This window comes from Saccostrea cucullata, unplaced genomic scaffold (assembly GCF_032062105.1).
Source record: "Saccostrea cucullata isolate Sc308-1 unplaced genomic scaffold, CSIRO_AGI_Scuc_v1 ctg235, whole genome shotgun sequence".
Taxonomy (NCBI): Eukaryota; Metazoa; Mollusca; class Bivalvia; order Ostreida; family Ostreidae; genus Saccostrea; species Saccostrea cuccullata.
In genome coordinates this window covers 479023-551111 of record NW_026933134.1, presented here as the reverse complement: position 1 = coordinate 551111, position 72089 = coordinate 479023, and the positions used below count along the sequence as shown (strand labels likewise).

At 33.1% G+C, this 72089-nt stretch overlaps 2 protein-coding genes across 3 annotated transcripts; one reads left to right on the top strand and one right to left on the bottom strand.

Moving 5' to 3' along the window:
• Positions 1 to 12427: 12427 nt before the first annotated feature.
• LOC134237372 (blastula protease 10-like) lies at positions 12428 to 42524 on the bottom strand. The gene is made up of 13 exons (XM_062719483.1): positions 42442 to 42524; positions 42205 to 42262; positions 20917 to 21025; positions 16880 to 16989; positions 16583 to 16700; positions 16385 to 16451; positions 15891 to 16094; positions 15596 to 15722; positions 14166 to 14336; positions 13799 to 13909; positions 13401 to 13526; positions 13257 to 13292; positions 12428 to 12521 (listed from the first exon to the last, which is right to left on the bottom strand). The coding sequence occupies exons 1-13, from the start codon at positions 42484 to 42486 to the stop codon at positions 12445 to 12447; spliced, it is 1359 nt and encodes a 452-aa protein (XP_062575467.1). The 5' UTR covers positions 42487 to 42524; the 3' UTR covers positions 12428 to 12444.
• A 21088-nt stretch (positions 42525 to 63612) lies between these two features.
• Positions 63613 to 69904, top strand: LOC134237361 (uncharacterized). Of its 2 annotated transcripts, none has more exons than XM_062719470.1 (2): positions 63613 to 63750; positions 66826 to 69904. In XM_062719470.1, exon 2 carries the CDS (start codon positions 66827 to 66829, stop codon positions 68843 to 68845), a length of 2019 nt encoding a protein of 672 aa, XP_062575454.1. In that variant the 5' UTR covers positions 63613 to 63750; position 66826; the 3' UTR covers positions 68846 to 69904. The 2 variants fall into 2 exon arrangements, with proteins under 2 accessions (XP_062575454.1, XP_062575455.1); XM_062719471.1 differs by lacking the exon at positions 63613 to 63750 and adding an exon at positions 64194 to 64294.
• The last annotated feature ends 2185 nt before the right edge of the window (positions 69905 to 72089 follow it).

Here is a 72089-nt window from a genome sequence, read left to right as displayed (position 1 = left end):
ACATTAAGAACCCCCCGCCAGGCCCCTGATGGTGAAGGGACAACAGAACACCACTGTGATGGAGGGAGAACGGGTGGTGTTCGAGTGTCTTTCCTTGAATGACCCACATGTATCCTATCAATGGATGAAATGGAATACTGGCGGCGGTGACGTAGGCGGATCCAGTAAATATGTAATTGAAACTAATCATACAAATGCATACATTTAACTTTTGTTGAATGCAAAGAAAGATAATTCACAATATGATTACCGAATATTTAACAAATGAATTACAGAGCAACACCAGTATTGAAAATTAATCTGGATGTCGTAGATCATTAAATTTCCGCAACACCTTATTTTCACCAGATAGTTATTGACTGATGATGAGATAGACAATTTTTTTTACGAATTAAATATGATAATTGCTGTATATTATCCTTAGGCATATTATTAAACTATTCTATGAGAGAACTAAATTTAATGCATTAACGGTTGCAAATGCCAAATTAAAAGATAATTATTCCCTAAATTACAACATTTTTTACATGACAGCTCATTCAAATATATACATTAATAATCACCCCATATTCTATCAACGTTTCATTGTGACTTTACCTTTTCTTTACTTTAATAAATTCCCCGAGCCTTTTTGCGAAAGCGGGGGCATTGAATCTCACTCGTACAAAAACCAAAAGCCTCATTCAAGATTTGAGATATGAAATGCAAAATTAAAATGCAAATATTTAGAATGGACCACTTACAGAAGTTCAATATCTAAATTAACCAACGGTCTTTGCAACAAAGTAAGATTGCTTAGCTTTGCTAAGATTTTAACTATTAAGAAATTAATGTATACATGTATATTAATGAGGGACATGTCATTTTATTGAAAAATCATGCAAGCAGGAATGTTGTATGTAACAAACACGAAATAAAAATATTTTTTTGGATTAATCGAGCAAAGTTTTTACGATTTTTTTCTATTGCGTGTGACAAAAACAATACCAGTAATTATGAATAAGGAATGTTTGCTATTTTATTGCGTCGATGAAGTAAAAAAAATAAATTAAATCAACAATCCTAATTAATAAAGGGCATTGTGTTTAGTAAGCCTGATCATTATTTAATAAGCAATAGAAAGAATTGCAATCTACACTGTTTTAATCAATTCAAGTTTCTTAACAATATAATAGATTGAAATATAAAAAAAACAACTTTATCTGTAATTATCCCAATGAAGTGAGTCAATCTTTTTTTTTAACCTTTTGATTACATCTTTCGTGTGACCCGTACTCAATCGTGTGCGTTTTTAATCGTGCGTTTGTAGAATCTGATTTCGTTTTGTAAGTTTTTATCGGAATTCATGGCACTTGTTTCTTTTGTAAAATAAGTATTTCCCTTGAATTCTGATAAATCTATCTTATTTATTATTAAAATCCAGCAGATAAAAAAAAAGCGCAATGTTAAAATTAAACTGGAAAAAATTTATTGTGTTTTCTTGATCGTTATAAAATTTAGTAAGTGTACAATATTAATTTTTCAAATAGTGCGTCTCAATATTGTGATAAACCGCTTAGATCTTATAACTTTCAAAAATCTGATTTTAACATTCTTTTTTCTTATTGTGGTCAAATAATCTTGAAATCAATTCATTGAAAATAAACATATATTTAGAAGTTTTTACAAAGAAATAAACATTTCTCAATGCTTACATAACTAGTTAGTCGACAATATACATGGACAGCCGTCATGATTTTCGGGAGTTTTGATTATCTGTGTTTATCTCTTGAGCCTATTTGTAATTAATTAATTTTAAATTTCTGCAAATAAAAAAGTTGAATATGTGATACTGTTTTAAATTCTACTGTATTTTGGATACCGTTAAGTCTGTTAAAATTTGTAATTTTTTTACTTGTCTGTTAAGTTTACTCAAGAACATATGACTTAATGATACATAATACTGCGGTTCATATTTTTAAATTGATATGTTCTTGGGTGAACCAAGACAAGTATAATTTCCTTTTACCATGCATAAGAAAAACATTGATAGTAACAAAAAATTGATTTTTGAATTGCATCTTAAATTACCTTAGAAATAATTATTTTAAATGTTTACTGTAAAATCACATGTATATGTTCATTGGGGTAAAATTTGCGAGTTACAGAAAAAATCATTTTCCGGTTTTTTTCATGGTTGGGAGTATATGATAGTAATTTTAATTTTCGTGAAATCTTAAATTCATTAAGGTATTTCGTTTTGAAAAATTGAAAACAACAAAAATGATTTTGTACTATTTAATGAGTCCACAGAATTGTTTTTTTTCCTTTAGAATATTCGTGTAAGATCGTGTAAATCGTGTAACGTGTAGAATCGTGAACGTGAAAGATCGTTCGTGTAACAGGTTTAATAGTGCGTTATCGTGCGGATGAAATCGTGTAACGTGATCGTTCGTGTAAGTTGTCAACAATAACGTTCCAGCTACTGTAGTACACTATATCGTTCTCTGGAAACCCACATAAACAACACAAAGTTTTGTACAACTGTAAATTCCATTTTGATGAAATACATTATATTTTTAGGTATTTGAGAGATATTTCATGACAGATTCTAAGAATTTGTCAAGAGATCTTATGTCACCACGCGCTTTTGGCTTATCAAATCTCTTTACCAAATGTTTCCCATAACACATAGGAGGCAACTCTTTCTGAATACAGGATGCACAATACAGATTGAAATACAGATTAAAATATTCAAGAGCATTTAATTTTTAAATTTCTAATAATGCCTGTACGAGCGTATGAGTATTTTCAAATCATATATAGGGAATTCCGAAATGGATATCCCTGAAAAATAGCGTGATTCACATTATGCTAAGTAAATTTCCCAGTAAAAAGGGAACATTTACCTGCAGAATAATATAGCTCTCAGTTTCTAAATTTACTATGATGGATTATTTCCAGACTAAACTGCTGAATAATGGGTCCTTATAAACAAAATTGTGTACATGTTTGTATACCCCCGTCAAGTATACCAAAAAAAATAATAATAAATTTTTACGTTTACGCTACAACCAACGTTTATGTGATTGTCTATTATACAGTTTCGGATTTAAGCATAAATACCGTATTATGTTCATGTTCTAAGTATGTTGAACGATATCCAAAAAGATATCTCTCTTTCTCTCTCTCTTTAATTTTATTTTTATAAACAGATGAAACAAGTAAAAAGAGGATTCATAGATTATTATAACAGTCATAATGTTAATTAATTCTAAATCAAAATCAATCGACATAAATATTATGAAAAAGATGTCAATTTTCCATGGAAAACTTAGCCATATTATTAAGAAGTCAAATGATAGTCGAGCACTCATTATTCTTCATAACGCTTGAAGTACGAAAGCAAATAAGAGTTTTTAGTGTATAATTACTTTATTTATAATGTCCTGTCAAAAAATGTAGAACGTAAACTTTGTATTTATAATTCTGTTTATATTGATTCTTATTGAACATAATAAAAAACATCTTGCCTATAATTGAATGAATTTTTTGTTGAAGTTTTAATGATTTGACAAAAAATTGAGAATATGCATCCAATATCAATATCCATTGTGTTTTGAATTTATATTAAAGCTTAATTTACAAGATCGTTTATTTTATGCGAAAACGTATAATCACTTTCTATTTATATAAATCATACAACAAAAAAGTATGTGTCAATAGTTTTGTCAACACAATTCTTTGAAAAAATTTTTTCAGGATGGCTGATTTACCTGACTAATCCCAAGTGAAAGTATATAAAAAATGATAATTTCATGATTGAATAGTTCGATTTGATCGATACAAAGACCTTGTCAACAAATACATTTCATCATTGAGATAAATGCTGACTGAATTTTTTCATACTAATAGTTAATTCATTATTTATACACTGAATTGACAACGGATTTTGCAGTTATTTCCCGATCCTGACAATGAGCACACTGCGGGTTTGACCGGTTGGCACGGGATGCTCACTTCTCCATGGCACCTGATCCCACCTCTAATGTTTTGGATGTCCGTGTTTACTCTGATCCTATTTTGTATTGTTTTATGGAGTTTTGATCTTGAATACTGTACGTTATCTCCATGTGGTTTTTTTTTTTATATATATTATATATTTAGACACTAGATCTCTTAAATTTTGTTTCACGATAAGGGTCATTCATTCGTAACATTCACGATAGCTCAGTCGGTAGAGCGCTCGCTCCATGATCGGGAGGTCGTGAGTTCGTATCTCGGCCGCGACTGACATAATTTGATGAAAATGGGTAGCAACTGTTCCTTTACCATACCTTTGAAGTGAAAGTTGCGGATGAGACCTTAGAAAACCGAGGCCCCGTGTCAGCGGCAGGCGCTGGCACGATAAAGATCCCTCACTGCTCAATGGCCCTAAGTGCCGAGTAAAGGTCAAAATTTGAAGCCCTTCACCGGCAGAAATCTCCAAACCGGAAGTGACGTCATCAAAACAAAAAAATATATACCTAGATTTTTTATGTTCTATTAGTCCTGAAAGTTTCATGAAAATCGATCAAGCCGTTTTTGAGAACTCGCGTGCACAAAATATGTAATAAAAAAATAATAAAAAGTGTGGAAAAGAAACCTAAGAATAACAGAAAGGTGTTCCGCTGAAGACGAAAGACCTTAACTAGAGCAAAGCTCGTTGCAAAGCAACGAGTAGGTCTTCCGTCCTGTTTGACCGGAAGTAACTTTCACTCTTTAAAAAAATAAATAAATACATCCAAAATGGTTTAAATCCTCCAAATCTATATTAATTAATGCAAAACTTAGCCATTTTTGCAACTTACGGTTTAACCGGAAGTGACGACGACGGACGGAAATTTGAATTTGGATTAAATACCTTAATATTTAGTATATTAAAATATATATAGATTGTGTAGACAAGATGCTATGGTCATTACGCACATGCATGATCTTTTTAATTCTATTTAGGTTAGTATGAACTTCTCAAATATACACCACATATGACTATAACATTTCAGATGAAGTTTGAAGAATTACCGTGGTTAAATACACATTACTTTGAGAAATCGGAGACACTTTTATAAGCAATAAATTAAATTATCAAAAACGTATCTGGAATTATGTAGCCCTGTCCCCCCCCCCTCCCCTTTTTATGGGGAGAGAGCTACAACTCCTTACAGGATCTCCACAATATGGTGCAAATGCTGGAGCAGAAAAACATCAGATTAAACAAAATTAAAGAGGGCTACATTATTGCAGGTTTCAAAAACACAACGCCTGATTTTCAGAATTTGAAGTTCGGACTATTGTAAAGATTTTTTTACTACATGTATATACTCTCTATGTAAAACTCGGGACGCCTACTGCCCCCCCCCCCTTCCACTCTATCCTTTGGAGTCATTATTTTAAAAAAGCGTAAATCTACCTGCATTGGAATCTCTAAAGACATGTATATCAACATCAGCTGAGCAAGAAAATGACTAATCGTGGCTTTGTTCCTCTTGAGAAGATTTTCCTCATATGCTGCCACCAAAGAACAAGGTTCACTTAAGGCTACTTTTGACCCTGTGAATTTATAGTTTTGTTGGACTAATATAAACTTTGAACAATAATTCCGATTCAATGATATAACGATTGAGAATCGGACGGAAGACCTCTCGTTGCTCGCAACGAGATCGTATCTAGTTAAGGTCTTCCGTCTTCAGCGGAAGACCTTCTTGTTATTCTAAGGTTTCTTTTCCACTATTTTTATTATTGTTTTTTTCTAACCGATTTTGTGCACGCGATTTCTCGGAAACGGCTCGATCGATTTTCATGAAACTTTCAGGACTGATGGAACATCAAACAAACCTGATATATAATTTTTTAAATTTATGACGTCACTTCCGGTTTTCAGATTTCCGCGATTTAGTGATTTTCAGAGGGTCACATTGTCCAGAATTTTCCTCAAAAGTGCTTTTAGATAGAAATGTAAGATTTTCAGCGATGATAGAGCAGCATGTGCTGATGTGACACACACCTTTCTTATTCTCCGGAAGTGCAGCACATCGGCGCTCGCTATGGCTCAAAAAAAGACCTATCGGGAATTTAGAAATTTTTCACACATTTTTGGCAATATCTTTTTACACGTTAATATTTTGTAAAGACATATAGAACAAAAGTTGTGAAGAATGTCACGATCATTGAAAAATATCAACGATAAGGGGCTGGCCCCTATATTAAAGGGCCAAGAGGGGCCGAAAGCTTTTCCTTTATATCTCAATAAGTATTGAGAATTCGTAATACGTCAAAGAAGCAAAGTTGTTCAAAATTTCAAGCTTAATCTACTTGTGTCGTCAAAATGTGTCCGGTTAAACCGGAAGTAGTCAGAAAATGCATATTTTGCCATTCTTGACATGTTTTTGGGTAACATATGTCACTGGAAGCATAGAACTTAATTATCCGTCCGTCGACGTCACTTCCGGTCAAACCAGAAGTAGCCAAAAATAGCTTATTTTGAAGGTTTTGATGCAAAATTCAAATTATAAAGTCACTGGAGACGACTTAGCTCATTGCTTTCTTTTGTTGACGTCACTTCCGGCACTTCTGGTCAAAACCGGACGGAAGACCTACTCGTTGCTTTGCAACGAGCTTTGCTCTAGTTATTATTATTTTTCTTACCGATTTTGTGCACGCGAGTTCTCTGAAATGGCTCCGTCGATTTTCACGAAACTTTCAGATCTGATAGATATTAATCTGAACCTTATTGGAAATTTTTTTATATGTACGACGTCACTTCCGGTCGTGAGATATGGACGATTTACTGATTCTCAGAGGGTCAGCTTGTCCTGGCAATCACTGAAAAACGAAAGAAGATATTGACTTGAGGTTTTCAGTGAAGGTAGAGGAAGGATTGCTAAATTGCTTTTTCGAGTCTATATGTTTCTAGCGCAAAAGGCGTTGAAGCTACCCCGAGCTCGAAAAATAGGCTCGGAAAATTTAATACGTTTTCTCTGATATCTTTATACATGTCAATAACTTGTTATACAATATATAATAAAAGTTGTGCCGAATTAAATTTTCTTTAATTTGATATGAAGAAAAGGGGTGTGACCCCTCAAATAAAGGGCAGAGAGGGGCCAAAAGACTTTCATCTATAACTATTTACATGTATCATTTTTTTGTTATAAATATCTGCAGCAAAAATGTTTATCATAAAAATCTGCATCAATGCATTGTAACATTTTGATAATATGTTACTTAATTAGGGGCCATTAGGGGACAAAATGCTCAATCTTGGAATTTTTATATCTCTAAAAGGGGAAATATCTTGATAAGCAGTATTGAATGAAAGATGCTCAGAATCGTCTTTTAAACATTATACAACCATTCTATATATGAAAAAAACGTCCCTTTTAGGATGTAAAGGACGTGTTTTCTATCCTATATAACTCAAAAACGAAAAGAAATATCTCTATAGTTGTTGAACAAAATTTCTTTGAAATGAGAAACCTTATCATTGGAGAGGAAGAAAGGGTCTGACCCCTCAAATAAGGGGCCCTTAGGGGCCAAAAGACTTTCATCCATAACTACATGTATTTAAAAATTTTATAGAACGTAAAAAAATTTAATCAAAGGAGAGAAGTCTTGATATCATTATGATCTAACGAATATCATAGTCAAAATCATATCTGATAAAAAAAATCGGACGGAAGACCTACTCGTTGCTCGCAACGAGATCTCATCTAGCTTTAATACTAATTTCATACTATCGGGATAGTCTAAAGGGATTTTCTAAAGTATTGGGGGTTTTAAAATATTCTTTGTAAATTTTGCCAAGTAGTTTTCAGTCATGATTATTTTTACTGACCTGTCAATTGAATTATTGTTAATTTCTCTAACTCTATAATACTCAGTTTTAAGTGTTTCACTTGTAAATGTTAGAGTAGAGTGCACATCTCTAAATCAGAATGGAACCTCAGATTATGTTCAAAATTCATTAAACATGAAAGAAATTTATACACATTTCATTTATCATTTTTTTTTTGCATTACATAGATTGAAATTAGGGTCATTGTTGACCAGCATGTTCAATGATGTGTAAAGCTGATATGTACATGTATACCCAAATAACATGCATTGATTTTCTGTCCAAAGGCGATTGATACCGCAGGTGTTGATGCCATTTTATAAACATTAATCGGCCAAGAAAACACAAGCAAAACAAAAAAGAAATAAATCACAATTCCCGGTATTTTCAACTATTTATTTTAAAAATAAATGTACTCTTTTATTAAATTGTTTATAAATGAAAATTACCGGTAATTCATTAATAACTTTCCCAATGATTATTCACATTGTTTATGTTACGGAAGAATGATAGTAATGATACAGTAGCATAATATTATTTCATGGTCATTAATAAATTATTAGGTTTTATTTGAGTTTTACATGGAATACTCTTTTTATGTAGAGTGATACTTGTAAAACGTGTAGCTTTTTCAATTGAAAAATCCATAATACCTAACTGTACATGTAATGATTATTTTTAAATTGTGCCAATGCAAATTTGAATGCATACATGTGAGTTTACATTAAATAATAAAAAAAGGCCAACATGTAAATATTTTTTTCTCATAAACCTGTAGATTATTTTCAGGGATAAAATTTTTCTCCTGACCTCCTTATTTAACAACTTTTTTACAGACTTATTCTAAACTACATTTGTGTAAATATACAGTCCCTGAAAATATTATTTAAGCATTGAATTCATATTTTTGGCTGTCTTCGGTCTTATAACACACGTGGTCGTGCCAACAAATTGAATACCGCGCGTTAGCGCGGTATGATAAATTTGTCGGCACGGCCACGTGTGTTATAGGACCGAAGACATCCAAAAATATGAATTCAATGCTTATATTTACATTCTCTAATTTTCCTTCTTCCTAATTGTTTATTTTGTTAATCTTGAATGTGAATTTAGCGCCCTTCAAAACTTCCGTGATTAATAGATGTAAGAGCCGTTTGTGACGTCAGATGACGTTAAGTGACGCTGTTAAGTTAAATTACGCAAACAAACATTGCGATGAAAAAAGTGACAAATTAATTCTGAACGCACATTACGTTAATTTCTACGTTAATTTTTCAGGGTTGTAGTTTTACATTTAATTGAAATAAAACATTTTACATTTTGGTGTTTCTAGAGTATTGAAAATGCATATACATGTAGTTCCTTCTGTGTATTCTAACGCGCGGTGACAAGGTTTCGCGTGTGTTATAGAAATTTGAACGTCGTGGATTTCTAATGGATTTGATAAGGAAAATTATACTGAATGTAAATATTTAACTATAATAATCTCTTCTTGTTAAAAGATTATAATAACTCCTTCCTTATCAAACACTTTTAAACTCAACTCTGCTGCAAGTAAACAAAAGAACAGGGAGCCTGCAAATTCACAATACACAAGGGAGAGGAGATATCATGTCACTCAGAACCCTTTTCACATATCAGTGAACAAAGCAGTCCCAGGGACAGCTAGGAGTGCTTTTTAGAGCAGTCCCAGAGCTGTCCCACAGTGGTCCCAAAGCAGTCCAGGGGACTGCTTTCTGGGACTGCTTGGGTGTCAGATTGGGTCAGGTCGGTACTGTATGACGTCACAATAGGGAGGCATAAATATTCATGTTTACGACAATTTTTGTGATCAAGCAGTCACGGAGAGAGGAGAGAGCTATATATATATATATATATATATATATATATATATATATATATATATATATATATATATATATATATATACTCTGGACCGTGGCTTGAGACGATGTAGAGAACTGATTGTATGTCAACCACGTCAATACACACGTATCATGGAGGGGGCATATTGTTTCAACCCTAGCTTTTACATAAAACTTGTTGTAGCTCACAGCTGGTAATCTGCAGTTCAGTATTTAAAAAAAAAATTGAAATCATTTTTTTTTCATGCAATTGTCATACATGTCAATTCATGACTGAATTAATTACCACTCAGAAGAGAAACACCGACATCTTACGAACGAACGTAACTCTCCCTAACTTTCCGTATCTCGATAGTTTTCTCGGGACCAGTGATTGTACCCGTATAAAGTTTAGAATCGGAAAAAAATAAGTATATGTGTAAAATAGAACGGATAGTGTTTTAACCACTTTGTATTTGAAAATTGATCATGTCAATTTTTTTGTGATCACTTACAATGTTTTAGAAAGGGAACAAATAGAAGAAAATACAGCATAATACTTTAGACGGATTAGGAAACACGTTTGTCATGCGTCAGTGATTAAACGTATACAAACTACTCGTAGTGTGGGCCTTGTTCATATGGGGTTACTTTTTACAGCTTGTAAAAAAATAAATCCGTGCAATCAAGTAAATAGGTTGTGCGCTGTATAAAGTGTCTTGCATTGAGAGAGAGAGAGAGAGAGGAGAGAGAGATTCTTTTAAAAATTTATTTAAATAGATAAGATGAGATAATTTTATTTTCCAATTAGGGCCCAGAAGGCATAAAGGTTTTTTTTTACACTGACAAGATAGAGAGTTCTGAAAGAAAGGTCCGGCAGTAAACATACAGGCCTGAAGCAAGCAATTTGAGTTGGGGAGGGGGGGGGCAACCAAAAGTATAGAGTCACTACCAAACAATTCCTTGGGAAGCCAAAATAAAATATTTTTTTTTTATTGAAGGGGCACAAGTATACAGTAGCTAAGTTTTCTATAATACCGGTATTACATTGTTTATTTATCGACTTCATTAGGGAGGGGGGAGGGGCTTATCCCCAACCCCTCAATCCCGTTCCTATAAACGACCGTGTGTACATGTATATCTGTTTATATGTGTGGATTATAAAACGGCTAAAAATATGCGTTTATGTAGGGTGGTGTATTTTTCTTAGTAAAGTTCTTTTCTTTGTCTTAAAGTTATGCTCCACTATCTCATTGTTTGTTAACCATGCATTATTCGTCAAAAAAGTAAAATCAGATGAATACACTCTATACTTTTGACCACACACAGAGTTATTTTGACCGAAGTTCCAATATACAAATAAAAACTATAACCGAAATTATAACTTGCTTCATTTGTAAGGAAAAATATATATTCACCATCCTGTTGTAAAACAAAAAAAAAGATTGATTCCAGAATACCGACAATAATATATTTGGACTTTTAAAAGTGTGAATAATATGAAAACGTAGTTGTCACTTAGTTGTCCTGGCATGCTTCAAAAGTATGTGCACACATATGCTTACTAAGTATCAGAAGTGCTTGTAGACCAAACAACTTCCCCACCCCACCCCTAATATACATACCGGGTCACAAAATATTCATATTTGTCTTCTTTCATAAATTAACCGTCTAGTACATATTTACAATGTATTTCATAGGAAAAATCCAAAAAGTACATAGAATTCACTTTTTAATTAAAAAAAAAAAATCATGCCCGAAGTATCTTAAATCACCTCTGACAGGTGATAACTGCAGGTATTAATTTTGTATGTTGTAAACTGTAAATGTTATAAATGAAAGAAAGCCAAAAAAAAAATATCTTTGGACCCGGATTTATACATGTATATATTCCAAGGGTTGGGGAAGGAGGCGGGGACATAGGTCCTATGATGGCATGTTAATATGGAATATCTTAAATTATGTCAAAAGCTCAATTCACTAAACTTCCATTTTGCGCCGACCCCCCCCCACCCCGAAAGTTGGAGATATTAATTTCGGTCTGCCCGTTCTTCTTAAAAGTCTGTCCGTCTGTTACACTTTTGTTTCGAGCAATATCTCGAGAAGCCTTTACAGTGAAATTAGAAAATAGCTTTGGGTCTGGGATGTTAAGGGGGGGGGGGGGGGTTCCAGTCCACTAGCACCCGTAAGAATTAAATGAAGATTTTTATAATGCATGTTTGTAAGAAGAAGCTTTATCAACCGACAAATTACGAACGGGCATCCCCCTGGATTTATGATATGGCTATAATATCTGTGTATTAAAGCCATATTAATTTTATTTTTCGCAGCATATAGTATTCTGAACAAGAATTTCTTTAAAGTTTTTGGGTTTTTGCAATTCAATTTTTGACCATAACTCCTTATTGTCCCGACCGCCATTCGCAAAGCCTCCCCTCTTCGACCCCTACTAGATCCACACATACTTTTATTTTTTATTTCATGCCACAGAATGCAGAATTACATTTTTTAAATTTTCCTTTCATTTCCCTTCTAGAACCTCTTTGCTCGTTTAAATGTCGTAGCGACTACGACAAGACGTGGATTTGAGGTATCTTGCGGGGATTTTTTCTATCGAAATCCCAATAAAATTGAAGAAATAAATAATCCAACCGTGAAAACAATAGACTTCAATGACTGATCCTCGTTTTTGGTTACTTTCGTTCGTAAGATGTCGGTGTTTCTCTATAAAGCGTTAGATTTCTTTTATAGAAGACTCCAACCGATGAAGGCGGGGAACATAATGAGCATGGTGGTGGATCCAACATTTGACGCTTTGCTCCCTTAAATTAAGAAAAATGATTAGCATATTATAAAATACAAACAACAATCACCGGATGTCACAAGTAAATTAAAATGTTAATGTAATATATATCGTAAAACCACTGATTTTAAGTGTCAATTAGTTTATATCTTAAAAATCTCTAATTAAAACCGTAATTCCAGAATTTACATGTAATTAAGAAAGATTACTAAATAATGTGCACTGGAGATATTTCACAAATCTTCTTCTTCTCTTCTTCTTGTTCTTTAATTTGCCTGGCTGAAAGTTGGGTATTATCGCACATCTTCTTCTCGTAAAACCATTTATACACAGATCAAGACGGTCATTACTTTTTACCGTGTGCTTTTTTAGTAATGATTAAAATAGAATAAACCAAGCTGTGATTACAGCATTGCTCTATTTTTTATAAATTTTATAAGATTTGAAAATTAATACAGTTTTATAAGATTTATGATTTACTCTATTAATAAATTATACATGATACGATTTTGTGGTATAATACAACTATCATGATACAAATCTTACCGTGTATACTGTTTTTGGAACTTGAGTCCAATCCTTTTGACATATTTTCAATACAGTATGGTGAGAATTAATTTTTAAATTCATAGTTCATGGGAAAGCCTCCTCTTTTATCATTCTCATAGAAGAAAATTCTTAAAATATATCATGTTGTACAAAATGTTAAAAAGGGGGCTTTTGAATTAGAAAACTCTAGTGAAGTATAACTTACTTAGAGGTGTTCCATCGGCACTGAGCAACTCTCCAGCTGCAAAAAAAAAAGAAGTTTTCCACAAAGCAGAATATATTTGTTATATTGTTAAAAGTTGATAAACTCGTGAAAATTGGAAATGTCCTTTCCCATTAGTTGACATACCTCTGCAGAAATTACAAGAGGCTGCACAATTTGACTCCATGTAACTCCTGACGAACTGCAGCTGGCAGAAGCCTCGATCTCTGAGCAGACCACACGACTGTCCAATGTCCTCGCAGCGCTTCTGTGCTGAAATATTTAATAAACATGGCGATCATCACAAGAAATTTCTTTTAAAAACGGAATCTTCTTTCTAAAATTAGATAAGCTAAATCCCATCAACTGCTTTAAATCAAAGAACTGCCACTACCAACAACTTTACGTCCTAGTTCTACTGATTTCACTGATTTTAGTTTTTATGTTCAATATTATTTTGCCTTAGCTTTTATCCCATTATCATCTCGATTACAATAGAATGTTTTTGTTTATTTTCCCGAGCCGTTTGTTCGACTGATACTCACCATTACATAAGTTGCACGCTGCTTTACAGTACATCTCCACGAACCGACTCCTATTACAATATCCCTGCTCGGCCCAATAGTCACAGAATCGGTTCATATCCTCACAGGCTCCTAAAGAAAGTTTTTACACCAAAGAGATCAGTAAAACAAAACCCAAACAAAGCAATAAAACAAAACACCAAACAAATCAACAAAACAAAACACCAACCAAATCTATTAGGAAGCCAAACAGCTTTTGGGGAGATAATGTCTTTCAATAGTACTAGTGTTAATTAAACTTTTATGGTAACCCAGTCTATGGGTCACATCAAAACTGCCAATTTCTCTGAAGCAACAAGAACAGATATAATCTGGGGGTGGTGGATACCTTCTGTGGGGGTGGTGGTTCTAATCGTGGAGGAGGAGACGGAGGTGGTGGTCACCAGGGTGGTGCCAGAACAGTTCTGGACCGGGTTGTTTGGGTTGTTGGTGGGACATTTACAGGAACAGTCCTTGCCGACGAAACCTTCTCCCGGACAACTCATTGCGGGACAGTTCTCTGAGGAGAGAAAATCAATTACATGTATATTTATGTAAAGGAGAAAGGCCTCAAACTGTCCATTCTGTGAGAGAAAGAACTAATCGAGGGTCGTAGGCCCGAGATTAGTTCTTTCTCTCACAGAATGGACAGTTTGAGGCCTTTCTCCTACTTAAAACATGATTCTCTTTGTTCTAAGAATTTAAAAAAAAATGTGAAAAAACAGGTAGCACACATACAATTAATTCAATGTTTACAGAATGGACAGTTATAGGTAAGCTTGGGGTGCACAACAATTTGTTGAATAGCCATTATGTATTCAGATTAAAGTAACAAAAGGTCTTTGTCTAAAGAATGGACAGTTACAGGTGGATTTTGGGGGATGGTAGTATTTATATAAGAATGCAACTCCTCAAAATCAGTTTATGTCTTGCGTTGTAAAGGCAAACATGTTTCCCTTTTATGGAGATCCGGAATACATGACAAAATTAAAATCGAATTGAAACTAAAATATTCACAAAACCAGTGATATTTTGACCTGGAAACAGAGAATAGGAAGCGTAAAAGAAAATATTATCTCCTTAAAACTTCGATGACAAATACAGATATTTCGAATTCCAACCGCGGAATTTTTTTTCAATTTTAAATCAGTTTTTGGGGAGATATAATAATTGCAGCAGTGTATTTGTGAAATGCAAATTGTGTTCCGAGTGTTGGATAGCCATGAACCAAACTTCGACTTGAAAAATGTATTTTAAATCAGATCTGGAAATGTTTTAATTTTAATTATTTTCTACGGAAATATTCACTGCGGCAGTATAGTTTTCATGGTGCAAACTGTTTTTGGCTGATGGATTTAATTCTAGCCTACTTCAAGCTTAAAATGGATTCTTCTCGAGGGAATGGTGCTTCTAAAATGTGAAATTGTGTCATTTAATTCAAGTTTTGTTAAAAATCAAACAGATCCGATGCAGACCCTGTGTTCCGGATTAACTTAAATCTCCAAGTTCATTTTGTTATATGCATGAACATTAAATCATGTTTAAATGTATTTGTTTTGTTTCCTTTTTGTGCACATGCCAAGGTTTACCTGTAACTCTCCATTCTGTTTGTTTTAACTTTCTATTCTTTTTGAAAAAACTGGATTGTTAGGGGAGTTAGCTCAACATTATGCTAGAGAATGGACAACACAAACAAAAGGTTTACGTCGCAATCATGTTTTAACAGGAATTAAAAGAGACAGTTTCAAGGGTGACCTTCTGGTTGATGTAGGGTCATACCGGCACAGTTATACATAATGTTGGCAAGCTTGATGTCGTTGAAGCTGAGTCCAGGTGCTCTACCAATAATATTTTGGAAACGGGAGTCTATTGTTTGCACTGTTATTTGACCGTTAGTTGAAAAATCCTGAAATTTGCAGAAACAAATTTTGATAAACATATTTTACTAATCTATTATTCAAATGAAAAAATGGAGCTTATTTCATTTTCGTAAAAGGGATCCTATACCGGTATTTGTATAGGGCAAATATTTTTAGCATCAGTAGAAGTATATAGTTTTTGCAAAAAAAATTACCCTGGCTCCGTAGTGCATCACGCTTCTGTAATCGTAAGGTACTTCGAAATTATTGACTCGGCTCATGGGAAGCCTATTAAAATTGAAGAGAACCGGCTTGGGTATACTTTCCGTGCGTATCCGGACAAACCCGTCCCTGTCCGGTCTGGATTGTTCGTGTTGGAATCCAACAGCGTGTCCCATTTCGTGGACTACAATTCTCCTCTGAAACATCGAGGTTATCAGTTTATTTATGTCTTAATCTTCGTTTCTGTGCTACTGCAGAAAACAAATAGTAGGTATGGAAAGATCATGAAGGTCTAGTTTAACACACTGCGAGCATTGCACTTTTTAGATCAAAATAAAATACTCTAGTAATGTTTACGGACAGTTAATCAGTTACTTTTTTTTATTGTTTGATAAAATAATGTACATTCTGTATTGCAGAAGTTGTGGTTTAAGAAAAAAATATTTGAAAGAAGAATATGTTTTTATGAAGTGTGAAATTGTCTTACTATACGACATCCCCTGGCCAAGCTGATCGGCTGAACATTCCCTATTGTCCCAACAAAAGATGAACACCTAAAACAAATCCAGACTTTTATCAATACTAATAATAATGTCAACATGTTTTCCCTAAAAAATATTATGTAATTTGTAAATAGTTAATTTTATGAGCTACATCAAAAAAAGAGATATACATGCACACTCACCCTTGTCCATTCTGGAACCTGACGGCGCGGGCTTCGCCTCTCCTTGGTTGGAACACGACACAAGTGTCTCGGTTCCAGTCGATGATAGCTAGGTTAATCTGATTCAGATCGGTCATAGCTGTAAGTAGAAGTCAATTGCAAAACTGCTTCAACGATCGTCATGTTGTATTTATTATATGATTCAAAAAAGAAGTTACAAATATTTTGTAACATAATTTTTAAAAATATGTTCAGTTAAGTATGAATCGTCGTGCAGTTCTATGTTAAATATTTTTTTATTATTCTAGTAAAACTCACTAAATGTGTTTGGTGCAATTACATAAGGAACTATTTTATTTGGCCATCTGCGTTGCTCGGACCGCATTGCTTTCCTCTTCTTTCTCCTACTCATTTTATTTTCTGCCATTCTACAAATTACAGTGGGTGGTGATATGTTAAGGCAGTACTTGGTGATATGTATGGCACGCCAAATTCACAAAAATGAGATAAACCTAGTTTCACATTTGATAAACTAGGTTTATCGACTGTAAACTATAGTTTACAAACCGTAAACTATAGTTAACGATTCGTTAAGTATAGTTAACGATTCGTTAAGTATAGTTTTCATCTGTAAAACTATATTTAACGGTTGTTAACTATAGTTTACGAATGATAATCTAAGTTTATCTGTCTGTAATAAGCGTTAACAATAGATTTTGTTGATAAACATAGATTCACGTTTGTAAACTATAGTAAAGAGTTGTTAATCATAGTTTCACAAATTGTGAAACTATATTTATCATCTCGTTAACTATAGTTAACGGTTTGTAAACTATACTTTACAAATCGTGAAACTGTATTTATCAGATATTCTATGTTTTGCAATCGCAAATGATTGTTTTCAGTGTTAAGGGGGATGTCCGGCCACCTTTAGTAGAGTGAGAACAAAATGTAAACATTTCTTCAAATAGCTAAAATACATTATATTTTGATCAAATTTTAAGTCTTTATGATAAAGATACAATAAATATGCATAACTGAATGCATGTTGTGCATATATAACCTATACTTTTGCAGAAAAATGCTTTTGATATGCTCCTTAGAACTGCGCAGCTACAGAATTCAGCAGAGTCTTAAAAAATCCAAAAAAATATGCAAACTGTGCATCAATGTTCTCTCTACAACCATTTGTTGAGAAAATGTCTAAATTTTGCACTTTTAAATGATAATTTCAAATTCAAAACAAGGTATCGTTGTCTTCAAAAAGAGTGTAAAGAACCATGATAGTAGTTCATGGATAGCAGCACGTGGTCTATTTTTAGCACAGAATTTTGTTTTCCAGACCTCTTCTTAATATGGAGGGGCATAACAATCTTTAAATGTGGAAGAGAATTACAGTTGCAAAATATTTGAAATAGTATGAACACTTTTAAAAGAGGAAATGTGTTATAGTATGGCTTGAAGTAATTTATCTAGTATTATTATCGAACAGTTGTTAAATAATGCACTTATTGATATCAAAGAAAAAAATCTTAAACTCTTTGATTCTAGGTAAGGAAAAATGAGCCATCAAAGTTAAGAATTAAGAGTTTGTAAGTTTGCCACAGATAACTTATAATATATATCAAAATTTTAATTATCACCAATGAAACACAAAGAAATTAAACACATAAAATTGATATGAATGACCTTGATTTAGTACCTACTAGTACAAGGGGTGATCAAAAAGTTCGCGAACTATCTTTATATCTACAAAACCACAATTCAGATTAGAAACAAATTTGGTGCACACAGCCAAACACAAGTTCTATAAAATAGCATATATGCTGAATAAAGTTTTGCTCATAATGACGTCATTATGCAGGTACTTGTGACGATAAATGGTTGCCTCAGTGGTACTCGTTTAACAAACGACTAAAATATTTATGGTATATCTTAAAAATGCCTTTGAAGTAGCATATAAGAATTTGTTCATAGTTTATTAAGACAAATGACTTCCTACAAATTCAATCAATGATTGGATAGATCGTTTTAGTGAAGGAAGGCAGATGGTTAAATATGATACTTGTTATATTGCCCATTGATATATTAGCAAGTTTGAAAAGGGATGTGTGTTTGATAAAGCAATATGCTATCAAAGACCTCCAATTTACACTTTGAAAAATACTTGAATATTTCAACAATAATATAACTATCAAATACCTAAGATATATCGTTTACTTTTTGGTCTACCCTCGTATACTCTGTCTAATAAACATTTACAATTTTGATTTTAGCGGAGCAACATTTGAAAAGGAATGAAATCATTCAGAGTGGGTTAGGAGATTTGATGAATACAAAAACTTTTTCTATTTGCCCTTTTTGTCAAAATTACAATTTTACAGAGTAAAGAAAAAAATCAACATTAATAAATATTTTATACCATCTTTAAAATGACGTTTGGTGGTCCTCCCAACTCAGGGAAAAATTATTGGGTCCGTATTTATAGGTGAGAAAAAAATTCCTAAAATTTTAAACATATTCGTTGACGGAAGAAAAAAAAAACATGTAATGGGATGAAAAAAAAAAAAATGAGTCGGGCCATTTCTAGGTAGTAGATCGGGAGAGAGGGCAACCAAATATTTTTAAAACAAATTGTCTTATAAGGCTAGTACATGTTCCATCACATACTTAGTAATGCAAAATTTTTGAATCTTTGGCACTATTTTGAAAAACAAACATAGGATATTTTTTTTGGGGGGGGGGGGGGGGGGTAGCCTCTCATTTTTTTTGCGTGATAGACATAGCATATGCAATGGACTTTTCTTTGCAAACATTGTGCTTGCTTCTAAATTTCAAAGAAACAACTCAATATATTTTATCAAGTTTCGTATGTTCAATGAGCGAGAGCTTACAATGTTGTCAACATAATGAGACATGATGCGTTTTTATGTCCAAACATTACTCCATACTATGTGTGGTTCATTGCAAACAATCTAGCTATTTTTGTGAGGTGCCTGAAGGAAATCCTATAACTGCCTATTTTTTCTATCTAACTGCTAAACAAAATAGACACATGTACCAACTTTTCGAATGTAAGACATGTAATTACAATTTGTTTTTCATGCACCGCATATTGTTTAACATTTTCAAATTAAATGCTAAGCATCCTCCTTGCAGTGCCCCATTTGAAAATAACTTCTATCGCCACAGAAAAAAGACCCACCGTAATCACGTATGTTAGGCCAAGTTTTATCTTTTTTCTTGAGTTTTAAAGAAACCAACAAATCATCAAGACTTGTCCCATGAAAAATTAAATATAATCATGGTAATAAACGCATCTATCCACAGCAGATATATGCACATGCCAACCACGTGCTCAGTGGAATGATATTATCGAGGAAACTCGAGCTGTAAACAGAACAGTTTTTCCCGATTTGCTGGAGTGGGGTTAAAATCGCTTTTTTTCATTAATCAGACGATGCAATGCAACAAATAAAAGTAGTAAGTAATATAACCTAATGATTATTACTTAGTAATTTCTTGTCTTGATGTTATTATGGTCGCATTTATTTTAAAACCAGTGCTATTCGAACTCTGTGTGACAGAGGAATGGCGGACGAAATGAACACATGGCCTCAGGAAGACACCCATATGAAAAATCAAATTTTCAAGGATTATGGATAATGACAAGAAAAAAAGCGAAACAAATGGTTGTAGCCATATTATCAATGAATCAAACTAACACTATATTCAATGCATTTTTCATCTCGTGAATGCTGTAGCTGCGCAGTTCTAACATGATTAATTTCCTCCTATTTAAAACAAAATAAACTTAATTATTAACTGATTTTGGTCTCTAACAGTAGGTAATTAGTGCATTAGCACTTTGAGTAACTTTGGGCCAGTTTAGTAGAGTATTAAGCGCATTCTTGGTATTTTTTATTTTACACCAGACTAGATTCAATATGGCTTGTACATCCCCCTTAAGTATAGTTTACGGTTGTGAAACATAGATTATCGCGTTAACTATGGTTCCCGGATGTAAAATATAGATTAACGTTGTTAACTATAGTTTACAGTCCGTAAACTATAGTTTACAACCGATAAACCAAGTTTATCGACTGTGAAACTATGTTTAGCTCATTTTTGTGAATTTGGCGTGCCATAGATATGTTAAGGTAGTGCGTTGTGATATATTAGGTAGTGTGTGGTGATATGTTAAGGCAGTGCGTGGTGATATGTTAAGGTAGTGCATGATGATATGTTGAGGCAGTGCGTGGTGATGTGTTAAGGTAGTGCGTGATGATATGTTAAGGCAGTGCGTGGTGATGTGTTCAGGCGGTGCATAGTGATATTTGTGTGTTTGAAGATACCTTTCTTTTTCTTGCTGCATATAATCTTCTAATGTCATCATTATGTCGTGTTCTACTCTGACGGTAGGGTTCTCGGCTGATCCACTGGACACCAGATCAAAACTCATACCTGTATTCAGAAGAAAATCACAAAACTTTATTTACAATCGCTCTGTTTAGGTGTTCAGAAAGAAATCACCTAACATATTAGCATTCAAAGTGCACACCCGTTTAGGATGCAAGAAAATATCATTTTGCTTGTCAAAGATTAATTTTATGACACTGGATTGTAGATTTTGTCACATTTGCCCCAGAGATTTGTTTCACTTAAGATGAATAAATTGAAATAATTAAATCATTAAAAAAGGCTAATGGACATTTGCGAAAAAGCGGACAGTGGAGTGCGGACTTCAGACTTCTGACTTTTAAATAAAGGGGACGTCTCAAAGTATAAAACTTATAAATAATCTCGCCTCTGTGTTTCTATATTACAACAATATCTGTACAATTGCACAGAATATGATATTAGGCGTTTAAGCTGAATACGTTTTGACAGGTATAAATAAAAACAAAGTCGATAAATGTATTTTTATTTATTTCAATATTTAAATCAGACCCATCGGAATCGGAGATTCCGAGAGCATGGAGAATTTTCGGGACTTTCTTTGTAATAAAGGCATTATAACCTCCTGATTCTCCCTGACCAAGGAGGATAAGGGTTTTTTACCCCCTCCCTTCCTGGTTTCCTTCCTCTTCCTTTTTTGGGCAGTTGAAGAGGCAACATTGGATGCAGATGATCCTTTAGCATAGGAAGTAGCAGTGGAAGATGAAAATCCACTTGCATGGGAAGTAGCTGTGGAAGACCGTTGCTCTTCTTCAGACGAGCTTGAGCTCAAATCTTGAAGAGCGATGGTTCGATGATCTTTCTTTTCAGCTTCTGTACATTTAGGAGAGGTTGCCAACTTCATTTCTATGTTTCTTATTTTCTTCAATTCATCTCTAGGTTTAAGAAAAATTAAATCAAAGTTATATGTGTATAAATGGGTATGTGTGTGTGATATTTTGAACCTTTTAAAAAAATAATGAAATGTTTACCTGATAATTGCGTTTTTAATTGCACTGTCAGTACATGCCATTAGTTTTGACAATTTAGTAGACAGTCTTTCTTTCAATTGTTTTGCAGTTGATTTTTTTTATATAAAATTCTTGTGTAATCCAAGGTAATTGATGCGGATTATCAAATATTGCATGCTGTATTTTTACCCATGAACAAGGATGAACATGATAGGCCCTGACTAACATTATAATTTCTTCATCACTGAATTTGACCAATTTCCTTTACCCTGTGGTAACAGTTGTTTCAAAGTTCTCTAGAAAATTAATATAGATTGAACAGTATTGATAATTGTATTATCAATTATAATTCATACCTTGAATTTTGAAATCACGAGACTTGTAAATATAACTTTTTGGTTTATTCAATTTATAGTTCTAAAAACTAGACAGTTTATTTACCCGTTGGCGGTATACTAGTAAGTTCTTTAATTTAGTTTAATAATTTGTTGAATGGTAAAAAAACAATTTTGAAAATCAATTTAACAAGATGAACTAAAAAATTGAGAACTCATCAACAGGTTGTGCACCCACCGCCAAATGGTCATTTAACCCCCGTTTTGTGGTCAATGTCGCTTTTTATCTACCAAATGGGGGAGAAAAATCGTTTTGTTCAGTTCACTGGAATGGCGTGAAATGGTGCATAATTTTATTTCACGAGGAATGAAATATAGATATTTATCTGTACTCTGAACGAAAAAAATTAGATTTTTAGCGCAGTGTCGTTCAAATATTTGACAATTTCGTCACCTATGTAAACAAGTGTAACGTTTCTGTGTTATTACTTTAACAGAAAAATTCCCCCCATCTCCAAGTAGCTGCACTTATCAATCGTGTTTATCCATTCATATTTCTGTTATCCGGGCAACGATCAATTATCTAAACCAATTAAAAATGACAATTTCTGAACTTGGTCAAAAGACTGATTTAACTGCGGAGGCCCATTAGTGTTAATTTTCAAAGAGTAAAATAAGAGGAAAGGTAAGAAATCGCTTTTATTTCGTATGTTATGGCTTTATTCTGTATAAAAATAGGATATACAGTGAATTCATGATAAAACCCAGGATACAGGATTTGTGGTTAGGGGGGGGGGGCGTGGATAACTTTGTTGAGACAAGGGGTCTGGGGGCCGCCTTAAGGGCCCCAGAGGGGGCCCAGGGGGCGAAGCCCCCGGAAGCTCATGGGTTTTCGTGTATTTTAGAGTAAAACAAGGCAACTTGATCCACACTTCTTTGTTAGGATAATGTAAGGTATCAAGTATCAAGGGGAGATTGAACACAAATATTTTCCTCCTTCAGATTTTGTGAATTTCAAAATTTTAATTTAAATACACTTTTCAGTATAAGATTATCCGTTCACAACATGAACTATTTGTGAATACATTAGAATCTTTGACTGAGAATAACAAAATGCAAATGCCGGGACACAGAATCATAGCTGGACAATCAAGAAAAATTATGGTTTACGTATATTATACTGATAATTCTTAATAAATATGTTTTATTTGGATATTATAATACCTGGTTTATTCAGATTAATATGCTGTAACAATTACTAGCCCTCAAATTGGTCGCGGTCCATCATTTTAAAAATCATTCTAAGTTATGTTGCACCAGACCTTCCACATGAACATAAACATTAATTTTTTTCTAAAAATAGACGAAGAATTTACAACAACTGATATGATTTAGCGACTCTCGAATTAAAATGATCACTCATGTTTATATTACATCTATCATTATGTTTATTATATCTGAATACTTTACTCGACATCTATTCATCTAACAATTATCATAAAAATATTGTCCGTGAATTTCTACTCACCGACACTATTGTCGGTGAATTGTCTATTCGGCGAATTTCACTTTTGTCGGTGACCTGTCTTTCGGTGAGTTGTCCGGCACCGTCGCCTTAAAACTCGGGGAATACTGCTCTTGGGGTAGCTTAATTATGTTCCCCAAACGAAGTTGGGGAACATATTGTTTTTACTCTGTTTCTTATTATTATTATTATTAAGGTCTTCCGTCTTCAGCGGAAGACCTTCTTGTTATTCTTAGGTTTCTTTTCCACTATTTTTATTATTATTATTATTATTGTTTTTTTTTCTTACCGATTTTGTGCACGCGATTTCTCGAAAACAGCTGGATAGATTTTCGTGAAACTTTCAGGACTGATAGAACATCTAACAAACCCGATATATAATTTTTTGTTTTGATGACGTCACTTCCGGTTTTGAGATTTCAGCGATTTAGTGATTTTCAGGGGGTCTCATTGTCCATCATTTTTCTCGAAAATGCCTTAAGACAGAAACATGAGATTTTCAGCGATGATAGAGCAACGTGTGCTCTTTTGTCACACACCACTCTCTTTTTCCGGAAGTGCCGCACGTCAGCGCTCTCTATGGCCCAAAAAAAGTCCTATCGCGAATTTCAAATTTTTTGACACCTTTTCTAAGATATCTTTTTACCTGGAAATATTTTGTTAAAGCATGTAGAATAAAAAAGGTGTAGAATTTAAACATCTTTTTAATGACATCTCAAAAAAAGGACTGGCCCCTTAATTCAGGGGCTGAGAGGGGCCGAACTTTTTTCCTTTATATCTCCAAAAGTATTTAGAATTTGTAATACGTCAAAGAAGCAAAGTTGTTCAAAATTTCAAGCTTAATCTATTGAAGTCGTCAAAATACGTCCGGCGACGTCATTTCCGGCCAAACCGGAAGTAGTCGGAAAACGCGTTTTTTTGCCGTTCTTGACAAGATGTTGGGTTTCATTTGTCTCTGGGAGCATAAAAAGTAATTTTTTCCGTCCGTCGTCGTCACTTCCGGTCAAACCGGAAGTAGTAAAAATGGCTTTTTTGAAGGTTTTGATGCAAAATTGAAATTTTAAAGTCATTGGAGACTACTTGGCTCATTGCTTTCTTTTATTTTAAAGTCATTGGAGACTACTTGGCTCATTGCTTTCTTTTATCCCGGCACTTCCGGCACTTCCGGTCAAAACTGGACGGAAGACCTACTCGTTGCTTTGCAACGAGCTTTGCTCTAGTTATTATTATTTTTCTTCTCGGGAAAATTTTGTCCGCGAATGATCTTGTAAACTACACATCCGATTAAGGGGAAACCTATTTAGGGTAAGTAGGCATGTTATGTAGATTTGCGGAACGAAGGTCATTTTGCGCGCACGTGCTTGCAAGAGCGCGCACGTGCAACACGTGAAATGACCAATATACTTGAAATTGCCGTAACTTTTACATTTTTCGATGTAATGCTTTGATATTTAGAATATGTAGACATATTATAAATGTAGATAAGATGACATTGTCAACATGCCATTTTGTGTGCACGTGCTTGCAAGAGCGCGCACGAGCAACACGTGAAATGACCGATTTAATTGATATAGACTTAAATCTTTACTGTTTTGATGAAATGCTTTGAAACTCATAATATAAGGATAAAGTAGTAGCATAGACAATATGACATGGTCAAAATAGCAAGATCTCACGCGCATGCACGTGCGCTTCGCTCTGATTGGCTGAAACTAAAGTCTCAATATCTTTCTTGATTTTTGATGAAATCCTTTGAAATTTTGAACATAGCCATGCATTAGGATATCCTACAACAAGATATATAGCAATTATCAAGAAAACACGTGTATGGTCATCATGCACATCCATACACGTGCGTGTACGTGCGCTGCAATCTGATTGGCTGAAACTTTAAATAGCTATAACTCCCTTGGTTTTCGAGCAAACGGGGTGGGATTTTGAACATAGATAGATATAATGGACTTCTACAAGAAGGTATGATCACCATGCACATCCAATCACGTGCGTGAACGTATGGTGCAATCTGATTGGCTGAAACTTTAATCAGCTAGAACTCCCTTGGTTTTCAACCAAATGGGGTGGGATTTAGAACATAGATAGATGTAATGGACTTCTACAAGAAGGTATGTCAACATGCTCATGTATGCACGTGCGTACATGTGAAATGAGTAAAGCCAAATGTACACTTGAATGAGCGTATTTTTTAATACTTTTGGATTAAATACTTTAATATTTAGTATATTAAAGTATATAGATTGTGTAGACAAGATGATATGGTCATTACGCACAGGCATTCACATGTGCACGAGTGCAATGTTAAAATTTGAATGAACTTTGTACCCTTCTGGGTAAACGTTGTTAAAGTCTCAAATGCATAAAGTTTGTCTTATCTAATGAAGCTAACAGGGAATATGGCACCAAAACGGAGATGGGGAGCGTTTGGGGAACATGTGTAACGGTCCCCCGTTACAATTGGCACTAGTTATTGTATGATATTAACTTTTTATATGAAGAAGCATGGTGAGACAGGTAAAAGGTGTATTGTATTGTTTATTACCAAGACCCATACAGTTCATAGGTTTAACGTATATACATAAATCAGTTGTACAGTATATGTATAACAATTTCAATATCATTAAGTAAAGCAGGATCATAGAAATTTTTTTACAAACTATTCATTCTAAATTCATAAAGCAGAAAAAGCACAATAATATCACCGTGTGAAATTGACTGTTGTATTTTAAATTCATTTTGGACTCTAAATGTTTTTATCTAATTTTTGTTTTAATATTATTTCTAATCTGAAATTATTTTGTTTCACAAATTGGATTTTACCAATCTTTCTTTTACTAAGTTACTAATTGATAATTTAATTACTTAGTGACACTTGTAAGAGAAAACAGAATTTGTCACTTGTGTTCATGCAAGGAAATAGGAGATGAATTTCATTATTTATTTAAATGCACTGATCCATACATTAAGAATTCTAGATTAAATCTTTTGCCCAAGTACTATTATACAAATCCTAATGTTTTTAAGTTTGACCAACTATTTAATTTGAACAGCAGGGAAAAATTAATTAAGTTATGTAAATTCATTGGAACTATAATGGAGAGAGTCGGCTCTCTTGGTCTGTGACATTGTCATTTTTTTTTTTCCAATTTAGTTGTTGTTTTCTTTTTTTTTCTTTTTCTTTGTCTCACGCATGCTTAATTAATCAATTGTAAATATTTTATGTAATATCCTCTCTATACTGTTTTATACAGTTTATGAGAATAAAGTCTTGTCTGTCTTGCTATCAAAGGTGTTTATGCCCAAGGACTTTTTAATCACTTTTACAAACAACAAGTTATTATTTAATTATCGGTGTTCTTTATGCCTATGTCATCAAAGCATTTCCTTAATTGTTCACTGTATCACTTTTACTGAACACCTGTCATTTTAACTCATTGTTCGTTTTCCAATAAATACGATTGTCAAATTTTACTTATCAGTTCGGAGGCCCGACGCATTACTGGCCACTTCCGTCTGTGTTCCCCGCTTGTATCTTTTAAATGTTAAAATTGTTGTCCATCATTTAATTATGTTCCCCAAACGGAGTTTGGGAACATATTGTTTTTACTCTGTTTCTTATTATTATTATTATTATTTTTCTTATTTGTTCTCCGGTACTTTTTTGTCCGCGAGTGTTCTCAGAAACTGTTCACCCAACTGAGCTAAAACCTTTTTAGGGTTAATAGGTGTGTAGTGTAGGTGTGCGGAACGAAGGTCATTTTGCGCGCATACGCATGCACGTGCGTGCACGTGAAATGAGTGAATTGACTGATATACTTAATATAGCTATAACTTTTACATTTTTTGATGAAATGATTTGAATCTCATTATATAAGGATAGATTGGTAGTGTAGATAATGTGATACTGTCAAATTTGCACGAACTCACGCGCATGCACGTGCGCTTCGATCTGATTGGCTGAAACAAAAATCTCAATATCTTCTCTGTTTTTTGACAAAATGCTTTGAAATTTAAAACATAGGCATGCTTTAGGATGTTCTACAATATGGTATATAAGAATTTTCCTCAAATCACGCGCATGCACGTGCGCTGCAATCTGATTGGCTCAAACTTTAAATGGCTATAACTCCCGTGTTTTTCAACCAAACAGCATGGGATTTAGAACGTAGACAAACATAATGAACTCCTAGAAGAAGGTATAGTCATCATGAACATACTTGCACGTGCATGAACGTGCGCTTCGCTCTGATTGGCTGAAACAAAAATCTCAATATCTTTTTTGTTTTTTGACAAAATGCTTTGAAATTTAAAACAAAGGCATGCTTTAGGATATCCTACAATATGATATATAATAATTTTCATCAAATCACGCGCATGCACGTGCGCTGCAATCTGATTGGCTGAAACTTTAAATGGCTATAACTCCCTTGATTTTCAACCAAACAAGATGGGATTCAGAACATAGATAGATATTATAGACTCCTACAGCAGGGAATGGTCATCATGCACATGCATGCACGTGCGTGCACGTGAAATGAGTAACATTCCAAATACACTAGATGCAACATATTTTTGGATTTTATGCTGTAATATTTAGTATATTAAGATATATCAATAGTGTAGACAAGATGAAATGGTCATTACGCACATGCATTCAAATGCGCATGCGTGCAATGCTTAAATTGAATACTTCTGGTAAAACTTTGTTAAAGTCTTAAATGTATCGCGATTGACTTATTTAATCAAGCTTACAGGGAATAAGGCACCAAAAGGGAGTTGGGGAGCGTTTGGGTAACATCTGTAACGGTTCCCGTTACAATTAGCACTAGTTACATACACTTATTAATAAACTCGGGAATCATATTACTCGTTGCTTTGGACTTTTATGTGTGTTATCGGGAAGAGTCCTTGGAATACGGCTCTACTACTTCCGGCCAACGACGCCACTCACTTCCCCTGCCAACATTCCCTCTTGCCCGATCAACGACGCATCATCTTTTAGACCCAAACTAAGTGGTTTTAATAATTAAGTTTACCGATACATGTAGTAGTAGTGAGGATAAAGTCGTTATATCAATTCAATTTACATCTGCTCTCAATTTTGTACATTTAAAAAGATATTTTCCCAGTTTACTTAACTCTGTTACATTTTTTGTCGACAACAATTGAACAAGTTTAAAGGTAGAGGGGTTTTGGTGATAATATTTCTTGATATACTCTTTTCTAACATTGGTAAAATGTCTTTGGAATTGTCATCAAACGTTTATCTTAATAAAAGAAGTAATTACTATGGAATCATTTTTTATTCGTGGGGGTCAATGTTCGTGGGTAGCCAAAAATTTCCTGGTTCATGGGGACGTAAGTTCGTTTGTTACAAGTTCTATTTCGATTTTTTCCCTCCAACATTAAAAAAAGGATAACCCCGTCAGTAATGCTTATTTGAGTTATCCCTCTTGTGAAAACAAAAATGAACCGGCGGCTTGCACCGACAAATTACAGTCGAATGAAAGGAATGATAATAAGTAACATTAATTAATTAATTATTATTCACCCTGTAACACGAGAACTACGACTACAATGCCAAAATTGACTTAAAAACGTTTATCCTGAAACCAAATCATGCTAATTGGCTAATTAGCACCCACTCCAAAATCGCACTAAAAATTGACCTCGTCGAAGGGGCATTTGAGTGTGTTGGACTATAATGTAAACACTATTTAAGGAGGCTCATTACACCACTTTTTGATGACGTACTACACAAAAAAATAAACCTCCATTGTTTCGACCGATTTGCTTTGGGGTCGAATCGTATGGGTACCTCAATAATATGACCCTGACTTTTAAAACACTTTAAAAATAGATGAGCCATGCGGTGTTATAAACAGTGAAAACAAAGTAACGGATTCATTTTACATACACCAAGAAGGATTACTTTTTAGGAGAAACAAAAGAAAACAACAGCCAAATCTTCGCCAAACAAGTAATGTGCAATTTCTGACATGTCGAAGCAGTGAGCTCTATCAGTCAACGTGTTTGTATGGAGGAAATTCGAGTTTAAATCGACAACCTTGTTGAAATTAAAAATGTTATTTACTTGCACAATGTACTGTGTTGGTGTTAATTTATACATTTGCTTATTTGATTTAAATATATATTATGGAAGTTTAAAGCTTTATTCTGAAATTTATATGTAATGTTCAAACGTTCCTTTGTGTTTTGAATCTTGTGTAATTAGGAAAGATAACTCTTGAAAAAGGACTTTTTATACCAAATATTTTCTTAATTGGAATTTTCATTTCGTTAAAACATTCTTCATTCAATTTGTCACAAGCAATTCAATGAAATACATTCCTTGTCTCTTCAGAACTCATTTTAAAAATATTTTATCCGCAGATTAAAAAGATAATGACATTTATTGTTTTTTAGAAGAAAACTATTTTTTCTAATAAAATTAATATTTTGTATTATGAGGTATTTTCATTTTGTGTACTTGTCTAAAGAAGATGTCCATCATTTGACACTGAAAGTTCTGAAAGTCTGGAAATAACTTGAAATAAAACATTTCACTAAAATAAAAAGAAAGTTAAAAAAATTCTCTAAAAAATATTTACGGTATCAATATCTCCATTTGGATATTTGGCATCTACATGATAAGTGGTGCTGTCATGAAATCTGAAATAAACTGTGGATGTAATGAGCCACCTTAAATTTAACAGTTGCATTTATCATTTTATTACTTATTGTATATAGTTTTCGATGTCTTTGATACCTAATAATTTTTTTAATTTTGGTTTCGTGTCAATAATTAACAATATCTTTATGCGAAATCACTCGGACACGAGGGTAACAATTATTTTACGATGTAAATAACTTTTAACAAACGATAAACCAGATGTTTGTAAATACGATCGTGGGGATGTTAATTTGTGGGTCAGGGTTACCCATGAAAGCCACGAACATTGGTCCCCCACGAACACTGATGATTCCACAGTAAACAAAAATCCGTGTCATAAAAACCCCAAGTCATTTACAAAAGTTTCCTCCAACTTCCATCGCATATTTGATCATTATTTAATGAATAAAAAAAACTGTAATTTATTTTTGCAAAACGACTCAGAATTAAGCAGTTTGAGTATTTTAAGAAATTTTAGTGTATATGACGTTATTTTGAATCGCCATTTTGAGCTACATGTAATTAACATATTTCAAATTTAAACGACTAAATTTTCCGATTTAAAATGATAATATTAGTAATTGTCATTATAGATAGTTGTACTAGGCTCAGTTAGATATTCACAAACCCTTTCTCCTATTTAAACGACATAATAAATAATTTGAAAAAAAAAAATATGAATACCCGCCATTTTTTAAATCGCCATTTTGACTTTTAACTTACAGCTGCACCATCATTTAACTGTAGAAAAGTGAGATGTAGAGGAAAAAATGTAAATATGCAGTGAATTGATGTTTGCAAATGTAAAATCCCGAACAAAGCAGAATATAGAATCAATAGACAAATAAATCAGAGAAAATTCGAATTAAGTGTAAAAACGACCAAATTTTCTGAGTTAAACTAATAATATTAGCATTTTATTATCTTTTTTATACTTGTATTACACTCAGTGAGATACTAACACATTACTTTTCCAATGAAAACGATATCAAGAGAAAATTTGAAAAATTGGATGTCCGCCGTTTTAAATCGCCATTTTGACCTCTTTAACGCCATTTTCATGAAGGTCAACATATTTTTTCGGAATCAGCATACTCGAATTAGGTTTAAAAACTATGCTGGACCAAATAATAATTATTTACCGTTAGAAGTTATGTTTAGCCTTCTTCTTGAAAATCAGGACCAGACTTAACATAATGTATACGATCATATAGCTGCTAATTTTTTTTTTCTTTCATTATTTAAAAGTTATCGATATTTGTGACTGATCAACGCTTAAATTGTAAAAAGCTTGATTTAAGAAAATGTTTTATTGCTACATGTATTTAGTTTTTTAATACCCCAAAATATGTTAATTCTTAGTGTAAAAAGGTCACACAATAATTTACGCGTATTAATTTGCAAGATTTTTTCAATGATAAATATTATTCAAAATGTTTAACGTAAAATAAGATCATATTTTTTGCCATGGTTACATCTGATAAAATATAATTATAGTTTGAGTTGGTCAACTTAATTGTACCGTAGATCAGTAAGATGAACACTGACCACCTATTTTCTCTCCGATTTTGAGTCCCTCTTTATGATTACTTATCCAAAATATACTTCTCAATAAATCCTGATTTAACAATTTCACGAGTGACATACCTTAATATTCAAAAGACAAAAATAATTATTTTCAGAAATGGTGGTAAAATTAGAGAGAATGAAAAATGGACTTATGGTAACGATATAGTTGATATTGTTGACGATTTTATCATCTTGGAATGCTTTTTAATTCCAACGGAAAATTTTTGAAAACTCAAAAACACATCGCAGAGCAAGGTAGAAAAGCTTCATTTGCTATTTTTAATTCATTAAAAGTACATGCATTCAATGTTGAAACACAGTTATCTGTTTTTGATACTTACGTAAGTAGTGTACTTTTATACGCATCAGAAGTATGGGGATAGCATAAAGCTACTGATATAGAAAAAATCCATCTTAATTATTGCAAAAGAGTCTTAGGGGTGGGTCAGAAAACAGTAAATAATTTCGGATATTGCGCATTGGGAAGATATCCACTAGTACGAAAGCCTATTAGGATCAAACTATAGAAAAAAAATTAAAAGGCGTTATAACGCCTTTCGAAAAGGCGTAATAACGCAAAAAAGACGTTATAACGCCTTTTAAAAAGGCGTTATTACGCCTTTCCATTCCAAAAGGCGTTATTACGCCTTTTTAAAAGGCGTTTTAATGCCTTTCTAAAAGGCGTTATTACGCCTTTCCATTATAAAAGGCGTTATTACGCCTATACAAAAGGCGTTATTACGCCTTTCAAAAAGGCGTTATTACGCCTTTCCAAAAGGCGTTATTACGCCTTTCTAAAAAGCGTTATAACGCCTTTCCAAAAGGCGTTATTATGCCTTTCTAAAAGGGTCATTACGCTTTTCAAATAACCATTATTTTGTATTTAACAGGCTCGCGCTTTTAATAGCCCCCCCCCCCCCCCCCTACTGACCAAACTCGTGGAGGGACTTCTCGGTAAAACTTTATTCAAATGCAATAATTTGCCACAGTTTTACATACTGCAACAAAATGTTCAGAAACCAAGCAACCAATAGTTAATTATGAAATTTAAACTCTAGCAAGATTTTCCCCAAAAAGTTTGTATGTGTGGAGGGGGGTACCCCATTCGCACTCGTGCTACTGGCCTACTTGAGAAGATATAGGATATAGGCAGATGTATCTTGAAGCTTAGCTTGCTGTGTATTAAAATTCATGTCATTTGAAGATGTTTTTCTCTCTTGGAAAAAAACAGGCAGACTATTTGCATGGGTATAATGAGCAATGTCTTGACCATTGGTAGAGGTGTGCCTTGTATTAACAAAAGACTGACTTAGTTGGTTCAACATTGAAAATATATGACGCATTTAAAAATCTTTTTTCCTGGAAATCTAATCGCTATCTGCTTAAATTATTTTTTGAGAATTAAATAAGTTCTATATCTAATTGTGAAAGTCATGTCCCAAAGGTAAGATTTCTATCCCCCCCCCCTCTTGGTTGGGCTAAATATGTTTAGTCATGTATTGAAAATAAAAGGCGTAATAACGCCTTTTGGAAAGGCGTAATAACGCCTTTTATAATGGAAAGGCGTTATAACGCCTTTTAGAAAGGCGTAATAACGCCTTTTGGAACGGAAAGGCATAATAACGCCTTTTCAAAAGGCGTTATTACGCCTTTTTTCGCGTTATAACGCCTTTTAAAAAGGCGTTATAACGCCTTTTAATTTTTTTCTATAGATTGATCCTAATAGGCTTTCGTACACTAGCACTAAAAATGAAATTAGAAATTTTTAAATACTGGCTCAAGTCAAGAGGGACTGATAATTGTATTCTTAGGGCCTGTTATGAAGATATGGTTTTACGTAACGATAATTGGATTATGTGTATTAAAGAAGAGTTGGGGAGACTAGGTTTGAGCTATTTATGGGACTCCAACATTGTTGATAATTGTACATATAAAATAATTGAGCAAAAGATGGTGATATTTATAGACAAAATATTTTTTTTTTCATTTGTAACTTCATCTTCAAAAGGACAATTGTACCAGTACGTTGTAAATAATTTTGTATTACAAAGATATTTAACAAAACCTATTGATGATACATATAAGAGAATGCTCACCAGGATTAGATAATCAAACAACCAATTAAAAAATGAAACTGGTAGATATAATAATACACTTAGATCTCAAAGAATTTGCACACTATGCTCCTCTAATGATATTGAAGATGAATTTCATTTCATATTAAAATGTCCATTTTATGAAAATCTGAGAAGTATGTACATTAAGAAGTAGTATTATGTCAAACCAAGTGTATTAAAGTTGTAAGTTTAAAGAGTAGTCAAAATGTAAAAGAGTTGTCTAATTTGGGAAAATTTTTATATAAAGCTACAGCTCTACGAAATTCTAATTTGTAACTACTATTGATATTTCTTTCCTTTGAGTACTTTTGTATATAATATTTATTCTGTACTCTTTATCATGTTTGTATTTGTATAAAATCTTATGAGCCTTTGGCTTAAAGAATAAAGAAAGATTTGATTTGACTCCTGGTGATATCCGGCAGGTGCCTGTCTGCAAATATACAGAAGTGACACCTATTGTCTTGTTTCTCGCCACTGCATTGCGCGATTCACAGAGCTTCCGTTTGTGTAGTAGTTAACAGAGCTTCTGTTACTAGTCAGCACCAGCATAATACTTCAACGCGCTTCCGTTTGTGTACAATATCCATATTGATTTTCATGAATACAGTGCTGTGTTAAATAAAAACAAGAAAACATTGATGTAACCATCAATTGTCGCCCAGGAAATATATAAAGTAAATTATGGAAATGACTCTTGATCATCAAACCGCTTCGATATGTGTGAAAAGGCATGCGTCTAATTACTCGATGGAGATAAGTCGATTTGATAAGTTATATATCAGCGAATATTTGGAAAACAATGTCAAACGAAAACGATAGTCCATATTTGGAAAACAATGTCAATTTCCTCGAGTAAATGTTGGCTGCATAAAATATAAATTGAAGTTAGACACATGCATCACCTATATTTAAAAATATATTTAATTTTAAAACACGAATTGTGCAGAGTACGTTTTTATGCGAGAAGGAAAATTCGATGTTCTAAAAAAAGGGACCTGTCAATTTTTCGATAGTAAATGATAAACAACTTTATATATTAAATATGAAAAACATATATTTTTACAGATTCACTTTATGGAAGTAAATATATTATGTATCTCGTAATTTACATGTATAAAGGGAAAGAACATTCTGATTAACAGTCTTTTTAATGTTTAGAAAACCTTTCATTTTGAATAACTACTCCCACCCCAATCCCAATATACCAACACTTAAACTTATATGTATAGAGCAGCCCGGTCCTCCGGGCTGCAATCATCTTTTGATTAAAAAAAAAAAATCAATCGCATGTACACAATTATTTACTAAATAATTGTTTCCGAATAAGCTCATTTAGCAAAAAAAAAAAAAAAAAAAAAAAAAAGAGTTGACAGTATGGCTTGTCAAGAGTTTTTTTTTAAATATAAATCTGATGGTAGTAGTTATTTTTCAAAATGAAAGGGAGATAAAAGTCACATTTTCAGTTGAACATTTGCATCCTGTAAAATGGTATCAATATTTATAAAAGGAAGGGTCGTCTACTTAATCATTCGTAACATATTATTACTGCTGTAAACTAACCGATCGGCAGTAGGACTTTATTACAGCGAATAAATACTGTAGTGTAATTAGAAACAGTAAAAAATAAAATAGAATATGGATTTTCATTAAACGGGGTTAAAGTTTATTTTCATTTACTGCATTTGATGTCTTTAAGAAAACACGTGCAGCTCTGACAACGATAAATTCCCGGTACATGTAAATCAAGCGATGGACATATGATTTAATTAAGTGTACTTGCTATCAATCTGATTGACAGACAACCGTTTTCCCGAAAAATTGACGACGGCATTATTTGATATAATATTACAATACTCAGTAACTACATGACTGTTATCACAATTTTAGCGCCATGTGTTTTACATTGAAATCCCCTTATTATTCTAACTACTTTCTTGTTTAAATTTATGAGCATTCAATCTTTACAGAATTTTCTAATCATGTGCGTGTGTGCTAAATAAATAGTAAAATTTATTTGAAATAAAACTCGGACATAAAGCAAAATAAACCGGTATCATTTTCCGCTGTCAGTGTTCATTTTATTATGCAAGCACATAGAAATAAAACTTTCAGTTATCTCCATGTCTATTTTCAAATTATATGTTTATTGAACAGACACCTGTATTTGCACAACAAATACGTAACCTATCAAATTGTGGATCGAGATTTATTAGACGGGAACTACTATTTATTATGAGGTTTAACATTGGTTGGATAAATTTTGAAAAAAAATAAATTTCAAAAATACTTTATTTCAAAAATTAATTCATGGGTTGATATTCAAGACAAATAAATCAGATATCAAATTTCATAATAAAATATGCATAGAACACTTAATCCTTTTGAAAATTCCAAACAAAGTATGCAAATAATTAATTGATGAATTAAATGAACGAAAGGCGAATTTCAGTTTTATTGTTGACGTGGAGTTTCAAGATTCTTGTACCTTCACATTTTGATTTGAAAAGAGTTTAAAAATAAAGAAATTTGAACATTAGACAACAATAAAACTCAAATAAATTAGTTATGTTTTTAAAAAATAGCCGCAGTGTCACTCAGGATTACCTTAGTAGCCACAGTATTAAACCTCAGAGCTACTCAGTATCGACTCAGTGGTCTCAGTACCCCTCAGTACCGCCTCAGTACTAACACAGTCAGCCTCAGTACCTCTCAGTATGTCCTCGGTGTACACAGTGAAAACCTCAACGCTACTCAGGACTTCCTGAGTTTCTCAGTACCGGGCTCAGAACCACTCAGGGTTTTCTCAGTACCACTCAGTACTTCCTTAGGGTTTTGTTGGATTCTCAGTGCTTTTTAGTTACAGTTGTGATCAAGATCGATCAATAATAATTTATATCCTCAATCTGAACCTCAAAGATTATTTTACTCAGGACATCTTTAATATCATGTCGTACATTCACAAATTGCCAGATAATTCAGGGAAAATCCGTCATAAAGAATGTGGTTTTCCTGGTCACTTCAATGATTCTTTGATGACACAAAAAATTGGTCAAGATCTACTTTTCCCTGATGACTGTGTAATTTTAGGAGACAAAATTTATCCGAATAGACACCCAATATTGACACAAGAGAATAGAGAAAATTCAGAAAATTTAATAGTTTTATCATCATATAGATCAAAAATTGAACGTTCGATTGGTAAATTAAAAAAACATGCGGAGTATTAAGTAGCGTCTGGCGTCACCCCAGGCAAAAATTATCAGGCATGGCTGAAATTGTTGCAGGGCTTGTTTTTAGGTCATTCTGAAATTCTGAATATTCTGAATATGTTTATATGCATAAAAATAGCAAAATAAAAGTATCCAAGTATTGTTGTTAATCATGATAGTTTAATGAATGTAAATACATGCATATCACATATAAATGTGAATATTTATATATGTAGAAGACTGTTCTAAAATTATATATGGCGTATTTGAGCTAAAAAATAAAAAAACGAGATTAAATGTACGAGGGCTGTTCAATAAAATAATGTCCTCGGTGCTCAGAAAGAAGCAAACGACGCTTTTCAATGATTTAGTCTTCATAATTTTACTTATTAATCTCTTATAATGCAAACACATGTCCGTAACATGTTTTATCGAATTTCTGATTGTTTTTAGAACTCATTTTTGGGTATGACCCTTAGTATACTGGAAAATGGCAGATCCAATGATTTCCTGGACTTGTTTTTTTTCCTTCTGAAAGGTGTTTTTGTCAAGTTTGGAAATAGAAACAAGTCAAAATGTCAACGATCTGGCAAATATTGTTAATGTGGAAAAACATTAACTTTATGTTTATCCCAAAAATCCTTTTACTCTTCAGGGCATGCAGGTTTGGACGCTGTTATGAAGAAATTCAATTTCGTGGATTCCTGATTCTGGGTGCTTCCTCTAATAAACCTTTCGATTTTTTTGCAAAAAATTGCTTTCTAGACTCCTCCAGATATTAAACTGTCTCCCTGAATACGAATTTGAACAACAATACCACTAATATTTAAGAAAATTGCATATAAATCTGTCTTTGTGCTCTTGCATACCTTTGCTTTTGTCAGACCTTTGCCGTTTTTATCAAGTACATCTTATGGTAAATTTTGTTTTGATGATTTTAACCAATAGATTCATGTTCCAATATCTGTTTAAATATAAAACAAATGTGGATAACCACAATTACTGATATTTTAAAATAATTGTTAAGACTTTCGTACACGCTGTCGTTTTCACTCATTTTTCAAAATATAGGATGACTTTTGAGTTCCAAGCTTGTTTACTGTCAAACGTTTCTTAAAAATAGTGTAAATTACTCCCGATATGATGTCTATCAAATTTGCTATGTGTCTTAAAGTCAATCAAACATCATCAAAAATTATTTGTAGTCTAGAAATTTGGCAAACAGTACATAAGTTGTTATAATTTTTGTTGGCAAGGAGGATACCCATTTTTGATGCCCATTATATAATTTTTTATCATTGAAATCCACCTACTCATTTGTCTACAAATCAGGCATCGGTTGCTGTAAATGGCACATATTTCAGTAAATATTTCTTTGAGATGCTAAACACGTTTTACAGCAGCTTTAATGTAGCCTTGATTTTCACTCTAGTTTACTGATTCTTTATCATTCATTTATAATGCAGTGTCTCGAATAGCCCTTGTTTCCCAGCTTCTCACGATGAAACTATGTAATGAAAAGTGGTCACATAAACTGTTTTAAATTCAGTAAAGATTCAATAATGAGAGAAAGTCAAGTTTAATGTCATATAATATCTGTATTGTACGACTCGTATGTCATACAGTTCAGGACATTATTTATTGAACAGCCCTCGTAGATTAAGATGATATTTGCTATTTTCTTTTAAATGAAAAATTTCACCGAATATAAACTTAAAATGGTCCCAGGTTTTTATGTAGGTTAAATTGACTTGAAACTGTGTCTGATATCTTTATCCGAATCGGTTGAATATATCTATGAAAAGGCGATTGAATTAAATTGTGTAATTTACAGGAAATCCCTATCTTTAAAAACAAGTAGATTGATCTTTTTTTTTTATTTAAGTCAGTCTGAACTTATTAAGAATGTGCCATATATATGACTTTAATTATTTAGTTACTTGTGTATTTATTTTTCATGCAGTTACTCTCTAACGTGCCAATTAAATGCTCATTATAGGGGGAATTAAAATTTATAATTACATATAGTTATATGTAAATCTTAATATAAACATGATATATAAAATCCTATACACAAGCATTAATTAAAGATATAATTCATCTTTTGTTTCATTTTTAACCGCCCCTCGTTAAAGGTCCGATCTGAAAGGTATATAGTCCGAAGTCCTCTATACGCTATTCCGCAAATGTCCACTAGGAGGTGAGTTTATCCACTCAGGAGTTTACAATCCTCCCCCTTAACCAGCTCAAAGTTTTTTTTAATAGTTACTTACAAATGTGTTAATTGCGGAAATAATAACAGAATTGATGGAAGGAACTTTTTTACTCTTATACTTTTAAGTACTCACGAAACATGAAAAGGGTCAACACGAGATGTTAATACCCTATACACCCCTGAATTATTCTGCTTAAGTAAGCTTGTGTATAACCCACCTTTGAAAAGCGGAAATATTTAAGATATAATTCCATTAGTGAATTGTTGCCACCAGGACATTCTTTTGCGCGTTATATTTTGAATATTAGGATGCAGATCAAAGAAAACAAACAGTCTAATTCCAAATTTTAGCACTTGCAAGATTAAAGTTATCTTAAAGTCAGTCCTTAGTATTCCAGATAATTTTTCATCCCAAAGTGTATTATCTCCCTGATTTTGAAATCAATGCAGAATTTGATTTTCAGCAAAATGATTGAAGAGTATTTTGTTTATATAGAAATGTTTTGACGTTTATATTTATTTTCAGCTTGTAATCGAAATATGTGTTTTTGAAGGGGGAAAAACTATAAAGGTCAGTTCCTGCATTTATTTATATAAATTTCGAAAACAGGACTTTGTACTAAAATTGGGAAGCATTGTTTTTGACAATGAAGATTATACAGTAGGTCAAGGTGTCATAGTGTCAGAGACACAGAAAACTTTTCCTCCATTTAAGATGATATCGTACCAAGAGTAAACTGAGAGAAAAGAATCTTTGTCAATATGACAAGTTGAGAGAAATGAAAAATTGGCTATGAACCCATAATAATAAAGTTATGCCTAGTCTATTACTAGTAATGAAATTGTTAGAAATAGTGTATATGGCATATATATATATATGGCTTTGATTAATTTATTCATTTGTGAATTTATTTTCATGCAATTACTCTCTAACGTGCCAACGTGATGAGTTAACTATTAACAATAGTTACTTCCATTCTTATGTCGACTTGATATACTGTATCCTAGGGAACTTGAAGTCAAAGATATAACAGAGTCTGACACATCTGTTTTATATTCATGTATTTTACTAGAAAAAATATTGGTAATCTAACAACCAAAACAAGATACCGTGATGAACGTGAATGATTTCAATTTTTCTTTCGGCACTTTGTCTTGCAAGTATATCATTATACCCTGATCCTCTGCATATGAATCTAATTAATTTAGCAAACAGGTAACAGATCGGCAGGGGATGCCCACTCCTCCATGACATCTGATTTCTGATTTTTCTCGTTTTTTAGGTCCGTGTTTGCTCTGCTCACGCTTTGTATTGTTTGAATAGAATTTTTGACCTTGAATACCGGTCGTTATCACTATATATTCCATGAAATACAAATCCGTGATAAGAGCAAAAAACACGGACCTCCGGAAATTCCAGAGGAGGGGTCGGATTCCCCTGTTCACCGGTCACACCGGCCCGTCCTAAGACCTATGTATAGATAAGGCAGATGAAACATTCCGCAGTCAAATTCACTATAAAATCAAAGGTCTATTACTTTATTGCAACACGTCAATCAAAATTTGACCTGACGATAGGTTATCTTAATTATTAAGATCATTATGTGGACGATAGAATTAAGGAATGTTGACTTTAAACGAGACGGTTGAAATCTTTGTAAAATCAACTATCAAACTAAGCGATTTTGTAGCAAGCTCGTGAATATCGAATAAGTAAAAGCGGAATATTACTACATTAATAAGAAAATCTACGATGGAAAATATGAAGTCATCTTGCTGTTCATACAGTTTTAAATTTGTTGTTAGTTGGAACTTATCATAATTATACATGTATATTATCATTGAACATTCAATTATGAAACAGATCTGGCATACTCTTTCTAGCTGTGTCTAAAACTATACTGACTATACAATGAATTGTAAAAACGTCCTCAATATACCTGCATGAAAGTCTAGTTATAAACCACAAAAAGTGTTTTCTACTTCTCATGTTTTTGAATAATTTCTGCTCAGGATCGAATTATAAAACGGCTTCTAAAGGATCACAATTATAGTGTCAAATTAAATTCCAACTGTTTGTTGGAAGACCTGGTCTCTGAAGAATACTAATTGTTGTCAAAGAAGATCTCCAGGATAGTATCCTTTTTATTTATCCCGAGGAATGGTTGGATAAAGCGTAGAAAAGTCGATGGTTGATGATTCAGACTTAAGAATAACGCATCCCCTTCCATTTTTTAAAACAAAAAATAAGCGATAACTGGAAGACTTTGCATCCATAAACGGTTCGCCTTTAATTACGCGATCCTGAACTAATTGACACCCGTCAGTTAGTAAGTTAATTGTAAAATTGATTTTAATTGAGAAATTGATCAAAAGGTATTCAAAATTAAATATTAGCTTTCCTAAAGATTACCAACATACTGGCGGCGTTATGAGGTAGGTAAAAAAAAAACTTTTCTAACGAGATCAAAAGGTTCTATAGGAATTTTGTACTTCAGTGTTTAGACATCTAGACCCAGTAAAAAGCAGTCCACGAACACGTGGGCACTCAACATAAATACCATATTGACTTACTGTCATTGGTGGCTTCCACCATTAGTTCGTCAATTGTCTTTTCTTCCATGGCATCAGCCTAAAAAATTAATTTAAAAAAAATCAAACATTAAAATGTGATTTTAAAAAATACGAATACAATATTTAATTGTTCAATTGCATCTTTCCTATTTTGCATTTAATTTTTGCACATTTTTATAACAAGAAAAATATAAGAGATCTATCCTTATCCAACAAAAATTCAAGATTTTTCCCTACCATTAGATACAAACAAGTTGCTATAAAGAGGCCTAGAAACTTCATTGTAGTGGTTCTGTTTATATAAGGGCTTTAAGGGTAAATTATAGTTTTTGCCTTCCTCCTTCCATTTATAAAGGTTGGATACGTGAGTCACTTCTTGTACGTAATAATGAGCTCTCGTGCAAATTTACGGAAGCCCATTTAGGACCAATCGAAAAATATTATTGAATCCGAGATAACGAATTGTTGAATTTGTTATAACGAATTTAATTCGTTTTAACAATTTCTATGAATTTGTTAAAACGATTTTAATCTGTTTTAATAAATTTGTTGAATTCGTTATATCGAATTCTTTAATTTGTTATAACGAATTAAATTCGTTAAAACAAATTGAAAAATTTGTTATAACAAATTCAAATATTTGTTATAACAAATTAAATTCGTTTAAACAAATTCCAAAGTTTGTTAAAGCAGGGTTAATAATAAAAAATTAAAACCATACAAAGGAAATTTGATCGAATTCAAAAAATAAATGTCAGGGTTTATACACACTGTGTGAAATGTATACATGTGTTAAACATGTGTTTTGTTTCACATGTGTTCAACACATGTTTTTCACATGTAATACATGTGTGTAAATAAACACATGTAAAATATGTGTTTCATTTATATGTAAAACATATTATAATATACACATGTAATACACATGTGAGATAATATATATATTAAACACATGTTTTTCACCATATATGTATAACACATGTTATATTTATGTAATATATGTGTGAGAAAATACAGATGTTTAATTTATATGAAATATATGTGTATTCATATTCACTTGTAAAACACATGTTTAGTTTTTTTTTTCCATGGCACCTGATACGTGTGTTTTGGGGATAGATTACTCTGCTCCATTTTGTAAACTTTTGCTTTAACTGTATTTTGTTATTATACATAGGCACATCAATTTCAGTACATGTATAATCAAAAATTGTTTAAACCAGAAAAAAAAATCCTTTACATATAAAGATTAACGATCATTTTTATGAAAAAGCAACTGCTGTCATGATCAAATTATATACCCCGGTATATAAAGAGTTGAAAAGTTTTTTGTTGATTTTTAAAACACTTTGAACATTTCATACATTCAGAATTTCAAGTTTAGGATACTTAATTATGTAACAGGAAAAAGGGAAAATTGATTTTAAGCACTATTCACTTCAAATACAAAATTGTGGAATAATTGTGTTAAGTATATTCGCTTGATTCTATGAGAAAGAGTGCGAAAGAAAGGGATATTGAAAAGATTTTCTCAATGACTAGAAAGTTATATTTAGTATTTGTGAATTACCTGATCCACAAGCCTTCTGATGTTTTTCAGGAGAGAGAGAGAGAGAGAGAGAGAGAGAGAGAGAGAGAGAAATGCTTTATCTAACGTCTTTATATCTAATAAGCGACCTTATCAAAAAGTTATATCAATAAAAAATATCATAACCAAAATTTCGACATATATGCCATTTTGAAACCGGCTCAAGGAAGGGGGGGGCTTTTACATATATCTTATTTTATAAGATCCCGTTGTATTTATTCAAAAGGTCAGGGGACATTGTTTTATTAAATTATTTATCATCTGTTCCAAACTGACCAAGAGCCCCATATTTTTCTCTCTGAAGTGTCAGTTTGTGGCATTCTACATAGTATCTTAAATTAACAAACACTCTTTGTATCACTTTTCTAGTCATCGTCCTCTAAAACACCGACAATTTTTATATTTCTCACATTTTTAATTGAACATACAAACCATCCATTCTTTAGTACGATTGTTTACCTAAATTAAATACAGTATTGGTTATAACCCATTGATTATCCCAACCATATCAATCTGCGTAATTACCATATATTTACATTCAGTGTATTTTTCCTTATGAAATTCATTAGATATCCACGACATTCAAATTTCTATAACACACGGGTCACCGCGCGTTAGAATACACATTAAGAACTATATGCATTTTCTATAATCTAGGAACACCATAATGTACAATGTTTTGACTCAATTTAATTAAAATTATAATCCTGTTAAATTAACGTAAAAATACTACAAATGTGCGTTTAAAATTAATTTGTCACTTTTTTCCGCGCAATGTTAGTTTGCAGAAAATTTGCAACGTCATCTGACGTCACAACTTATATTAACCACGTTAGTTTTGAAGCAAATTCACATTAAATATTAACGAAATAAGCAATTATGAAGAAGGAAAATTAGAGAATGTAAATTTAATATAAGCATTAAATTCATATTTTTGGCTGTCTTCGGCCCTATAACACACCTGGCCGTGCCGAATTCAATGCTTAATTAAAAATGTTGCATAAAGATAATAACGATACATTTGTAATTCATAGTAAAACAGTTATACCAATTCTACAAATAGACAATTATTTGATTTAAGGCACTATATGAATGTATTAATAATCTACATGAAACATATGGAGATAACGAACAGTAAAGCAGAAACCTTTGCACTGTTTGTGAAGCATCCTTTGCTTGTCGAGAAGTTTAGATACTCTCAAATTGTTCTCTCCCACGCTCAATCATGCAACCCTTGTTATACCCCCGCTTGAAAAGTGGGAGGGTATACTGTAATCGGTATGTCTGTGGCCACATCTGGGGAATCAAAGTTTTACATAGAAATATATTTTCACAGAAAAATATCTTGTAAATCTTCTTACTTTTTGAACCACTATTTTGGGTTTCCCGGCCACAAAAACATGGACTTTGTCATCAGTTATAACCATATGTGCACATGGAAGGTACCTCCGCCGGGCTTATTGGTAAGAGCAATTGTAGATTTCAAAATGTCTTAATTATGATTTTAAAGTTACGGGTAGGGTGGGGCATGCATTATGTATATAAAATAAACAAGGAGGAAATCATGGTAAAGAACAGAATGGTCAAAGCTTCTCAGGTGAGCGATGTGGCCCATGGGCCTCTTGTTTTATGGACTTTTGGTCTTGAACACTGTTTCTTATCTCCATATGTTTCATGGATATTGTCAATCAGAAACTAAAGCAGCTTTTAACATCAATTTCAGAGTACTTGTATGTATAATCAGAAAATTGTTTAAACCAAAAAAAAAAAATCGCAAACGACCGATTACACGGTAAGTAAAGATTAACGAGTTCTATTTTTATTGAAAAAGCAACTGCTGTCAATGATGTCAAAAAGGGTCAAATTAATTGTGGGGAACGGCTGTATACCCCGGTATATAAAGAGTTGAAAAGTGTTTTGTTGATTTTGTATGTACAGTATAATTAATACTAAACGACAGAATATAAAGCCTAAATCCAAATACATATGCACTTTCTGATTCCTAGAGATATAGGCCTGGCAGATTTTGAAAATAAATAAGCTGTTCTCGAAAAAAAGATCTATCTTCGACCAGCAAGAAAATAAATAAACTGTCCTTTGATAGTACTTCTTACCCCCACCCCACCCGAAATGGATTTTCCCTTTATCTTTGGCTTGTCAAACTGAAGATATGAAAATAATCTGAAACGAATTTCACCAGCCCCTCTCCTGAGCGCCCCTTGACTCACACATTGTATGTACATTCATTTTCACTGTAGTGCGATTTCGTTAGTACAGTATAAATATTCCATTTCAAGTATGAATCGGTGATAAATATTTTGTAAGCCATTTTCTCTAAACGTTGTATTAGATAAAACATGACACAATTGATCGGGAAAAAATAAATTGAATCGCATAATTACTGTATACAGGGAAATTATGACACGGGGCGAAAATATCCCTGTATACAGTATTAAACATTGTCTTTATAGTTTGTGATATAGTTGTCCCACAGTTTGTGAAATCACACCTGTTCCTTTTCTAAACCCGCTCCCCCATATATGGAGGATGTTGATGTTTGCAAAATCTCTGCGTATGCAGCCCTCAGTATTGTGTTCCCTGTTATGGGTATTTACATGTACTGTCGAAATCTCAGTGTTATAAAGGATTGCGAAAATGTGTTTTGGAGTACTCTTTTACATAATGCATGGAGTATTTAAAAATTCTGCAGCAGTACATGTATGTCGTATATGAGCAATCAGAATGGGTCTAATGTTTGCTTACTGATAATAAAAAAATCAAGGTTCCAAATTAATGAAAATACCTGATCATGTCTTAAACATCAGTGATACAATAGAGTGAAATACATGTATGCAGCCAATGACAAGTTTCCTGGAGAGAGAGAGAGAGAGAGAGAGAGAGAGAGAGAGAGAGAGAGAGAGAGAGAGAACTAACATACATGTGTATTTTATTAAAAAAAAATATTTATAAGTTCTAATTTAGCATTTTGACATAATAAATGAAAGTTATGAATACATTTCTTCTTGACAGAAATGTTCGTAAATGTATGGATACTTAAAGTACATATTATACTGGTATAATACGGTTGTTTGGGACTTTCATGTAAAAAAAATCTATGTATACTTAGTTCTCAAGTCTTTCACTTCATAGGCGTCGGAAGCAAATTGAAAGGGGGGGGGGGTAAACCAACAAAAAAAAGTAGACCCAATTTCCAACTCTTCATATAATATAAAAAGATGCTCTTTTTCAATTTTTTGATAAGATTTGTGCAGAAAGGACGACTGGACTGTCTGTCCCCTTTTGTAAACCCGTTAAATGTCGGCTATGTGTATTGCAGCTGACTGACTTTAGCGTGGGAGAGAAGCAATCTCGTTTACTTCTTTTGATGAGGCGAGAATGTGACGTAGTATTTAAACTTCTCGACAAGCAACGCGTCAGTACGTCGCAACAGTGTAATCCGTTAGGTATTATGAAACCAGCTCTAAAGACCAAAAGTTCATGAACAATACAAAATAGGAGCAGAGCAAACACGGATCAGGTGCCATGGAGGAGTGAGGATCCCCTGCCGGCCGTCACACCGGCCATGTGCTCCTTGTCAAGATCGGGAAATAACGGGAAAATCCGTCGTCAATTCAGTATATAAATAATGGACTAACAATTAATATGAAAAAAAAAACGTCAGTCAGCATTTGACTCAATGGTAAATTGTATTAGCCAACAATGTCATTGTATCGACCATAGAACTTAAGAATGGATGACTTTCAACGAGACTGCTGATATTCTTTTTTTATCAACTTCTTAGGTACATACTTAGGTAAGCTCTACCGGTGGCCTAAGTTTTTTTTTTTTTGCTTATTTGCAATATAGCATAGTAATTTTTGCTCGTCATAATAGTTGGATCATATGTAAATTGTTTGAATTTTTTTACATCATTTTTGTTTGCAAATGTACATTTCCTCTGAAAATAAAGTCTTTAAAAATATTCTGTCTCACACATAATTATTAGTTACCAGACGAATCATGAAAGAGCCTTGTTCACTAGTCGCAAAATATATATATCCAACATTTATTTGCACTATAAAGTTTTGATTCAGTTTAAACTTAAATTTTTGGAAATTCTCAGGGCCAAATATAATAAGAAGTGAACTTTGTTCTTTATTATCAGAGGCGAAGTCATTAACCCTTACCAATTTCGGAAAGAGGGAAGAGGGGGGATATGACTAAAATCCAATTAAAAAATAAATAGTTTAGCTTAATTCTGATTTATACATGTATGGTCCTTTTCTTCCTTTCACTTTACAATACCTTTAAATATTGAAATGTAAAATAACAAAATCTATTTCTTAGACCATGTCTCCACAGGGGCCAGTAACATGCTAAATTTGATTTTACGTAATGACTGCATGTATGTATACAAAAAGTTATTTTGTATAAAATTTAGCATGTTACTGGTAACTGTGCATGTCTCCTGCACGACCCTTAAATCCATGCATGTTCCTTTCTTTAATCAGTTCAAGTATTCGTTAATCTATAATTTCTGTACTACAATTACATGTTTGTACATAATGGATACTAGTATTATATTCTCCCTCACTTCGTTCGTCCGAATATAAATTAAGTAGGTGCTAAATAATCAACAAACACATGTGTCGTAAACAGGATGCCGCTTTCTAGCTCTTTATTTTCAATATACAATATTCTCAAGATCCAGAAATACTATATACTAGTATACATGTCAATTCCAATCATCTACAGAAGATTACATTTTTACATCGTCCATTTTTTGCACAAAATGTTCTTATACGCAAGTACCTTATATATTACCTAACTTGATATTTCAAGAACCGAGCGAGCTTAGATAAACACCCAACTCTGCAAACTGCTTTTTATACCAATAAATCACGTGACTCTAATTTCGAACACGCGACAACTAAGGCCGCACATAAGTATAAAATTTTGTTTGTGTTTTTGTGCATGCATAATGCAATGATGTCCTTCGACTTAGCGTATCGTTTAAGACTAGACTTACGCCCGACTAAATTTTAGCGTAAGCCCGGGAAATACACCTTAAATTTACGATCTTTGATGAAACGGGCCGCAGGCTCCGGGGTCATTAAACTTAGACGAACTCTCTTTTGATCTCAGTCTCACTTTTATCAATGGAATTAATGGTAGCATTTTTAAGTGCGACTGAGATCAAATGTGAGCCTATCTTTTGTGACCTCCAGGGGTGAAAAGGTCACTAGAAGCACAAACATTGAATTATTATTTAAGGTATCAATTTGATCAAATGGACATAATGCAAATACAATCTATAGGATGAACGTTTGTGGCAACGCACTTTGAAAAAATTACGCACTTTGAAAAAAAATTCAAAGTGCGTTGAAATTGGGACCAAATCAATGCACTTTGAAATTTTTTTCCAAGTGCGTTAAATTTAGGAAACACTCCACGCACTTTGAAAAAAAAATTCAAAGTGCTTTAAGGGTGCATATCAACATTTTTACCATGTGGACATTTAACGCACTTTGGAAAAAAAAATATGTATAAAACAAAAATTCTAGATATAGATTTCAGTAATGGAGAGAATCGATTTGTAATAATTATATCTTTCGAAAAACGTTTTAATTTACATGTATTGATTAGTACTCATCGAGAACAAGGAGAAGATGAGTATCTAGAAGGTCTCTCAGACCAACTCTTTTTTACCTAGGTAGCAAATTGAAAGTGGACATCCCTCAAGATAAGCCCCAATTTTTAATTCCTTTATCAAGGTCTTCCGTTTCCAACGGAAGACCTACTGATACTGATGATTAAGATTATCAAGGTCTTTCGTCTTCAGCGGAAGACCTTACTGTTATTCTTAGGTTTCTTTTCCACTATTTTTATTATTGTTTTTTTTCCTACCGATTTCGTGCACGCGATTTCTCGTAAACGCGTCTCTAGATTTTCATGAAACATTCAGGTCAGATAGAGAATTTTAAAAAACTAGACATATATTTTTGAATTTTTCGAGATTTCATGATTTTAGAGGGTAATTTTGTCCGGGCGTGTATAAGAAAAGCACTTAACACAGCAATGATAGATTTGTATATCGTAGTTAGCTTCCACCGGAAATACCGACGTTAACGCTCGGTATTGGCAGAAAAAAAAGACATATTGAGAGTTTCAAAAGAACTACGTACGCTTACTCTTTGTTTCCCGCGGCGCCTACATTATACACCTATTTAATTCAATATTAAAGACAATTTGGCCATAAAATCTTTGTTAAATGAAAACATCTGTTTAATTTTAATTGATTAATAATTTTAATACCAGTGTGAAATAGTTAATTATCCCTTATTCTTGCTCTTTAAAAAAGGCGGGTAGACGATATTTTCCGTTGAAAACAGGCATTACACCATCACCGTATTTTAAAATATTTTTGAACGCATCTTAATCGTTTGACATCATTTTTTTAGAGAAGTAATACACAGGGATGGCCATCAAACAATGTTTTAGGAGATATCATCAACTCTGGTTGTCATGTTGTACCAATAGGATTCAAAGGATCCCCACAGGAAGATTGTAAATGGAGGATTTCATTCTCTGTAGCTGAACAGAAACTTGTGTATTGTATGAATCACACACAGTTTATATGCTATGGCTTGTTGAAATTATTTCCAAAAGAGGTCCTCACTGTAAAAGACACAAATGGACAACCATTGCTCTATTCATATTTAATGAAAACAACTTTGTTTTAGGTTATTCAAAATAATACTGAAATAGACTGGACCTCCTCAACCTTGTTGTCAGGATTTTGGTTGTGTTTTAAATTTTTATTGTCATGTGAGTATCGAGGTCATCTTCTTAGCTTTTTTATTCCTCAAAATAATATATTCCTTTCTAAAGTATTTGGACATTCACAGCAGGTATTGTATGAACGGCTTTTTGATATGTACAAAACAGGGATTGCATGTCTGTTAAATTGCAAGTCCCTCCAAGATTGCTTTATTGAAACAGTTTGCAACAGGTTATATGTATTAAGTACTGCTGAATCAGATATTGTATCTGAAGAAGTCATTGAAGCTCATATTTTCATAGGTTATGCACCGTTCACAAGCTTTGCACTAATACTTTCCGCTGCTTTAATACTCTGTATTATGCAGTCAGGTACTTACATGGTCCAGACGTTGGAAGTGCGTGGAAGCGTGTTGCTCTGAGGAAATTTATTTCAACAATTCTCAGTTGTGCTGTTTACCATTTACTCAATACATCCCACACCATGCACAACAAAGGCAAATTAAGAACTATGTATGTTTTTTTGAATTTATTAAAAGTTTGTTCAAAGATGGGATGTATTTCTGACGGGATTTATCTGGGTTTATTCCTATTCTCAGTCGGTAAAAATGAGGAAGCCATTACAAAATTGACGATGATAAAAAGAATTCTGACACAGCCATATGTAAATGTTAAAGATGAACAGCGGTATAGCAGTGAGGTGGGAAGACTACCGCTAGGCGAGAGAATGAGGAGAGCTGTCGCTATGAACATTGAGTTATATATTCCTATGATAAAAGAATTAGAATTAGAATGTATCACATGCTATAATTGTCCCCCCCCCCCCCCATATGTGATGACACTTATGTTGCTAGTGTTAAGTTATTGTGATAAGCCAATTGAAAGACAGGAAGTTCTGAAAGAACTGTATTTACTCCTCCATAATGACAAGGACGATTATTTTAAAAGCTCCTCAATTGAAATATCCTGGCAAATTCTTGGAATTTGTCAACAGATTTGTGGAGATTATAAGGGGGCCCTTCTGTCTTATAAAAATTCTCTCATAGTTACTCCATTGCACGGCATCCAAAAGCCAACGTATTATAGAATACGAGATGTCCAGTATAGAATTCAAAATTCATGAGCAACCAATTTGTATTTGATTGAAATTGTTTTATTATAGGTACGAAAATTCATGACCAGCGTTTATTTAAATTTTTATTTGTTTACACTCATGCTTTTATTCAGAGGCATTTAAGGTAATGAGTGTACAGGTGCTGATATATAATTGACTACATGTATTTTTAATGAATTAAGCTTAGCTCAGATTATAGATGTCGTTCACATTAAAAAAAATACCCTGGTATGCTGTAATTTTTTAAAATAATTTGCATCATCATTTTATTTTTGCTTTTTGTCAGCTTGAGTTTTATTCGCAAGAATATTTGTCCACATTGAACAATTTTTGATTTATTGTAACATTTAAAAGGAAATTCCTCTACAGAAAAGAGATCCTTCTTATGACCATAGTTCAATGTACAAACGTAAAAGCTATCAAAATATTTTAATTAAGCTCTTTGCAAAAGAAAAAATAATCAATTTGTTTAAGTGATTGTCTATAAGACAGCTCTGGATTTAAGCAAACAATCAGTACTATACAATACACAATATACAATACAGTATTATGCTCATGTTCTTAGTAAGTTGAACGATATTCAAGATCTCTCTCTCTCTCTCTCTCATTTTCTTTTTCTAAACAGATGAAACAAGTGTAAAAAGGATTCATAGATAATTATAACAGTCATAATCTTAATTAAATTCTATATCGAATTCAGTCGACATAAATACTATGAAAAAAGATGTCAATTTTCCATGGAAAACTTAGCCGAATTATTAAAAAGTCAAATGATAGTCGAGCACTCATTATTCTTTATAATGCTTGCAGCACGAAAGCAAGTATGAGTTTTTAGTGTATATAATTACTTTATTTATAATGTTCTGTCAAAATCTGTAGAATGTATACTTAGTATATATACTTATGTTTATATAGATTATTATCTTATTAAACATAATAAAAACCTTCTTGTCTCTACTTGAATGATTTTTTATGAAGTTTGAATGATTTAACAAAAATGGAGAATATGCATTCAATATCAATATCTATTGTGTTTAAAATTTATATTAAAGCTTAATTTACAAGATCTTTTATTTTATACGAAAACTTATATTCATTTACTATTCATATGTCATGATTTGATACAACAAAAAAGTATGTGCCAATAGTTTTGACAACATAATTCTTTGCATTTTATTCAGGATGACCGATTTACCTGACCTATTCCCAATGAAATAAATTCCAAAATGATAATTTCATAATTGAATAGTATGATTTGGTCTATACAATGACCTTGTCAGCAAATACAGTTCATGATTGGGACAAATGCTGGTTGATGTTTTTCATACTAATTGTTCGTCCATTATTTAAACATTGAATTGACGACGAATTTTTCCGTCATTTCCCGATTATGGCAAGGAGCAGATGTGACTAGTCGGCAGGGGATGCTCACTCCTCCATGGCACCCGTCCCACGTCTAATGTTTCGGAGGTCTGTGTTTGCTCTGCTCCTATTTTGTATTGTATTGTGGCGTTTTGATCTTGAATACTGTTCGTTATCTCCATATGTTTTATTTTATATAATATTTAGATACTAGATCTCTTAAATTTTGTTTCACATTAAGGCTCATTCATTTGAAACTACAGTCCTCAAAATACGTTTTCCTTCCTTGTGTAATTTCTTGTTTGCTTGCTTGTTTATGTTAAACGCCCCTCTTGAGAAATAAATTTTCACTTATATGGAGACTCACCACTTGCTAGTGGAGAGATGCAAAGAAGATGGGGGAATAAGGCGGGCAGAATGCCTACAGCGTCAGATTTTAAGAAATCATATCTAATATGTGAATTGAGTATTAAAATTACCTTCTTATTATTCAAAATTTTGAAATGATGAGAAAAAAAACTTTTCTGAAAAAAAAATTCTTTTATAAAATTATTAGATAGTATTCGCAGGATTTGAACCCTGGCAATAAATATACGACGTATCAATAGCATACTGATTTGAGACTTATGCCTTTTTCTCTCTCTTTTGAGACTAATGCGTTAACCACTATATGCTACATCACTCATCGAGATTTTGGACATTAAAATCATGTTTGTGATATAACCCGCGACTTAATGGACATGAAGTACTTCTCGGAAAGAAGCGAATGTTGTGTCATAAAAGTGTACTTTTAGGGTATAGTGGGCCTTCGCTACATGTTTTTGTAAACCGAAAAATGTGTATTTTATTGCAAACTTTTAGGATCATCTTTAAAAAAAAACGAGCGAAAAAAGAGTGAAGACCCACCCATATTGAAAAATTGTGTTCAAGTATGAGAAAATGATCGTTTTTGTTCTTTTTAGTGTGAGTTTAAGCTTTTTCATAGGTAATTATTTTCAGTCTTTGTGAAGTTTTTGTAAATTTTAGAGAATTTACATAAAGTACACTTTAATATTAGATGAAATATCAAATAAAATTTGGATTTAATTGAGATTAAATTTCACTTCTTATCTGTCGCATTATAGGCACTTCGCCCGCCTTATCCCCCATCTTCTTTTGCATTCTGATCTAAATTGTGGTTTTGTAAGTACGGAGATAGGTTGCTCACCCCTCGCATGTGTTTGCATATCATATGAACATTTTGACAGACTTTTAATGAGTAAAGTTATTAGGAAATATAATAATGTTCTTCATTAATTTTCTTAATGTTACATATTCAGTTCAATATCTATCATATGATAAAGTTAAAATATGTTAGGGAACCTCTGTTATACTTTATTCCTATTTTTTGTTGGGTGGGTGGCGTGGGGTAGTGGGGCGAGGGGACTGAGAGGAGCTACAAAAAGATTTAATTTCAGAATTTCGTCACCTGGGGACAAAATTGCCTTATTTTAACATTTTATTTTACATTTATGCGATGCCATTTTTTCATGCTGCTAGTAGGCTTTAAAATATACTTATATGTTTCCGTATTTTTTCGATAAACCGGTCAAAGTAGCCTATCGGTAGGGCGTTCGCTTTGTAATCGGGGAGGGGGTGTTTATATTTAACATATTTCTAGTCTAAAAACAGTAAAATAACATTCGGATATTATTGGAAGTATACTTCCTCACACTACGCTTCCCTAAGCAAGGTATTACTTAAGCTGTACATGTATAAATAAATTTTCACTTGCAAATTGAATATAGTAGTTAGATTTCGTTCACTCTAAATAGATTGATTGTTGTAAGTAACATCCCTGGACCCATTCATGAATTTTCCCTAACATTAAGGGCTTTATATAATATATTTTTTAATTATACAATTGCATTTAATTCAGAGAGAGAGAGAGAGAGAGAGCAAATGAAGGAGAAAAATATATCAAATGGAAATTGGATGGAATCGTCAATTTAAGAGTTGTACTTGAATAAGCGGAAGTTCTTTACACAAGCAAATGTAATACGTTTAGAGTAATCACATCTTTAAGTGGAGTGTAAAAACTTAATTGGAGAAAAGAAAATGACAGAAGAAAGGATGTTTACAAACCATCAGATAACAAAAGTCAAAGAGGAAGAAAAAAAGGGAAACTAAAATTACATGTATATCTTAAAAAATCTTGACGTCCATCTGAATGTGAAAAACAAAGATAGACACCAAAGGAAGAATGGTAAAGAAAAGAATGGCTGTACGAAAACAGAATAAAGATAAGATGTTTAAAATGAAAGAAAAGGTACAAATAGAAAATTCAGAACGGAAATTGGCCTGATAGATTTGAAACCAAAGAGTTATTTTGAAAGATGTATTAAATAAATTAATCAGTGGCTTTTACATAATGAAATATGGTGATAACTAATTCAACATAATCCAAGCCCAAAGTCTATTCAAACAATGCAGATTTTGAGCAGAGTAAAAACAGGCCTTTAAAGGGACATGGACACAGTTTCAACTGATTTTTTAACCAATTTTATTTTTTACAATTCCTATCTGAGGCAATTCTAATAATCAGCAAAAATTCGAACATCATTTTTTGATTTACAAAAATGGTGAAGAGGAGACAACAAGCCTCAACAACATTTAGACGAGAGGGAAGTCAAGCTGATCATGAGGAGATACAGCAGATTACAGATGATGAGATGAACATTGAAACCACAGCAAATGAATTTGGGTCATCTGAGGAAGATGACATACCAAATACTGTCCTACCACAAATCAACGTTGGCGCTGAAGTCCATATGAGAAGCAGCCCATCACAACAAAGCATTAGGCGAGATGCAGATCTACATGAACTGAGAAGGCCTACACCAGTGAGGCAAGTTGCAAGACCCGGATTACGGAGGAGGCTGGGAAACGCTGGTCTAACAGAACCAACTCCTAAAAGGAATTCTTCCAACGATGCGGGAAACAATTCACCTGGTATTTACAATGAATTAAAAGGAGCCTTGAAGGAAATGACCAGCTATCCAGACAACCTTTGCTGGATTCACCGTCCAACAGAACACTGACTACGCTGCCGAGAAACTGAAAAATGGTATGTCCTCTGACCGCCTTGTGAGGAGCATGGCATATCAGAGGAGGAAAATCCACTCTACATCCAGGGGCCACTATCAACACCCTCATCTTCAGAGGAAGAGACAGAACCAATGCCCAGGAGACGGTCATCAAATGGCAGAGTCAGGACCAGTGAGATTTTCCTGCCAACCTACAAAGGTCAGAAATCAAGCGTGAAGTTACCAGCTTTTAAGGGAAACACAGAAAAATGGAAAGTTTGGTACAACAGATTGGAGGCTGTTGCCCATATTGAGCATTTGACACAGGAGGAAAAACTGCGAGAAATCTCCCCAAGGCTACAAGGAGTAGCTGTGAAGTTTGCATACGGACAGTTACCCACATCAGTCCTAGGTAACTACAAACGCCTACTGAAGGAGCTACAAAGCAGATTTGGTGAAGTTGAGACTACCAAACTCTACATAATGCAGTTTACCCGCAGAAACCAACAGCCTGGTGAATCAGCCGAGGAGTATGCCGCTGAGCTTAAACGTTTGTATGATAAAGCTTACAAAAACAGAGGCATCTCAATCAGACAGGAGAATTTGTTAAGGAGAATCCTCCTAGGACTTCGAGACCAGAAGATAAGGATTTATGTGGAATTGAATAAGGAGCCAGAGACAATCGAGGATGCTGTATATTACGTGGTACATTACCTGGAGACCACCAGATATCCCCATAATCCAGAAGACAGTGACAGGAAGGAAAAGAAACCCACAAGACAGGTCAGTGCTGCAGTCAAGCAGAAACCAGTTAAGAAATCAGTTCAGCCAGAGGAAAAGCAATCATCGGGATGGAAGTCTACACAACAGAAATCCCAAACAGGTGCTCCAGGGACCATTACCATACAGAAAGGAGATCTTCAAAATCTGATAAATCAGTTGCTGAATGAAAGGATCAGATCTCAGCTACAGACACACTCTAAAGAGAGATCATCTTATTCCAACCAATGGCCAGGGAGGAGGGAAAATCCCAATTATGCCTTCAATGTAAGATCAACTTACAATGGTAACCTACCAGCACCCCAGAGACAAGCTGGGATGGAATGGAATTTGCTTTGCTTGTGGCCAAAACGGACACTTTGCCAGGAGCTGTCCACTGAGGAATCAACAGAAAACTCATAACAATGAGGGGGAGATTCCAACAGAGTACTCTTAGTACTGAAAATCAACAGCAATCCAACGATATCCAGAGAGGTGGAGATGTATTCTTGATGTAAAGTTCCTCTCCAAATTTGACCCACTTGTCGTCAAACTAGAGAGGGTCACTCCTGTTGACCAGGGAGTGACCCAAACTGAAGGGAAAGATAACAGTCATAGGAAAATGCAGGAGACAACACAACCAACAGGAGTAACCACACTTGGTGATCAAGGTATCACACAAATTGCAAGACAACTCGTGAGGAGTGAGGGCATCTACATAAAAGGGAAGATTCAAGGCATGAAGGTCAAGCTAACAGTCGACACGGGAGCTATCCGGACGGTGCTGTCAGACCGAGCCTACAGGAAGATCCCTGAGGATGTACGACCCCACTTAGAGAAGTCTTACATGTTAACCAGTGTAAATGGCCAACCTCTGAAGGAGATGGGGAAAGCCAACTTCAAGTTTGAGTTAGGAGAAGTGAAGTTTGAGGAAGAATTAGTTGTTGCTGAAATTGAAGATGAAGTGTTATTGTGTTATGAAGTGTTATTGGGCTTAGATGTGCTGATGAAGGGTCCAGGTGGACCAGCAAATATTAATTTATGTGAAGGTGTCATCCTGTTAAATGGATGTTCTGTCCCTTGCATCCAGAACCATCAACCCAGCAGACTTAGGAAAGTCTGTGCTGAGGAAGATTATCAGATTCCCACCAAATAATAATAATAATATAATAATAATAATAATACTTTATTTAAAGAGGGTAACCCGATTAGTGCAATGCACTAGTTTTCCTCGGGGCCCTCTATACATAGATAGTACAATTATATATACAACAGTACAATAATCAGAAAATTTACAAGTATATAACATACATGAATTACATTTGAAAAAAAGAAAGTATATACAATGTATTACCAAAGCATAGAACAAGTTACAAATCAGGAAATGTTTCGTCCATTGATGATAAATTTTTCCACATTTTTACGAAAGGATTGTACAGTTGGGGAAAAACGTACATGTAGAGGTAATTTGTTCCATAAATTAACGCCTGAATATTGAAAAGAATTTTTAAACAAATTTGTTCGATACTTTGGTAGACTAAGGTCATAATTGGATTCAGAACGTAAAACATAATTTTTGGAGGAAATAAATTTAAACGAGTCTCTCAGATAATCAGGTGTCATATCATGAAGTGTTTTATAAAGCAGTATGTATTTGTGAAAATCTATCAATTAATAAATAGTAAGCCAACCAAGTTTCACAAATAATGGTTGTGATGGAGCATCTGGTGCCGCATCTAATATAATTCTGGCTGCTCTTTTTTGTAATTTAAAGACTCTTTCTATGCCAGCACCTGGAGCATTGCCCCATATAGTTAAGCAATAATTTAAAGATGGCAGAATGTATGCATTATAAAAAAGTTTCCGCGTGTGTTATGGGAGAAATTTTTTTTATTTTACGTAATGTAAATAGTTTATACGTCAAGGACTTGCACACAGAATCAATATGACTAATGGAGTTTTATGAAGAGACTTACTTTTACAATCGATGACTGACTTTTACAATTTAAACAGAGACAAACTCCAATCACTAAAATGTAAAAGTCAGCTGTCAAATGTAAAAGTAAGTCTCTTCATAAAACTCCAATATAGCGCAATGAATGATCAATATGTACTCCAAGGAGTTTTTCTGATTCAACATTTTTAAGAACTTTGTCTGATACACACAAATCTAATTTTGAGGTTGTTAATTTAGATTTTCTATGTTCAGTCCCCATAAGCATACATTTTGTCTTCTCAATATTCAACACCATTTGATTTCTAGAACACCAGTCTTCAATCTCACACAAATCAACATTTAGGGCATTTTCAATAGAATGCACATTATTATGATATGTATGTAAAGTTGCATCATCAGCGAACAAATCAATATCTGAATTATTTACATGTAGAGGAAGATCATTTATGTACAGTAAAAATAAAAGTGGTCCTAAAATAGAACCTTGTGGCACACCTGCTGTGACGGGCATAAATTTAGAGGAATAAGTACCTAACTTTACACATTGTGTTCTTGAGCTCAAATAGGAATCAGAATCAGAAATGATTGTAGATATACATGTACCAGTACTAGCTGACAGAGAAGAGGATGAGTGTAGTGAAGTGTCAAAAGATTCTATAGTGAAATTGTTGGAAGAGTTTGCCGCTAGATATCCAGTGACAATGGCAGAAAATGTTGTTGAAAATAATGATGATGTTATGGGAAGAAAAGTCAGCATGGAAATCTCCTCTGAGGAAGAGGTGAATACTGTGATCATCCAGGGAGAGAAAGAAGACGAAACTAAGAAGTTTGACTTAGGATCCAACATATTGATGTTACCTCAAAGTCCAGGAAAGGATACCGGCTATGGTGCAGTGCCAGTGAAGAGACTGTACTTAGTGCCATCTGTAAAACCCACTGTCCATGGTGGCAACGATGGAACCTTCACCACAGCCTTGCCTGTGTAGTGGGAAACCGACGTTGGAATCATCAGAAATCTCGCCATGAAGGGGACAGGAGAAGGGGGCATTGGTAGAGCAAGACCCTCAGCTTTCACAGAGGACCCGCATAAGGAAAACACAAAGGTAAAGGTTTTTCAGCTTTGACGATTACCATGATGGTATGAGCTGATGATGATGATCCAAGCAGAGACGGACCAGACAATGATGCTTGACGGTAAGACGTACCTTTGACAGGACGATACCTAGATGAGAAGGACCAGGAATCGTGTGTGATTGATTAAATGGAACTGTGCTAAATGGAACTGTGTTAAATGGAACCGTGCTAATTTATATTCTATTGTAGGGAATGATGAACTTTAAATTCAAGCATTGATATGTGTACATTATAGCCGAATCTAATTTCAGATTATGTCATATTATTGAAATGTAATAATTGTACATTGTAAGGTAGACAGTTTGACCTTAATGTGTAGATTTGACATTTGTTTGACATAAGTCATTTGTGAGGACACAAATATTTTGAGAGGAGGGTAGTGTAACGGTCCAGAGATTTGACAGATTAGTTTTATACAGAGTTATTGAACCTGCTTATTGTTGACATTGTAGGAGATTTAATAGATGAATTGTATATGTGTTATAATTACTTGACATTGCAGAAATAGGTGTTAATTTATGCTTTCCACGTACTTGATAGGTGATTATTGACCAGTTTAAGTGATTTCTATGAGTTGAAATAGTTTGTGCACATGTTTAGAGTTATGTAGAAATCAGCTGAACATAGCAGTAGTAAAGTTGTGGTATTTTAGCTTACTTCATGTTATAGGGACTTTAATTGGTCTTCTGTAGTAGATGAACCATAGATTTATGGATGGAATCATGTTTTCTTGAAGTTTAACTTGTTTTCAGTTAATTATCGGCAATTTATAGATTGGTAGATTTGTTAACGAACTTGGCGGTCGTAAATTGTGTAAGTCGAGCCCGATCATAAAAGTTACGATAGTTTTAGGATTTTGGAGTAAATTGTGTTACTTGTTGATTTAAATGGAGTTTAATTTACTTATTCTAATTGAAGACTGTATTTAGAGATTGCATTCATTCAGAAAGGTTGTCTTGTTTGTAGTTATTAGATCTTTCTATAGACTTTGCTGCTTACGGGAAATGTCTCGAGAGATTCGCCAACGTTTTCCAACGAGTCCAACAGTTTCCAACAATTACGTCATATTATTGTATAAAAGAGAGAGATTCAAGGAATTTTTGCTCTTCTGCTAGGTTGAATGGTATAGAGAAGTCGTGTTTTAGGGGTAAGGAGTTAGTATGGGTTGGGCGTTTTTAAATTAGATTTAATAATGACTTTTTAGTTTTAGTTTAAGAAGAGCCAGGGTTATTTTAAGGAATTCAAGAAACTTTTGGAATATTTGTGGAATTTTATAGGAAGTTTTGGTCAGGTTTTAGTGAATTTTAACTGAGAATTGGACTTGGTTAAAATTTGCTAGTTGTTTGAATTTTTGGTAAATTGCTGTTAAATTTTAGAACTACTTGAAATTGTTTGCGTAATTTATACAATTAGCTAAGGAAGCTAGTGTATTTCTAAATTTTGCTACTGTTTTTAACTGGAATTCAGACTTAGGAAATTTGCAGGAATTACTGGTATTCAAATTTGTTAGGATTTAATTAGGTTTAAAAGATTAAGTTTTAGTTATTGGTTTTTACTTTCATCCAGGAGATCTGGAAGGAAGTTTTGAAACACAGGAGTTTTGTGAGTTGCATTGAAGTTGTTTTTAGACAGATAAGTTAGGACTAATAGGTGACTAGAGACAGACTGAGACAGAGTTTAGAATTTGCTGATTGTTCATTTGAGAAATAATTCTTATAATAAATTGTAAAACTGTATTTTGCCTCATTTCAAGTACAGAGATTTACAAGGTTTTCTCAAAGTGTGGTTTTCCAACAAAATGGAAATTGTGGGATATAAGAGGTTAAGAACTGAGTATTAAAATAATGAGTATTAGAGAATTTATAGTGACTTCCTTAGGTCTACGTTGTACCGAGCTTGACAAATATAAGTAAAACAGAGATTTCGTGTATTAATAAATTTAGTGTAACTTAGAGAGCGCGGGTTAATAAAAGGAGGTTAAGGTTTTGGGCAGTGGTGTATTATCCGAGTTCATTAATTAAAGGGAGATAATTTAGTGTGTTGTGAAATACGGTTAAAGGGTATTGAGTTTTGAAACACTGTGCCATACTAGCCCTCCTGAGCTCGGGTTGAGCTGTGTAACGCAAGCCTTGCCACGAAAGATAGGACAACCCCTAGAGAGAGAGAGAGTAGAGAGAGAGGGACAGAGTCCCTCCCCCTAAACGTTACATTATATTGGTGAATATTGGCACGAGTTGGCTATTCAAATACACGAGCTTGCGAGTGCATTTTAACAGATAAGCAAGTGCCAATATTCACCAATATAAGTTCATTAACTCCTTTATTATATAGCTAAAACATTTCCACATAATTTATAATAATTATTCCAACAAAATACCCTCATATTAATGATTTTAAGTATCGGTATTCAAATTAATGTCTGTCCTGTTAGCGTTCAATATCGCATCATTCTGATGACCCTACTGAGCGATATGATTTGCTAAATATTATACAATCATTGCTGTTTCAAAGATGGATAAATCATTGTATTGACCTCAAAAACAGCAATAATTGTTTTATTATATGTATATATATATATTATATATTTATTATATATTTATTATTACTTGTTCACATTTTAAGTCCTGGCCAAAAACAAGAGAGAAGCAGAATTAAAATGTGAAAAAACCTTACCAGTCGTATCAATTTGAATGTGTTTTTTTTTTTTTTATCAATTTTTCGTTGCCACATGAAAAAAAAATATATAATGTAAGTCTTTTTTATAGGACAGATTTTGAAAGGAAGGAGTATTATTAGGAAAAATTGACTGCCAAATAGTAAAAAAAAATGTTCAGTGAAAATGTTAGAGGGGGTCCCTGCATCCCCTCCTACCACCCTCACCCTAAAATATACATTCGCTTATGTTTTGTTCACATGAGAAAAAAAATCATCATAAGTCGTTTAAATAGCTTTCCAAAACAATATGTATCAATTTGGAATTTCTCAATCTATTTTTAGATCAAAGTAGAGGGAATTAATCCTTGTATTGACCTGGAACGTCACGTGCAGGTCAATACAACGTAATCTTTTTCTCACATAGTTAGATCTCAACCAATCAGAGAGATGGAAATTATTCAATCATATAATAATTAGGTTTTTATGGGTCTAATACGTACTATATTTTAATAAATACATGTTGTAATTTCACTTTTGTGTAAAAAAAAAAAATAAACACATCTTATCTAGATGCAACTTCCTTTCTTAAATTTAGCTCTGAGAATTTTGACCAGCCGACTTTATTTGTTTACAACGGGGCGTGCTCGTATTCGGATGCTTCGGGCATACTCATATAAGTTATACAAAGTTAGCATTCAATAAAACGTCAAGATATTGAACGCTAAAATTCTCTGCATTTTTGGCAGTTTTTGTTATTAGAGACTATTTATTAGTAATGTAATAATTTTTTTATAGGACCCTTTCTATATAAGAAGTTCAGAGATCATTGAGTTTTATGAAGACAAATAAAATAAACATTGTTGCATGAAAAAGTTTAATTTTAAGCCTAATTTTGAGGGTTTTTGAAATAAATTATCCTTTCTGACTGAGGATCGTGTGTCCTTAAGAAATATTCATTTTAGGATCTGATAAACACTGGAAGTAGATAAACAAAGGGATGTATCAACTTATAAAGATATCGGAACATCTTAAAGGAATGAGCGTACCAAATCCCCGGATGAACATGCGATTTGTTTCACAGTGTAGACTAGAATACTGAGTAGTTAGGCATTACTTGATTGGCTGAATCCAGGTATGTAGTTATCTTCATCTTAAAGTGAAAATATATTAATGTTTGAAATAAATGGTGGAATGTAAGAATATTACTGAAAATATAGGAATACCGGGGGAGATTGTAGGAATGGGAATAGATATTTTTGGCAAAGTGTCATTTACTGCCGATCGCTTTATTTAATAATGATGAAGACTTAAAATTCATTTTGACCTATAAACCCCATGAGACAGTATATTTTTTAAGGAGATTTTCATAGTCGCTTATGATAAAGTTTTAAATGATGCCAAGGATTTTTCTGAAATTAAATTAGTAAAGTACTGCGAGTACAAAAGGTTTGTATGGAGTTCTCTGGGAATATAATTAGTACTCTTTTCGCTTCAAGCATTTCTTCTTACTAATCCACTTGTAAAGAACTATCAGTGTTTCCGCCCGACTGTGTATGAACTGAATATACTCTCTAGCCCACGCATTTTAACTGACTTCTTAAAAGAAAAGATGCGGATTTTCCAATTTATTTCTTTTAGTTGTATATGATTATTGTCCGTATAGTTTTGTAATGAAGGTAAGTTTGTAATATCTTTACGTTTTTGTAAAAATTATTACATTAAAAATGTTTGAATGACTTCCACATAAAGGACATCTATGTTCTCGAACAAAAAAGTGATACAGTTGAAGCAATATGAGCTGCAACTCTCATGTAAGAATTTTTTGTTACAAAATTGTAAATAACTATTTCAATGACAAAAAAATAATGTTAATAAACTTTTGCTGTTTATATTTGCGATGGAAGAATTATCTATAAGCTTTGATTGAATCAAAATTACATTATTGTCGCCCTGTACAATAATGATGTCTTAAATAAAACTGTATATTGGATTGTATATCCAAGTCTTTCTTCTGCTTAATTTCAGTCTAATTTATCATAAAGGTTTAAATTACATACAAAATTAATCATAATACCACAGTTTAACAACAAAATAGAATTTTTCAAAAATGCAGTTCATATTTACGAAAGGCCAATGAGCTCAATTTCGTAGGTAATAAAAAAAATCGCATTATAACGCGAAACTTTCGCGAATAAAATCAAAACTTTTGCGAATAAACGCGTAAATTTCGCAATATAACGCGAAATCTTCGCGTTATAATGCGAAACTTTCGCAAATAAACGCGTAACTTACACATTATAACGCGAAACTTTCGCGTCATAACTTTCTCGATATATAATGTGTAACTTTCGCGAAATAAAATGCATATAGTAATGTCACGCAGGAACATTGATCTTGACTGACAGATTAGAACATAAACACAGACGGGAACTCTCAGGATTTTATTTATAAAATATCATTTTTTTCAGAAGATGTACTGGCGAAATGATGCGAGAATAGGATGGATTAGTCATCAGAATTTTTTTTTTATTTTAAAACTTTACCATTGAATTAATAAAATGAATTTTACTTTCTTGTACATGTTTTTTCATTGTTAAATTCTTTATACTGATCATTTTGTAAAGAAAATCTCTAATTGACACTTTTTTCAAGCTATTTTTTTAATCAGGAACATTTACTACAACTGTTCCACTAGTAAATTAAGCAATCAATGATTTTGGACAAAAAATTATACACTGTAGAAATATAACTTAAAAGTGAATGAACAATGTATAATTTCATCAGCTTAACGGGTCATATGATGCTGTTTAAATAACAATTATAATTGGATATTGTTAATTACAAATTTCTTGAGGAGAAGGGTCTCTAAATTTTCTCCAATATTTATATATTGGGTTATAGAGAAGTTCGTGGACTAGCCATAAATAAAATCTATGAAGGTATACACAGAGTTTGTACACTTTGTATTGTCAATGTTTTCGTAAGCAATTGAATGACAACGTGATGCATCCTCAAAAAAGAATATCGTATTTCCACAGCGAATCCAAGGGAGACAAATGAAAATCTATCCAATTTTCACAAATGCGGTTGGACACAATTGACAAATTAATCTCATTTTGTCATTTTTTTTTAAAATTTAATATCTAATTATTTCAAATTCTCTAGAGAGTGCATAAAAAATACGCCGAAAAGGGGTGATTTTCCCTGAAATTAATAATTTTGAAGTTTAACTTTTAGAAAACTCGCATAAACTTTTAATTGTTTGAACGACGTTGAGAAAGACAAATTGTGACGGTTAAGAAGGATTCAATGGCAAGAAAGCTTTCAATTTATCTTGTGATAGTCCAAAATAATAATAGCCTTTGCTTATCCCTGTAATGAATAAACTTGAAGACAAAATCGAAAGAAAGTTGAGTCTAAAGCAAATGTCTGGTTAAACAGCAAAAGTTTCGCGTTATATCGCGAAAGTTTGTGTTATAACGCGAAAGTAACGCGTTTATTCGCGAAAGTTTCGCGACATAACGCGAGAGTTAATCGTTTATTCGCGAAAGTTCCGTGTTATAACGCGAAAGTTACGCGTTTATTCGTGAAAGTTTCGCGTTATAACGCAAAAAAATTATTTTTTTACCTACGAAAATGAGCTCATTTGGCTTTCGTATATATTAACTACAGTAAAATCAATGTTTTCACTTGAGTAAATCACAGTGCGTTTACTCTGATTTTCAGAATAACATATTTTAATTTAAAACTTCCTACAAGTAAGTTTCCGAAATTAAAAAGAACTGTTTCTTGTATATTAACATGATATTTTCCCCCAAAATAATATACATAATTAGCATGTCTTATTACATTATCATGGTAATTTAAAATATCAAGTACTTACTATAGTTAAGTATATTTTTTGTAATGTTTTTCACATCAGGGAATCCTGCGGAAAATTGAACAATTTGTTCAGAATTTTTTATTACTCTTTCAGCCAGACATCTAGAGTGCTTATATAGTTGATTTTTAATGACCTTTTAAAATATGTTGCATCTTAATCTATATTTCATCAATTTTACACAAGAGCGATTTAGTCTTGAAATTGTATTTGTTTTGTTTTTTTAACTTCACTACCCCCCTCCCCCTTAACTATAATGATATGCTATAAACAAAAAGAATGAATGATAATTTTATCTTATTGAAGCAAATCTTATTTTAAACCTAGAATGGATGAAATACCAAGGATATCAGATGTTGTTTACAGAAATATGTGCAGCATAGTAGGTACACCTACAATAATAATAATAAGAAGAGATTTGACGGATATTAAGGAACGTTTAAGAGCGCCCGCGGAAAAAAGTCAAGGATATAGAAGAATTCTCAGTGGAAGTAAAAAAGAGGGATTTCGTTCCCAAACATCCGACTACGACTATATGCACTGGCCGACTGATCAGCATGTTATATGTGATCTCAAAGATGCACACAAATACAGCGCAGGGTGTACTCTGATTCTAATGGAGTATTCTGACAACCTTCCGGGATTTGTAATGTTAAAACTACTCACTCGCACAGGTAATTGGTATATTATATTATCCAGTACTAGGATTAATGATGGATTATACATTTCAAGTGCAATGTACAGAGAAAATAAATTAAAGGAAGTCTGGCAAAACTCTACTCATCATGGACCTTGCGCAACCGTAAGAATTGTTGATATTGAATGTGACTCTGCCCATTGTTTTGCCTGTAAAGACTGGCCGTCGATCGCTTATTCTTTTATTCAGAGAAGTCAGACTCAGGGATGGCCATTGAACAATGTTTTAAGAGATATCATCAACTCAGGTTGCCATGTTGTACCAATAGGATTCAAAGGATCACCTCAGGAAGATTGTGAATGGAGGATTTCATTCTCTGTAGCTGAACAGAAACTTGTATGGTGTATGAATCACACACAGTTTATGTGTTATGGATTGTTGAAATTATTTTTAAAAGAGGTCCTCACTGTAAAAGATACAAATGGACAACCATTGCTCTGTTCATATTTTATGAAAACAACTTTGTTTTGGGTTATTCAAAATAATACTGAATTAGACTGGACCTCCTCCACCTTGTTGTCAGGATTTTGGTTGTGTTTCAAATTTTTATTGTCATGTGTGCATCGTGCTTATCTTCCAAATTTTTTCATTCCTGAAAACAACATGTTTATCACAAAAGTATTTGGACATTCACAGCAGATATTGTATGAACGGCTTTTTGATATATACAAACTAGGAATTTCATGCCTGTTTAATTGCAAGTCACTCAAAGATTGCTTCACTAAAGCAGTTTGCAACAGGCTATACGTATTAAGTACGGCCGAATCAGATATTGTATCTGAGATAACCATCGACGCTTGTATTTTTCAGGAAATTCATTGGTTATGCACTTTTCTCAGTCTTTGCACTAATACTTTACACTGTTTTACTATTCTGCACTCCGCAGTCGGGTTCTTGAATGACTCCGGCATTACTGCGTGGAAGCGTGTCGCTCTCAGGAAATTCATCTCAACAATTCTCAGATGTGCTGTTTACCATTTACTCAGTACATCCAGCACCACACACAACAAAAGCAGATTAAGAACTATGTATGTGTGTTTGAATATATTAAAAGTTTGTCCAAATATGGGGTGTATTTCTGATGGAATTTATCTGGGTTTATTCCTGTTCTCAGTCGGTAAAAATGAGGAAGCGATTACAAAATTGACAATGATAAAAAGAATTCTTACACAACCTTACATCATGCATGTTGATGTTAAAGATCAACAGGGGTATATTGATGAAGTGGGAAGACTACCGCTAAGCGAGAAAATGAGGAAAGCTGTCGCTATGAGCATTGAATTAAATATTCCTATGATAAAAGAATTAGAATTAGAATGTAGAATGACATTATTACATGCTATTTTTGTTCCCCCATACGTGATGACACTGATGTTGCTAGTGTTAAGTTATTGTGATAAGCCAGATAAAAGACAGGAAGTTCTGAAAGAACTGTATTCACTCCTCCATTATGACAAGAACCATTATATTTTTGGCTTCTTCAGGGACATATCCTGGCAGATTCTTGGAATTTGTCAACAGATTTGTGGAGATTATCAGGGGGCCCTTCTGTCTTTTCAAAAATCTCTCATAGCTACTCCATTGCATGGCATCCAGGAGGCAACGTATTATAGAATACAAGATGTCCAGTATAGAAATCAAAATTCCTGAGCAACAAGTTTGTAATTGATGGACAATGTTATCAAACGTACCAAAATTTAGCCAGCATTTCTTTATATTTTATTTGTTTAAACTCTACTTTTTATTCAGAAGCATTAGTGTACAGATGCTGATAGAATTGATCATTTTTATGAATTAAGCTTAATTCAGATTATGGATTCGGTTTACATTGGAAATATGCTGTGAACTTTTATAATTGATTACGTCAACATTTTTCGCTATTTTGTCACTTTGCTTTTTATTTGCAACTTTGAATATTTGTCGACAACAAACAATTTTTGAATTTTTGCAACATTTCAAATGAAATTTCTCTGCAGAAAGATTTTTTTATTAATGACTATAGTTCAATGTACAAGCGTTAAAGCTGAGAAAATATTTAATTAAATACTGTGCAAAAACGTAAAATAATTAATTTGTTCATGTCATTCTATACTCTAGTAATAGACAGTTTCGATTTTAAGCAGACAATTATACAGTATTATGCTTATGTTCTAAGTATGTTGAACGATATCCAAAAACAATCTCTCTCTCTTTCTCTTTCACTTACATTTTCTTTTTATAAACAGATGGAACAAGTAAAGTATAAAAATTTATTGATAATTATCACAGTCATAATGTTTTTCAACTTTTATCAGAAATCAGTCGACATAAAAAAACCTACAAAAAAGATATCACTTTCCCATTGAAATCTTTGTCAAAATATTGAGAAGTCAAATGATAGTCGAGTACTCATTATTCTCATTAATGCTTGAAACACGACAGCAAATAGGTGTTTTTGTGTATTATTACTTCATCAATAATGTCTTGTCAAAATCTATAGAATGTAAACTTTGTATTTATACGTTTGTTTATAATGAATCTTATTAAACATAATTAAAACCATCTTCTTGTATCTAATTGAATGAATTTTTTAAACACTTAATGATTTTAAAAAAAATGAGAATATGCATTCAATATCAATATCCATTGTATTTCAATTTATATTAAAGCTTAATTTACAAGATCTTTTATTTTATACAAAAAAAGTATATTCACTTACTATTTATATAAGACATACAACAAAAAGGTAGGTGGCAATAGTTTTGTCAACACAATTCTTGGAATTTTTTTCAGGATGGCTGATTTACCTGACTAATCTCCAGTGAAAGTATTTAAAAAATGATAATTTCATAATTGATTAGTTTGATTTGATCGATACAATGTCCATGTCAGCAAATACAATTCATCATTGAGATAAATGCTGACTGAGTTTTTTCCATACTAATTGTTACTCCCTTATTTATACACTGAATTGACAACGGATTTTGCGGTTATTTCCCGATCCTGACAATGAGCACACGACCGGTGTGACAGGTCGACACGGGATGCTCACTTCCCCATGGCACCTGATACCACCTCTAATGTTTCGGATGTCCGTGTTTGCTCTCATCCTATTTTGTATTGATTTATGGAGTTTTGATCTTAAATACTGTTAGTTATTTCCATATGGTTTCTTTTGATATATTATATATTTAGACACTAGATCTCTTAAATTTTGTTTCACAATAAGGCTCATTTATTTTTAAGTGCAGTCCTCAAAAATACGTTCTCCTTCCTTGTGTAATTTGTTTGTTTGCTTGTTTTATATTTGACGCCCCTCTTGAGAAATGGAGACGAAACCAATTGCTACTGGAGAGCTGCAAAATTTGACTTATACTCGGTATTTAGGGCAATTGAGCGGAGAGGGATCTTTCATTAACCAGCATCTAATGTGATAGCTCAATGTTATATATTTACATCCACTGAATATTTTCTCCTTTATTTATTAAGTAAAACAAAGTTGTTTTCAACGAATGAGTAATCTCTCTGTACAAGTTTTTAAGAATTGACTTTTGCCTCAATTTAATGTGAAATAAGGGTTGTGCATTTATTTTTGCAACAGTTGCAACCTTATTTTTCATGATAACAACCAAAGAAAGCATTTCATTATATCAATTAAAGAAGACAGGCTTTTGTTCTTGTTCAAAACTGTTTCAATTGTTTAATTCAAAATTGTGTAAACGTGTGTTAAATATTTCGTTATATTTTTTTATTTTCCCTATGTTATATTGTTTTATGAGTTTGACCATGCTCATTCTTAAGTCTTTAAAAATCAAATGGATCTAGAGGGCCCACTGAACGCTTTATATATGATTTTGTTGATGGTTCTTGCTGACTAAATTAGAGTGGACTTCTACAATGGTCGTTAATACAGAGGAAAGAAGATGATGTTTTGAACAGGTCTATTGAAAGTTAACTCATTTATGACTCATTTATGTATTTGGTATTTAATATCGCTACAACATTTAAAAACAAGTTCAAGATATTAAAATAGTAATATTATGAAGTTGGTCTATATTGAATGATTGATTGTATATTGGTAAACGTCCCTCTCGTGAATTTTTTACTCATATAGAGATGCCACCATTTGCGGTTGAGATTTGCAAATTTTGTCCTATACTCGGCACTCAGGACCATTGAACAGTGATGGATCTTTTTTCAGCACCTTCTGCGACACGGAACCTCGAATTATACGTTCTCATCCGAAGGACCGGCCTCCACATCCCACAGTAGGATTCGAACCCACAATGTAAGCATTGACTCTCTATTATATTTACACTTCCTCAGAATTTGGTTATTTCTTATCTTTATAATTTTTTGTCTGCTTAAATCAAATGCCACTGTTATTATTAATTTGGAGAATTAAATCAAATAAATTATTAAACGCAAAGATAGTTGCAACAAGCGACAATCTGTTTTATTCATTTATGGAAATCAGATAAGGTATTGTAATGTTAGAGGATTCTGGAATGAAGTTAACAATTTGATGGGTAATTGGGCTGTCAAAATACTTATTGGCATAAACATAAATACATTTACTCAAAAGTTTGGAACCATCACTTGTTCTCTGATATTTCCTCAAACATCTCATCGCAGATGAATCTAAGCAAATGAATGTCAAATGTATTTTTTTTATGTATATCTGAGTAGATCTTAACTTACCATATCCAATGCAATGTAGAAATCATCTTTTAACATATATTTAATGCAGTTGATCATTCACTGAATGAACTTGATCATTCACTGAATGAACAAAATATAGAATTAAAAAGCTTTACGTACATTTGCTTTTTTCAGGAATTGCTAGCAGTAAGTATGACAAACTTTATTGACAATTAAAGAGTCATCCATTTTCAATATTTCATAAGCAAGCTTT

What these genes read in the sequence shown, in the direction of transcription:
- LOC134237372 (XM_062719483.1), bottom strand. Translation starts at nt 42,486, where the DNA reads ATGAAGTTTCTAGGCCTCTTTATAGCAACTTGTTTGTATCTAATG. An exon ending in TGGCCAGGGGATGTCGTATA is followed by an intron (nt 16,095 to 16,384) that starts GTAAGACAATTT and finishes TCGATGTTTCAG; the next exon opens with AGGAGAATTGTAGTCCACGA. An exon ending in CATTATGTATAACTGTGCCG is followed by an intron (nt 14,337 to 15,595) that starts GTATGACCCTAC and finishes TTCTCTCCTCAG; the next exon opens with AGAACTGTCCCGCAATGAGT.
- LOC134237361 (XM_062719470.1), top strand. Translation starts at nt 66,827, where the DNA reads ATGGATGAAATACCAAGGATATCAGATGTTGTTTACAGAAATATGTGC.